This window comes from Microcaecilia unicolor, chromosome 11 (genome assembly GCF_901765095.1).
Source record: "Microcaecilia unicolor chromosome 11, aMicUni1.1, whole genome shotgun sequence".
Lineage (NCBI taxonomy): Eukaryota > Metazoa > Chordata > Amphibia > Gymnophiona > Siphonopidae > Microcaecilia > Microcaecilia unicolor.
In genome coordinates this window covers 77,734,975-77,800,230 of record NC_044041.1, presented here as the reverse complement: position 1 = coordinate 77,800,230, position 65,256 = coordinate 77,734,975, and the positions used below count along the sequence as shown (strand labels likewise).

At 44.2% G+C, this 65,256-nt stretch overlaps 1 protein-coding gene and 1 long non-coding RNA gene across 3 annotated transcripts; one reads left to right on the top strand and one right to left on the bottom strand.

Annotated features, from left to right (window-relative positions):
- Positions 1-5,155: 5,155 nt before the first annotated feature.
- On the bottom strand, positions 5,156-29,243 carry MKNK2 (MAPK interacting serine/threonine kinase 2). 2 transcript variants are annotated; one of them, XM_030218954.1, is made up of 13 exons: positions 29,174-29,243; positions 28,339-28,503; positions 25,845-25,934; positions 23,385-23,486; positions 19,027-19,106; positions 17,973-18,046; positions 17,550-17,654; positions 16,389-16,444; positions 13,424-13,519; positions 7,620-7,814; positions 7,017-7,181; positions 6,351-6,394; positions 5,156-5,835 (listed from the first exon to the last, which is right to left on the bottom strand). In XM_030218954.1, exons 2-13 carry the CDS (start codon positions 28,384-28,386, stop codon positions 5,580-5,582), a joined length of 1,311 nt encoding a protein of 436 aa, XP_030074814.1. In that variant the 5' UTR covers positions 28,387-28,503; positions 29,174-29,243; the 3' UTR covers positions 5,156-5,579. The 2 variants fall into 2 exon arrangements, with proteins under 2 accessions (XP_030074814.1, XP_030074815.1); XM_030218955.1 differs by lacking the exon at positions 29,174-29,243 and adding an exon at positions 21,734-21,831 and having other exon boundaries at positions 28,339-28,499.
- Positions 29,244-30,455: 1,212 nt separating this feature from the next.
- Positions 30,456-31,789, top strand: LOC115481084. Its single transcript, XR_003943883.1, has 2 exons — positions 30,456-31,113; positions 31,545-31,789. It is a non-coding gene; the product is annotated as an uncharacterized LOC115481084 (long non-coding RNA).
- Positions 31,790-65,256: the final 33,467 nt, after the last annotated feature.

The window sequence follows — 65,256 nt, the reverse complement described above, 5'->3', positions numbered from 1 at the left end:
TACTCTTGCTCAATCGACCAATATAAGGAAATTGTTTTCCCTCTCAAATTTTTGTAACCCACATAGCTCAAGCACCAACGTAACTAGCATCCAGTAGCATCCAGTTCTGTTTCTCTCTCCAAAGTGTGCTGAGGTATCAAACAGAAACAGCACTCCAAATTCCACAATGCTCTGGGGCGAAAATGTTTAGATCCCAAAATAGGTTGAGCCACTAAATGGATCTGGCCTAACTAAGCAGAAAGCACACAGATCCCCAGCCCACATTTTAGAAGTTGTCTTTGATAAGTAGCTTTCCCGCATCCATTAGGAAAATTCAGACGTGAAAGATCAAAAAGCAGCAGAAACTGAAATCACAAGGTGTGCAATTATTTTTTCTAAAGCATTGGGGGGTAGGGGGGAGAGGGAGGGGGGCTGTGCTCTGTCATCACTGGAGATGAGGGAAAAATGATCCTCCCCACAACAAATTCACTTCTATTATTAATTTCAGAAGCAGAAACTCAGATGCAAGGAAAAACCGATCGGTCTGTAATCTGATTTTACTCTGACAAGTCCAAAAGGCAATAATTAATTTTGTTCTCAACAGAGAAACTCTCTTCTCCCACCCAGAGTTGAGCCTGCCTTTAAAGGAAGAAGTACTCTAGAATTTATTTCAGTTCTTACTGTGCAACTGCACTGTTCTGTTCTTGCTGAACCACTGCACCCTCCAAAAGCCTGGAAAAGCCTAGAAAGAGTTTTATGAAAACAGACCGCTGCCTCCAAGCACATTTCAGCAGAGTAATTGAACTGCACTCATACCAACCTAACTTGGGGAGCTCAGAGGGCTTAGGGCAGCCAGTTCAGATGGGACAGAGAATTCAGCAAAATGTGAAGTACAGCAGCAAGAACAACCACTTAACTGCACCTGCATTCTCAAGAAGCCTCATGAGTGCTAACGAAGTCCCTATTAGCCATCCTAAGACTTTTTGGAACATAATGATTGAAAATGCAAGGTATGAACACTACGTTCCAACCTCTAAGGAGTTGTGAAATTTTTCAGAACACCAACTCTCTCTCTCTCTCTCTCTCTAGATACATACATAAAAACCACACTGAACACCAGTTGAAATACGTCAAGTTAGACCCACATCCTTTCCACGGAAGGCCTCAGCAGAGACAGGGTTACCAAGCAGGCTGGCATTCCCTAGTTATCAAACTAGTGCATTCTGGGATTTGAAGGCCCTATTTTCCTAAGACCAGATGATACACATCCCAGCATGCAGAGGGATGAGTGAAACAGAACTGGTTAACCTGTCTCTGTAGAGCTAAGATTCACCTTATAGACAGGTCCTCCTAGAAAAGGTCACAGCTCACAGCACCTAAAAAGTTTGATTACCAGGTTTACCTTTTATATGAGGCAAACAAAATAGACCATGGATTGATGCATTCATTCAGATAAACTTTCTAGACAAAATTCCCATGATCTGAATCTTATGGAAACAGACCTTAAAGTTATATCATGTAGAGGGATCAAAATCAAAGACTGCAAAGAATTCATCCTTCACACATCACGGGATAGAAGCTAAATTTCATATGTGTTTGTACAGCTCTACCCAAGGCAATGGAAGAAGCCTCTGAATACAGTAAGCCTACAGATCAGCTTTCTAAAGGATCCAGTTTAGAAAAAACAAACAAACAAATCCTCACCTATACATTCATCACCTGCGCACTTAGGTTGCAAGTTGGAAGGCCAGAACAAACTGATAGCAAACCTAAGGTGTAAACCCTGGAGGTTGTAACCTCACAATTCCATTCATTCTGGTAGGGAAAAGTTTTTTTCTTTTTCTCTTGTGGATGAGGAGACCATCTAGGACACAGAATCTCCAACCAAATCAAGTGAGACAACCAGTTACCCTAATTTAAAATGCAAATGACAACTATCCATTATGATAAATGGACATCTTGTTTTAATTTATATAGCGAAATTGCAGATCTAGTTCACTGATCAAAAAATTATGTGAAAAAACCACAATACACAACAGTGAATCAAAATAATAGCACACCCACTTAGTTATTTGAGGAAAAAAGATCTCAACAAAACTGAGGCATGCAACGGCAAATAAAACCGGATCGCCAAATTTCAATAGATCTGCATGCAGTCAAAAAACCTCCTGTTATTACAAATACAGTCGTTGACATTTGAATATAACGTACTGTAAATCATTTGCAAGCACTTATTTTAGTCTTGTGTGGTGACTGTGCTGATTCAATCGTTCCAGCCTGCAAAAATAATAGGTAACAGTGTGGCCCCATTGGACCTGTTTCACTCCAGCTTCTTCTGGAGACCAACACTGTGCCCCGGGTTGTAAAAAGGCTCCTTGAATTATGGAAAAGCAGACTGTATTTGTAATAACAGGAGTTTGGTTAGCTACAAAGGAAACAGGACCAGTAGCTTACGAGACACCATTGGTCTAACATTCCTTAGCCAGCCAATAGGCCACAGGGAAAAGCAAAATGGCAGGATGTGTCTCTTGGACACTGTCTACCCAGAGGTGGTTGAGTGATTCTCACACAGCCACCACTGGGCCAAGGGCTCACAAACATTATTGGTCCTGTTAAGCAGGACTTAATTGGGCAGACTGGATGGACCGTACAGGTCTTTATCTGCCGTCATTTACTATGTTACTATGTTTTTTTGACCTATGATGACTTTTTGACTGTGTGCATGCAGGTCCGCTGAAATTTGGCAATCCGGTTTTATTTGCCGTTGCATGCCTCAGTTTTGTTGAGGTCTTTTTCCTCCTTATACAACTAAGTGGGTGTGCTATTATTTTAATTTATACAGCACCAGTTTGAGATTATTTTGCAGAAAGCTGGAGCAATCTGCCTGGGATTAATGTCAAGCACAACCTGTCTGTACAGTACTCAGCAGCCAAGCCTCTCTGTACACCTCTCCCCAAACCAGGCAGTTTCAGCATACTTCTGAATATATATATATATATATATATATATATATATATATATATATATATATATATATATATATATATATATATATACATACATTTTTCAATTAAACTGCATTCTGCCAGGGGAGAGGTAAACTGCACTCTGCCTAAGACATATCCAGAACAATAATCCTGTTAAAATATCTCCATTTGGGAAAGCTAGTCTCTAATATTTTACAAATTATCCTCTCAACAAGCCCCTGGATATGCCCCAATGTTGTGTAATACACCCTGCCATCTCTCCTCTTCTGTGCTGTGCAGCTAATGGGATCTGGTGTCCTACAAGAGGTAGACTACAGACTGGTGGTGTGTGCTGGTGGCAGGGCCATCCCAAGAGCTATGAGAGCAGTGTGGTCACAAGGGGTGCAAAGAGCGCTCCCCATCCATTTTCTGCCCTGCTTGGCTATGGCGCAGAGGCGCTAGAGGGGGTATCATACAGGGCTGTGGTTCCCAAACCTGGTCCTGGAAGCACCTCAGCCAGTCAGATTCTCAGGATAGCCACAATCAATAATGCAGTGGAGGCAGAGCATGCAGATCTCTCTCATGAATATTCATTGTGGATATCCTGAAACCTTGACTGGCTGGTGTGCCTCCAGGACCAGGTTTGGGAAATACTGACATAGGGCATGATTCTAGCTTAGGATGCTGGTAGCCCTATTTAAAATGAATTTCAGTATTACATCTATTTAAACCCTCCGCTTTTTACCGACTGAGACACACAGAATTACTAAACAAGCAGAAGATCACTTGAAAGACAGAACATGATTTTCTCTCAATAACCTGCAACTTAAGTTTACAAGGACAGTGGTTTACTGGGTGCTTTCTCCTTCCTCAGTACCAAATGGGGGTGTGCAGGGCAGAAAATTTCAAAGCTTCCCAATTTAGGGGTGACCTGTTTTGTCTTCAAGCTCCTTAATTTCTTTATCAATATCAGGATTACGGTGTCTGAAAAAAAGACACGTCTTAAGCAAGCTATGTTTAAACCCCAAAGCAGCACTGCACTGACTGTGAGTCAACTCTACCCACATATCCCACATCCCAAACATTTCAAAATCACCCCACTCATCCATTTCAAATGAAATAAAGGGGGAGAGAAGTACAAATCAACACCAAATAAACCAAATGATATATACAGATATTAAAAAAATATAGAATTATATTCCACATATCTACTTAAAAATACGACTTGGTTCTGCATTTCAAGGTTCATCCACCAAGACCGGTTACAGCTACATATTCAGAAGGAAAGTTTGGTCTGGCCTACCCTGTGCTGTGCTTTCTAAATGTTAATTTTCAATTCTGGAAACAAAAGTTAATTTGCCCTTCATATGGATGTTACAGTGCCCTTTTTTGGTGTAAGCATTAGCTTCCTGTAAAACATAGGGCAAGAGGGTGGAAAGTTAATTCTGGTGGCAGAGGACCACGTAACAGGCCTCAGGACAAAATACTTTTATTAAATTTCCATTTTACATTCCTGCTCTTCCACTCAGGAGGAAAGAGCCACGGTATTTGTATCCAAATTGTCAGATAATATTCTAGAAAATTACTTTTGAGGGGGATATACTGCAAGCTGCTGGAAAAGCAGGTAGTGAATGCGCAGGCAGTATTGTGGGGGGGGGGGGGGGGAGCACAGTTCTGCACTTGGGGGTCTTACCAAGCCACACTAGTGTTTTTAGCTTGCGGTAGAAATCAGTTGGCGGTGGGGCGTCTCAGCATTTACCTCCAGCTGATTTCTACCGTGAGCAAAATCGCTACTGTGGCTTAGTAAAAGACCTTCTTGTTGACTTGTAATCTGGCCATTTGTCTCTGTCCTCAACTACAAATCCCACAATGCATCAGGCTCAACCACATTCCCTTCCAGTGATCTGTGAGTAGCAAGCTCTGGATCTCTCTTGCTCACTAAAGGAACACCATAGGCACAAAACAAGTAGTAAGGCTTAGTGCCCCCAACCTACTAGAGTTTCTTATTATGTGAAAGAGAGCTTAGGGAATCCAGCCCCAAATGAGCAGAGGGATTTCAATATAGCTTATATTACCCTTCTATAGTGGGGGAAACCATCTCATCCCACGTATGTGCAAGGTTCAATTGTGTTAGGATGCTCTGTTTTGTGAAGTTGTAATATTTAAAAGAAACATACCCCAACCATACCCAAGAGAGGGCATCTAGTATGCCCTTTTTTTTTTTTTCTTTTTAAAATCGCTACATTTTTTCCTTGTTGAAAATATGACCAAAATGTTTTTCACAGTATCAAGCAACTTAGATTACAGCAGCTATTTTTTTTTTTTAAGAGAGCATCCTTTTGGTGTAGGAAAAAAAAAACATTAAGCTCATTGTCTTCTCAGATCCTGAAAGTGCTGTCCAATGGAGCAGGGAGAGGGAGGGATCTCTCTGGTCTTCCATTTGTCTGTAATACCATAAAGGAAGGAAAGGGGAAGATTGTAATTTAAAAAAAAAAAACAAATCCTGTTAAGATCAGCAAAATCTTGGAATCCAGCCAATAGAAAATTCCTGATCTTGTTGCTAAGCAGAAAGCGCTTTAAAAGAGGATCACTATACATACAGATATATACAAGAGGGCAGAAGTGGGCTAGGAATCACACATGGTTTGCCACGATGACCAGTGGCGCAGCTGGCTGCTGACTGGCTGCCATTGCTTTTGTCATACTGGTTCTCTGCCGCCGCTTTGCCAACTTGGACTCAGAAGGTGGGGACAGACGCATGGAGCATGAGGTAGCTTTGATGATGATTGGTCGGTTCCCTGTCTCTTCGTCTTCCTCGTGCTGCGCCAGCTGCCGGTTAACTGCGATAGCCTCTGCAGCAAAGGTGGTCAGCTCTTTGGCACTGCTGTTCCTGCAAAAGATGCAGAATACTGAATGACAGCTCAGACAGGCAGAAATATAATCCCATCAAAGATCATCAGGCAAGATGAATAATGCTTTTTACAATGGATAGTTTTTATAACTGAAAGCTTGTGTAGCAGGGTCAGTAATTGGGCAACTGTTTTGTCCATCACAGGAAGATACCCTTTATAATGGGTTTAATATTTGCTATTCATGCTGATTGTGATACAGAAGTCAAAATTCTTCCCATGCAGCCCCTACAGCGCAGGGGGTCCCTGCAAAGGAGAGGGGCCCCCTGGTTGCCTCTCAGGTTTCTTGGGGTTACTGTCCTTACTCTGGGGACCTTTCATTTGAATGCCTGCCACTGGTCACAGTCCTAGACTGCCCTCAAACTAAACACATACCTCTAAGAGGGATTAATCTGATCAAGATCTCACAAGCGACAGACTAGCAAAATTCCCAACCCAGCAGCCACCAAAACAAATGCACACAGAAAAAGTGTGGAATGCTCTACCAAGAGCCTACCTCTGCAAGATGACAGGAGTTGGGAGAGTGTTGTCCGGGGCACACTGAAATAAAGAAAAAATATTTAGAACTTTTGCTAGCTTCTCCCCCATCAGTAAGCATTTTGCACAACTAAAAGGGTGCCACGTAAGTGCAATCCCTTCCCACCTAACACACACACTTTACAAATACGCTGGAGTTGTGATTAAAAGGTGCATTTCACCAATAAAAAACTATGCACTCTATTATAGAGTACACTCGATCTGCGCCTAACTTAGGCATAGGTATTTAGGCCAGGTTTTAGGTGGCCTAAATGAGTGTGCCTAAATTTTCAGGTGAGCGTATTCTATAAACTATGCCTAACTTTAGGTGTAGTTTATAGACACGCTAAATGCGTGGTTTTATGGCGCAGTTTTAAGGCACCATATAGAGAATTTCCCCTTAAGTGCTCATGCAGTAGTTTGTTTTTTTAATAGCTGCATGCTAATGGCAACTTTAGCTCATGGCCATTAATTAAAACAAAAATAAATAAATAAATAAATAAATAAATAAAATTGGCTGTTTTCCAGCAGCAAAGATGGCCAAGGGCCCCTTATAATTTCAGCTGAAAGTGGATTTATAAGAAAATTCGATGCTTTCTTGAGTGTTTGCATATCTAAGCACATGCACCCTTTAGCGCATACTTACCCCTTGTACCCATGGGTGCTGCAGCACCTCTGCTGCGCTAAGTCGCTTCTTGGCATCTCGCACCAGGAGTTTAGAAATCAAATCTTTGGCTCCAAAAGAAATATGAGCCCAGTCCTTGTCAGGAAATTCATACTTCCCCTCCTGGATACTCTCAAACAGCATATTCTACAAAGGAACATGAGAGAAGACATCAGAAAGTTAACAGATAGCAGCAACTGAATAAGTTAAAGTCTAACCCTCCCTTTCTGGTTAAAATACAGATATTGTGAATTTTAATGCTGTTCTTCTATGCAACTACACAGATAAGCATAGATATAAAGGTCAAAACAGTTCTCCTAGTATGATCAAAATATTGGGAAGCCTTCAATATCAGAAGCTGGAAGTTTTAATCCATTTCCTCAACATCTCAGTTTCAAATTTTTAAGAGACTTCTAGTTAAAGAACTGTCAGTACAAAGGACCAAAAATTTACAAGCCTGGATAGGTAAATGTACTTAAACTTTGATCTGCAGCTGTTAGCTAATATTCTCTGGTTGCAAGCAATATCAGCATTACAAACAGGCAACCATCGTAATTATCTTTGAATGCCAGAATAGAAATCTACCTGACATGTGTGGCATGCCTCACCATGGTCCCAGCCACAGTCAGTGCCACAGTGCCCCACAAATGGGGGGTAACCACTCAACATGATATACTGGATGACCCCCAGGCTCCACAGGTCACAGCGCTTGTCATAGATGGTAGCTTCTTCGCTAAATGCCTCGACAACCTCTGGAGCCATGTACTCCGCAGATCCACACTAGAGAGACAGAGAGAGAGAGATAGACTGTTACAGTTCCTGCCTCACAGTACAGGCCTCCATGGGCACTACAGGCAAATCCACTACCATAATGAAATCCTCCAACCCACTAAGGGGTACATTTACTAAGGTGCGTTAGCTTTTCTAACGCGCCCTTAAATTTAAGGCGTGTTAAACGCTAATACATTTCTATGGGCGTGTTAGCGTTTAGCACACATAAACAATTTACACGCACTTAAAATGCTAAAGCGCCCATAGCGCGCCTTAGTAAACACAGGTGTAAGACTGTTGGAAAAATATGCTTGCACCTGAAATTAAATTCTGGACACATACAGGGTGAAAAACAAAGCAGATACGTATATAAGAATTTTTAATAAATATAGATCAGAATATAGTTAACAAGCTGATCTATATTTATTAAAATTTTTTATATACGTTTCTGCTTTGTCTGTTTTCCACCTTGGAGTTTGCAGATCAATTACCCTGTTTTCTTGCACATACAGGGTGAGACAAAAAAAGAAAAAGTAACCCTCTAGAGTTTTTTGCTGTTTTCTCAGCAACTGCTTGGAATTTCAATGTGAAATTTTACAGCTTTATTTGTTGTTACTATCTATGTATACGTGCCTGATGGAATGAGATTATTTTTAAACAAGGCGATGTTACAGACTTTTTAGTGTGACCACCCAGCAATTTTTGCGCTTTCAAAAGTGTTTGCACTGTAAAACTACTATCATTCGAAAAAAGAAAGCAGGGTACCAGCTTACAGTTAATGACAATATGAATTTGAATAATTTGATATGATAATTTACAAATCATGGGTGTGTCAGTAGCACACAAAATGAGAACCCAGACACTGTGTTAACAAGATTTTATAGCAAAGGTGACAGTGGCTGTGTTATCATCTCAAGAACAGGAAGCTCAGCATTGCTGAAGAAAATTTGTCAGCCTGCCTGCAAAATTCTGAAACATTGTTAAATTTCTCGTTTGCATGATGTTATTTTACTGTGTTTTAGGTCGAACATTTTGAATGTGTAAAAATCTCTAGGTAGTAATGCTAAAATGTCAGCAACATCAACATAGCTTAAGATAGTTAAATGTTTCATTGTAATAATATATAAGTATGATTCAATAAGTAGGTACAATTTCTCACTGAAATTCAAAGCGGTTGCTGAGAAATGCAAAAGGCTGTAGAGGATCACCTTTTTGCCTCACCCTGTACATAATCATACTTCAATGTGTACCAATTTATGAGAGCTGTTTTCAACATTAAAATACATTGCTATCTACTTTGAAAGGCACTGTATCTCACGACATTTCTATTTTCAATTTGACTTCAGTTTGGGTTCATAGGTTGTGCACCAAGCACACTCAGCCACTGATGACATGCTGTAAAAAGGTAAACAGCCATCTGAATCTTCCCATCCTTTTGTGGACCACAGTTCAGAATGTGCTGAGCTAAATGTGTAGGCATATGCCACACAAGCAAGCAGAAAAGACCTTACTTTTACAGCAGAGTTAGTGCAACATGGATGCTGCATTCATAAGCAGAACAGAAATGAGCAGAAGCATGTGTACTCTAGTTAAGCTTTCTAGTAAGATTATGCCTGGAGTCTCCGCCATCCTTGACTCAGTGAATCAAGTGAGGCCCACACCCAGCATCTGCTTCCAATGCTTTAAGGGTTGGACAGAAAACATTTGCATTTTCTGGGAATTCCAAGGGCAAGGGAGGAAATTAAAGCATATGGTGCAATACCAGGTCTCAAATTCCAGTAAAGAAAATGTATTTCTAAGAATCTAACGTGTCCCAGACTTCCCTTGCTATGCTGATCCGAGGCCAGATTTCCCCGTGCATCTCTCTCCTAGGACCACAACAGGGCCCAAGGGGTGCAGAAAGCAGGGGAGGGAGTGGAATTTTGAAAGGTCTCCTCTTCTCTGCAGGAGGATTTGAAGTACATCCAAGGAATGGCTGCGGAGGGGGGGGGGGGGGGGGGGGGGAGAGAGACAAAGGGGTCTATTTATGCTGATGAACTACATGTCAAAACAAAAACCCACTTGACTGAATGGGTAGATAGGCAAGAGAAGGACTTGGACAACATGCGGAGGACTCAAACTACCATAACAAAGGACATAGTTGGTTTAAGACAGAAAGCTGAGGCATTTGAAAACTCTTTTAGATGTAGTAACTTGTGTTTTTTAAATTTCCCTAGGGTTTTTTCTGTTATTACCAGGGAAATGCTCAGGAGATATGTTGAATACTTGGTGTGCCCAAGGAAACTATTCCTGCTTTCCCTCAAATCTACTAACTTCCATCTAAACCTGCAGAGGGTCAGCAGAACTTGGATCAGAACAATTTACCTCTTGATATATCTTAGAGTCTTCGGATACTGAAGAAGCACTGGCTTCAACTTCGTTGGCCACTGTTGCTTTGTCTCCAGATAAGAACTAGTTGTTAAAAATGTTTTTCAAAAACAAAGACAAGGCTTTTCTGGGTTTTTACTCAGAAGAGACATTGCCAGTTTCTATTGCTTACACCAGGAGTGCTTCAGATTTGTGCTACCTTTTACCTAAGTTATCCTTGCAAATGTGTATTTACACATAAATCTGTTAAATATGTGTTTTTTTTAACCTTCTCATCTCACTGATTTTCTTGCAGTGAAACAAGTTGTGAGGGTTTAGGTATAACTCTTGTGATTTTGCTCTATATATTTAGTTTTTGGTGTTCCATATTATGTTAGGTGTATATTATCCTGCATACCATTTCTTGGAATTAGTTCCATTTTATGAAGTCTTGGAGCCATTGATTTTGTGGACTTGAGTGTAACTTCCTTAATATTCATTCTGCTGAATTAGTTTTCCTTATTGTTATATTAGATGGATCGTACCACTTTTCTGTACAACTCTTTACTTGGTTGTTAAAATTTTAAATGGTGATAAATTAAAACAAGAAAAACAGAAACCCACAAAGGCTAAGTCCAACCACATAACAGCTGCACTTATGACACACCAGCGTCGGTTCTAATTTTTGTACAAAAAGATAAAACTTTCACGAATCGAAAAGAATCCGTTCTGAAGACAGTAAAAGAGGCAACAGCTATCCAATTAATGATGCAGAGATACAGCAGTTGGTGGTTCTGTCTCACTACAAATTCAAATTCCTACCATTTCAATATTTCAGTAACCATGTGGCACATCTCCCCCAGCGCCCAAACCTCAGATGCAATGTCTGCCTAGTGTCATCCTCCAATTTCCTCCCCAATCCATTCCCAAGAATCCAGAGGCACCAATGTTATCCCAGCTTCCATGACATTTGAATCTAGCACCCTTAACAGCACCCTTAACAGCACTGGCCAAGAGATGTCTACCCTAGGATGGGAGGGGAACAAGGCTGGCCTTGCACTTCAGATATGCAGGAGCTCAGCTCCCAGGCTGCTCAGCTACTTGCTGGGCTACAAAGAAAAGAAAGAAGCTTCAAGTTTGTGGCTTTTGACTTCCCCCAGCCAGCCATATGGAGCTGAAGCAGCTGGTGTAACCAGAGCTGAATAGCTAATGCTCAGACAACCCCTCCCCGAGACAAACAGGCGTGCATGCGTGCACACATACACAGGCTTTGTTCTGCAAGGCCTTAGATCTCATGCCTCAGTGCACAAAAAAAAGCACCCAGGCCAAAGCAGCCGACTGCAGACAAATTCAGCTGCTAATCCCAAAAACTCTTGCCATGGCAAGCTTTGATATAGGCACAGAATCTGTGCAGCAGCACACACCCTCATCAACAACAGCTTCTCCAAACCTCTGCCCAACACGAATGCTCAAATTCACAGTAGCTTATGGACGAAGCATTCTTTCCTATGGCTTCTCAACCTTTTTTTTCACTAAGGTGCAAGCCTTTGAGGAAAAGGGCCTATTAGCCAAAACTGAAAACCTGACCAGTGAGTGAGAGAGAGGAAGGTGCAATGGCTACCTGACATTTTAGGTGATAAACAATGGATAAAGACGGCGGCTTCCGTCTACTTAACAAAGTTCTATAGACCATCCTGTACAGTCAATTTGCTGAATTTAGATGGAAGGGGTGGGAGATGGGGGGAAAATCTATATTCTACAGGGAAACTTCCCACATGAGAGGCAGCAAACAGGAGGTGTGAAGGGCAGAGGAGATGCTGAATAAAATTATCACACAGTAAACCTGTTTACAACTGAATTTTCCCCCTGGGCCACAAACAACGCCTTTATGAACTCAGGGCTCCAGGGGAATAACGACAGATGCAGTTCAAGGAAACTGATAAAAGGCACACAGTCTGCAGTCCTCTCCAATTCCTTACATGCTACAGAACCAGTAGGTTATCATAAACGGGATCCAGGGCACTTTGTCTCTCCTCCTAGAGATTCCTGAAGCTTAGGCTGCTCCATAACATGCTCCACATCTCTTCACAAAGAGGATCAGATCACAGGAGCACGCCCCCTTCTCCTACAGGGCAGAGCAGACCTGGAAAACAGAGCCCAGGCGCATGTGCCATGTCCCCCAGGCACCCGCCCCAGGGCTCCTCCCTCTAGCACCACCAGTATGCAAGAGAGCAACAAGCACAGATGTCATGCCCACTTCAGCAGCCAATAAGAGACCAGGGCTACTGTTGCTAAGGGAATTTTTTTTCTGAGGTTTATTGTTTCTGGCTTGGCAGCCTGCCAGTTTCCTTAAAGCTCTTGAGGTCAGGGCTGCCCAAACTTGTCCCGTGATACCACCTTGCCCTCTACAGATTTTTTCAGAACAGTCACACAATGAAAATGCAGAAGAACTCGACAGATGCTGGGTAGAGAAAGGTACATGCAGACACACACAAACACAGCCTGGGAGTATGGCAGGAAGAAAAACAGGGCTGCTCCGTCTAGATTTAAACTAATGCCTTTCATTCAACAGAACCCCAACGAGAATTAGAAAAAAAAAAAAAGGCTACTTAAAGCATATGCAGCCACCTCAGATGGATGGCTGGGAAGCACAAATACATAAACAGCTTAAGTACCCAGAAATACAGTGATCTGAAAATAGAAGAAAAATGTTTTGGGGGTTTTTTTCCTAGCCTTTAATAAAGGCATCCTCTATCAATGACACTGTATATTTTTTAAATATTTAAAATAAATTAATGTCTCAGAATGCGTGGGCAAAATACAGGATTTTGTTGACCCCCTCCCCTAGGAACAAGGCACACAAATCTAATCAAAACTTCAGAGCAGTTTAATGTTACATCAGCTCTGTGAGGCCACAACAAGGACTCACCTAGATTACTCGTTAACTTATGTGTAAACACTGATAAAACCCTCATTCCAGGAACTTTTTAGCAGGTAAGCCAGTTCACGAGAGGTAATTTTTGTTTAGGCACTGAGAGAAAGGTCATTTCGATTCATGCTTTTACCCCTTCCCACTTTACTGGCGTCAAGTTGTTCCCTGGATTTCGAGGACAAATTGTTAGATAACCACCTTGAATGCAGGCACCCAAACTCAAAGCAACTGGTACATCTGGGGCCAAAGAGGAAAGGCCACTGGCCACCCCCCAACCTCTTGTTCAACAGTTCTAATGCCTCAACCCCCCCCCCCCCCCCAGTGGTACAGCGGTTCTTACCGGCGTGAGCAGCTCAGGAGTCGAGATGGGGGAACAATCGCTGTTCAGTTTAATTCCACTTCCCAAATCAAAGTCACATATCTTCACCGGGGAAATCTATGGAGGGATAAGAAACACAAAAGCCTGGATAAATGAATTTTTTTGACTGGAAGACAAATTAAAGTCTAGAACAGCATAAGAGTAGCAAGATGTTACGTGCCCCACACTCCTACCGGTCCTGGAATTAATCTGAAAAATATCACGAAAGGGAATGAAATGGCACCTCTCTTCCCTCCCTCTCCAAGGCACCCAAAGGACAGGACTTCCTCAAAACCTTTGGCAGGAGGCAGGGTAGGGAGATCATAAGTACATAAGTATTGCCATACTGGGAAAGACCAAAGGTCCATCAAGGCCAGCATCCTGTTTCCAACAGTGGCCAATCCAGGTCACAAATACCCGGCAAGATCCCAAAAATGTACAAAACATTTTATACTGCTTATCCCAGAAATAGTGGATTTTCCCCAAGGATTTTCACTCACAAGGCTGGTCAGGCAGTGCCCCAATGGGGAAAAAAAAGATCTTATATTCCCAGGCTATATACCAGAAAAATAAAAACAAAAAGTGTAAATTCTGGTTATACTCAGTAAAAATTGATGTAGTTAAAATTATGTAGTCTGGAACTCTAGTAATTAAAATGACATAGTCTGATACTCTAATTAAAAAAAAAAAAAACTTAACCATTGGTTGCAGGATACTCCTCCTTCCTTTTGATATTGGAAAAACAGAATGCATGCCTTAATGTTATGGGAGGGACGGGCTGCTCAAACTATCAAAAAATGAAGAAAGGCTTTTTTGTCGGTTTGGAATTGTTATTTACAAAATATCTTACAAAACGCCAGAAGTGCAGTACTGAATAAATTCCACTGAGCATTGGGGAGGAATAAAATACCTGTTTAGCATGCATTTGCATGCTACTTGCGATCAGAGCCCGCGAGCACGTTGTGCCGGCATCTGCACAGCTAAACAAGCAAAGAGAGGACCACGCCAGAGGCAGTTCGATCTGCTCACCTAGCTATGTGGGGACTGGCACTGAATATGGCTACTCCTCCCCAACTCTACCTACAGACTCCCCCAGCACTAATCAGGCAGTGCCACAGTGGTCAGAGAAAATATTCAGAAGCACTGCCTGGGACACTGAGGGGGTCTTTTAAGAAACAGTGGTAAGCCCAATGCGGGCTTCCTGCTCACAGACTGGCAGTAGTTCCCACCCCCATGCGCGCCACTTCCGTCACTACAAAAACATTTTTTATTTTTGTACCGTCGGTGTTTACCTGGCGGTAATCGGATAGTGCCACATGCTACCATCGGGTTAGCGCAGGAGCCCTAACTGCCACCTCAATGGGTGGCGGTAAGTGCTCCCTCCCCCCCCCCCCCCCACCTGAAATGCCCATGCGGATTTCTTTACAAAAAAAAAAAAAAAAAGAAAAAGACAAACTTTTACCCACTGCAGTAAAAGGAGGCCTCAGCATACATCAAAAACACACGCTGATGCCCGCGCAGGCCCCCTTTTACCTCAGCTTGGTAAAAGGACCCCTGAGTGTGATTTAACCGGGCAGGAGCCTCTCCTGCCCGGTTAAATCGCTTTGAATACTGGGCCTGCTGATCATGCACCATCACGATGTTAAATGCAAACATTTTGCATCCACAAGAAGCTTTCCTCATGCAAAAGGTGCAGAGCAGAACTAGGACATTTCCTTATGAAAATCATACAAAAAAAAAGTCTGATTCTGGTTTCACTTCAGTGACAGCAACATAAATCTTCTCGATTACCAGCACTCCTTAAACATCACTCTGGACTTCTAGAACAAATTCATTCCATAACTGCAACAAGGACCTACCTAGGAAAAGGCAACACCTTAAAATCATTAAGGTGATCCATAGAATATCAACATATCTATTGGGAAAATTGAATAAACCCCATTACAATGATATGTGTGTGTGTGTGGGGGGGGAGGTAGCTTTATAACAGTACACGTATATGTTATGTTCCTCTTAATTTCCCTTCCATCTGTGACCAGCAGATCCCTTTTCCTTTCCCCATGCAGCCTCTTCCCTTTTCAACCCCACCTCCCAGTATCCAGCATCTCCCCTCGGATTCCTTTTCACCCTCCATAATGTGTCGCCTACAGTGGTTGCCTCACTCTACACAATGATAGAGCTGTCACCAATTTCTAGGATTTCCAGAATTTAAACCAGCAACACATCTACAAACAGAACTGCAAATAGGTAGGTCTGCAGGATACCTAGACAGGAAAATGGAAACTGACCCAAGGCACTGCATGGAACACGTTATGCTATCAGCTGCAGCAAAATCAGACATTTTGGATCTGATTCTATATATGGCGCGTAAAAAATCAGCACTGAAATCAGTACCGACTATAGAATACGCTTAGTTGATACCTCAGTGCCTAACTACATGCATCTATTTACACCAAGGAAAACATGGCGTAAATCCCGGTGCATAGATTTACACGAATTGGGCCATATATTTTTAATTTATGTGTGTAAATTTTGGAATGCCCATGAAAGGCCCATTTCCCCACCCATAACCACGCCCCTTTTATTGCCTGCACACATTAGAAGTTTGCGCACTTCGTTACAGAATACGCTTAGCAAGTTGTGCGCGTAAATTCTAATCAGTGCCAATTAGTGCTTGTTATTGCTTGTTAAAAGCTGTTATCAATGATCATTAACTTAAGCCAATTAAGTCATGTGCATTGTTATAGAATTGGCGCGTATCTCCAGGCGCCCTACACAGAATCCAGAGGTTTGTGCCTAGTTTCAGGCTGGCCACACAATATGAGCTTCAAACTCAAAACAGTTAATTTGTTTCAAGCCCTCCTGCAAAGCCCAAGTCTCAGCAATTAACACCCCCCCCCCCCCCAAAAAAAAAAAAAAAAAAGAATAGAACACAAACCAATCTTACCTGACCTGGGCTTTCACAAAGAATATTTTCTGGTTTCAAATCCCTGTGTGCTATTCCTGTAATAAGAAAAACGATACCTTCTCAGCACGGAGTGAACAGTACAATATGTGGCAGCTGGCTTAAAATACTTCTTGGCCTTACTGCTTCCTTTTACTCCTAGGTCTCTTCAGCTACTGGATTTTTTTATGACCATGTATTAGAAGTGCATAAATAAAAATAAGAGCCTGGTGTTATCAGTGGGGTGGTTGGTTTTGACATTAGCTATTGTTTTTGTTTTAAATGTATTTATTCATTCAAACTCTTATACTGCAGATCTGGAAAACTGCTCCCTGCCTTGTACAACAATTAAAAACAATAAATTATTAAGAGTAAGGCTCCTTTTCCAGAGTCCATGCTGTTCAGTTGTTCATGCATTCCCCCTACCCCCTTGACATGCTTGCATTTCTCTAATACAGACTATAGTCAGAGGAGTTTTCCAAGAACCAATAGTTTTTAAAACAAGCTGACCATAGTGTCTTATAGCACACAAATGTATTTTACAGTCTTGGATGGAAGCTACAGACTATTGGAAATGGAGGATTCAATTACATTTTTCTAATCACCTGGGTGGGCGGATAGGATGTGAGAAGGGGAGGGGGTTTCTGATGTTCTTAATGCATTTTTCTGGGATGCTGGTGTTGTTGCATTTTTGTGATCTGATCTTTTATTGTTCAATTGCTCTTTAGATGCTGTTTCTTTCCAACAATTAACAAACATGTTAATTTAAAAAAGTAATTTTTTTTTATGATTTGGCATTCTTATCTACAAAACGACTCCTGCTGGGAGAAGCTTAATTTTAAATAATTTCAATAAGATTGCAATTTATTTAGTATTAATTGAACTGTCTCACTCAGATAACATGTTGCCTTGGGGTGGGGGGGGGTTGATTTTTGAGCTATGGGAGGTTATAAAAGCCAAGCCTTTCCAGAAACTGCAGTGCCTTGAGCACTGAGTGTGTTTGCAAGGGAGGGAGGGTGGAATGAGGGAATATGGGGAGTTACTTTTAATTGTAATCTGAGTTATACTTGGTGGTGTTTTATATACATTTCAATAAAAAGTTTGAACTATAAAGTCAGCTGACCTGCTAGTGCTTCAGTCTCGGTTGTGTTGTGCACGGCCTACCTTTATTGTGTAAGAAATCCAGTGCACTTGCAATGTCCCGGACCACAATGCTGGCTTCCTTCTCATTAAACTGTCGCCTGCGATGAATGTGATTCAGGATGGACCCTGCAAACAAGCAAAACATTATTTCAGGCTTTCATCTTCAGAAACTCAAGTGCAAATCTAGCGCTGGTCATTGGCAAGGTGGGTTTGGTGGTCTTTAAAAAAAACCAAAGTGAGTACCCCCCATCCTCAGGGGGGAAACAGAGCTGGGGACAGAGCACATGAGGACTGGTAGAGCATGGTAAAGAATTCTGCAGGAGCAGAAGCTTTCGCGTTTATCGCTCACTTCCCCAGCACATATAGACCTCTATTAAATCACGTCCGTCACCCAGAGAACCCTAGACTATTGGCATAAAGCAGAGGTGGAAACAAGGTACCTACCTCCACACATCTTCTCAAACACCAGATAGAATTTGTCTTCCTCCTCAAAGAACTCAATCAGCTCCAGGATGTTCCTGGAAGAGGGTGACAAGTGTTAGATGTGTAGCAGCCTTCAGCCTTTTTCCAAAATGCTGCAAAGGAAGCTAAAGAGCTGCAAAAGTGACAGAGGCCTAGCCAAAATCCAGAAGGGATGGCTGCACCTCGTTTCACTTCTAGGGAAGTCAGAAGCCCTAGGGATTCAGTCAGGCTGTCTCTTCCACACAAAGGGTCAAACACCTTTCTGGCCCATTACAAGTACATAAGTATTGCCATACTGGGATAGACCAAAGGTCCATCAAGCCCAGCATCCTTTTTCCAACAGTGGTCAATCCAGGTCATAAATACCTGGCAAGATCCCAAAAAAGTACAAAACATTTTATGGTGCTTATCCTAAAAATAAGCAGTGGAGTTTCCCCAAGCCCATTTTAATAATGGTCTATGGACTTTTCCTTTAGGAAGCCGTCCAAACCTTTTTTTAATCCCCGCTAAGCTAGCTGCCTTTAACACATTCTCTGGCAACGAATTCCACAGTTTAATTACATGTTGAGAGAAGAAACATTTTCTTCGATTTGTTTTAAATTTACTATTTTGTAGCTTCATCGAATGCCCTCTAGTCCTAGTATTTTTGGAAAGAGTAAACAGACGCTTCACGTCTACTCTTTCCACTCCACTCATTATTTTATAGACATCTATCGTATCTCCCCTCTGCTGTCTTTTCTCCAAGCTGAAGAGCCCTAGCCGCTGTAGCCTTTCCTCATAGGGAAGTCGTCCCATCCCCTTTATCATTTTGTCACCCTTCTCTGCACCTTTTCTAATTCCACTATATCTTTTTTGAGATGCGGTGACCAGAACTGAATACAATATTCGAGGTGCAGTCGCACCATGGAGTGATACAAAGGTATTACAACATCCTCATTTTTGTTTTCCATTCCTTTCATAATAATGCCTTCCAGTCAGTAAAGGGTAAGATGCTTCTGATATTCTAATACTGCCAGACTAATAAAGCAGGTCCTACCTGTGGCCCTGGCACTGATACAACATTTCCACTTCACGGAACACTCTGCTGCGGCTGTGACCTGGCCGCTTTTCAATAATCTGAAAACCAAGCAGAAAGCAGTCTGGTGTTATTACAGGCAGTAGCCAATGGGTACTGTGTATTAATTATGCTCTATAATTGCTATGGGACCTGAATGCATATATGACAGTGGTATGTAGCACTGTACTGACGGAGCACATTTAAGTCTGAAACATCTCTTTCCTCAAGAGCTTTCAGTCTATTATCACAAACCTATCTATGCTATAGATGGGAGGCATGGGGTGCTACAGAAAATAAAAAGATTCTAAAAACAATTCCCTTCTAAAATTTATCCTGAACGTATTTCCAGATCTGGGGCAAATATCTCAGCCTAGGCAAAAGGGCAAAGCTGCCACCTCTCTTCTTCCAGACTAAAGTGGTGAAAACAAGACTCTGCTACTCAAAGTTCTTCAGCAGGCACGTGTGCTGTGGCCTGGTATCTCACACAGTTAAGGGAATGGCCTGTTATCTCTCTACAACAACCCTCACTGTTAACTGTCAAAATACAAGGAGGGAGGCACAGGTCAACACTCATTTTGCAAAATATAAATAGTCCTTCCTCTCAGAGACCTAAGTTTTCTGTGTTTCAACAGGTTTGCTCTAGGTTTGTACATGTTTAAACTGGTGCTTTTTTTTTTTTTTAAATTGCAGCCTCACTGCCCTCTTTCATCCAGTTTTTAAAAATGGAGTCCACTTTCCACTATCTATGCTGTGGTCATGCTGTATGGGGCTCTGCTAAAGATCCATGCTTCAGCTGTCCGTGCTGTTTTCGTGCATTACACATCGGTATAAGGCCTGTACAGGGCTCTGCTGAGAATCAGGACAAAGGTACTACACATTCAACTCAATTTACTTAGATTTACAACTCAATTTACAAATAGGGGCTATAATGATTTTGACTGCCAAGTATATCTGGTTTTGTGCGCCTATATTATCACGGTATTTCTCCGGAACCCCAGCCAATTAAATACCTTAACTCAATTTGTCTAGGTCACTCCCTACCAGACTAAAAGTACATAAAAACAAACCCTTCACAAGCCAGCTGACTTTCATCCCCTAGAAAGCTCTTAGCACAAAGTGTCAGAGGCTGCCAGAGGGCTGTATTGATCTTCCTATGCAAACAGCTACAGAAATACCACTCTACCCTGCCTCCACCTCTCCTACCCCAAGGCTGAAAAGAAAACCAGCTGCCCCTTCCAGCAAGAACTCCCCACCCCCTACTAAGACAATGACCCCCTCACTACTATTTTCTACAGATGCAAACAGTGTACTTGATTGATATCTAATGCTAAAGGGAGGGGTGGGGAGAGGTGGACAGCTTGCCCCAGCTGCCCTCCCCTTTACACCCCCATGCCTGCTCCTTGCCAAGTGTCTCAGGCTGCATTAAATCAACAAGGCACAGCAAAGGGGCCAGGCAGATTTAGTCCCTCCCTTTCCCCCACCCCATTCCTGAACAGCCCCGTGCTGCTGGCATCTTGCGTAACCACAAGCTTTACATTTCAATGGCTTTCTGTTTTTAATTTCTTCCCTCCACCCTCTTCCCACCCACCCCCACCAAAAAAAAAAAAGAATAATTTAGAACTCAGCATAGCTCCACACTAAGACTGCCAAAAGACCAGATGCTGCATTTGTGCAGATGGAAAGCTCTTTCCAGACTATTTGAATCTCATACACTCCCCTAAATCTTTTTTCAGCACCAAGTTAAGAGCTGCCAAGTGGCCTAGTTCCTAGATAGTGAACATAAAAATATATGAACTGCTCTACTGGATCAGACCAAGGGTCCATGAAGTCCTGTATCCTGTTTCCAGTAGTGTCTAGGCCAGGTCACAAGTATCTGGCAGGGTCCCAGTCCAGTGCAGTTTGGAATTTTTCCTCTGTTTTTTTACATATGAACGCAGCAGGTGCCAAAATGCATAAGAGGGTGGGGTGGGTGCAGTTAAAACCTCCCTCCAGGAGCCAGGGCACTTGGCAGCTCTAAATTATTTGTACTCAAGGTACAAAATGTAATGTCTCCTCAGGTACCGCCCATGGGGAGAGGCTCTTTCTGGGTAAGAAAAATAAACAAGGAAGGTTATGCTTTTGTGCTTTTCTGACTCAAGATCTAGTTCAAAGGCGGCTGATAGAACTTCGGATTTTAAAAAAATCTGTAGGCTGCAGGACAGTCCAACTAGGAGCTCTGGATATCTCCACTAAGGAATTTCCATGTCTTTCAACTCTAAGAATCAGAAAGCAGGGCCCTCAGCTTTGGAGTGTAAGCAGCTCAGTCCTATTTTTAAAACAATTGTTGAACTACCTCAACCACTTGGAAAAATCAAAACTCAGCAATCTAGGGCAGACACTGGTAGGAGATCACAGTCTGGAAACCCTATTCAAGTTCTTATTTTCAGGGTTGAAAGGTTAGCCTGCACTCCTGCCTTTAATTTACACAGAATTTATGGTACTACAGATTAATGATCTTAACCAAGCCACAAACCCCCGTTTACTAAGCCCTGCAGGAATGCCGACACAGCTCATTCAGAGTGAATGGGCTTTGTCGGCATTAGCGCACGGCAGACGCTAGCGCAATTTAGTAAACAGGAGGGAAAGAAAACCACGTCTCCCTTCCCCTGCGATTCCCATCGCCCTGTTCCCTCCCATACTGCCCTACCTTTACGGCATATTCCTTGTTGGTTATCAGATTAACGCAAGACTGGACTTTGGCATGGGCTCCTTCCCCAAGGATCTCTTCCCGGAGCGCATACATATCTGCAGGCACAAAAACACCCAGAACATGCGATCAGTAAGAACACTTCTGGAATAATGTATGTGAAGCAGAGTCTTCTTTTCCTTGTCTCAGGAGCTGATCTGCAGGAAATATAACAATCTCAATTTTCCACTGAAAATTGGATTCAGTTCAGTTACCAAATCCCCAACTAGCATTCACAGAGAGAACACAAAGGGAATGGAAAGGGAAATGGGGCTTGATATACAGCCTTGCTGTGGTATTTTGCAACTATGTTCAAAGCGGTTTACATATATACAGGTACTTGTTTTGTACCTGGGGCAATGGAGGGTTAAGTGACTTGCCCACAGTCACAAGGAGCTGTAATGGGAATCAAACCCAGTTCTCCAGGAGCAAAGTCTGCTGCACTAACCACTAGGCCACTCCATGATGTCTGCCTCAAGGCCTGCACTTCCTTGCATCTAAATGTTTTAAATATTAATTCAGCTTTTCACATCATTTCTGCAAAGGAAAAAGAAATCTCTTCTCAACACTAAGCAGAATCTCCATCTCCTAGATGGGAATTTACTGCCTGCATGCTTATAAAGGAGCAGTTTGATACATCCTTGTAAATGATGGGGTAACACCCACCTTTACTGCCAGAAGGAAGCCATGGGTTGTAAAGAGGATCCCCTTTCTCACCTGTCAAACACATCTACAGCCTTTCCCAGTGCAACAGAGGTTATTTACCCTCACATTTTCACTCCAGTTACAAGAATATTTTACAGCTGTACCAAACAGCATATTTTACTATTCGGCCAAATACAAATAATGAAAAATATTATTCGGTCGAATTCGAATAATGGGCATTGAGCTTTAACATAACAAATAATAAAAGAAGCAATGTGAAATCAGAGATCAAGTGTTTATATGAGTAGGATTTAGCACAGTAGAGCCCTGAATTATTCGTATTCAAATTTAAATCCCTATTCGGGTGAATATGAATAATAGATTTGGGACCGGAATCAAATCGAAAACAAATATTTAGAACAGCCATAGAATATTCCAAAAAGATGTGACAACTGCATTCCAGGAAAAGATATTAAATTAACTCTGGAAGCTGAACCATCAACAAACCCCCTTCCTTCATGCTTTTTCTAGAAGACAGAGAATGCTGGATCGGCACATACTTTGTGTTTGGCCTGAATTTGTGAAAAGACTCATCCATCTCTTCACTGGAAACTGGTGACTTGACATTTATTTTAGAGGAGGAGGGAGGCCTCATTTAAACAAAGGACACAAACCCTGCAGTTCTTACACTTCACCAACTGTTCTAATTGTAGGGTCCGGTATCTCACCTCCCAAACCATAATTCACCTTGTGAGCCTAGCTGTACTTATCCACTGCCCCTCCCCTTCAAATTCAAAGAAGCCCCTAGATGTTCCTGACAGTCTTTAATTTGCTCCCCTGTCCAGCTGGTGTGCATCCAAATGCAATCACTAGATTCTTCTGGACATGGCATGGAAGAGAGAAACTGAATTTGTACTGGTGACCACCCCAATAGACAAGGGCATTACCAATACCCTTGAACACTCACCTTCAAACCGTCCTGAGAAACTGTCAGTGGCACGACAGCGTTTCTTTTTCTTGTTCCTTTTTTTGGCATCGGGGATGTCAATGGGTTGACTGGAAGGCATATCTGCTTGGGCAGAAACAAAAAAATGAAAGGTTAACCTGGTTCTACACAGCACGCAAAATAGAGAACAGAATCATTGAGTACAGGCCACAAAGTTCAGTTATAGAAAGCAGTAAAAGTGCCCTGTATATTCTGAAGATATAGGGCTGCCAAAGCTTGGCAACCACAGTAGATACCATTTGACCTTCTCTGACTATCAATTCACTCCAAAGCACCGCTCTGGGCTAGGGTATAGGACCTGTGGTCCCTACAGTCTGTCAAGACAAGACAGGATGCCAAAAACCACAAATTGATCAGCTGCTTCCCAATGGCTTAGAATTAAGTGACATCTCTACTGATCACATTGCTAGTGTTCATCATTTTCACTGTTTATTTCTATTACAGATGCATGATGGGACTTTTTTCTTCAAACTGTCACCCAATCCCCTCTTCAGGATTTATCACAGCACAGGCACCCCTCCCTCTATTACCTCCCTGCTAGATAAGAGCTGGAATGGAAACTCTCAGATGGCCTTCACTTTCATTTGATATGCCGCTCCTGCAGGCAGAAGTAACCAGTCTGTTTTCCTAGATACCACAATGAATATGCATGAGATTAGAAACCATGATGTTATGTGTAGGTTCAACAGACATCCTTAAAACCAGTCTGGTTAGGAACGCCCAAGGACAGGGTTCAGAACCACTGCTGTATGCAAATATTTCTCCATCCCATGTGAGAAAACATCTAGCCCTAATCTGAACCATGAACTCAGAACTCTTCAGCCACAGCACCTTCTCCAGAAGAACGCAAGACAAGCCACACTGAACCACATCAAGGTCCATTGAGTCCAACACCCGATCTCTGGCAGTGGCTAGTCTAGGTCACCAAGCAGAATGCAAAAAGCAGATCCAGTTTCTCATAGCTCATTTCCATGGATAAGAGATGGCTTTCACAAATATAGACAGCTAATCATTTTTTTTATGAGCTTCTCCTTCAGGAACGTGTCCAAACCTCTTCTGAGCCCTGCTAAGTTCATCGCCTTGATCACATAGTCCAGCAACATATTCCACAGCTTAATGCTTCACCGCGTGAACAAAATTTTCTATATGTTGTTTTCAGTCTGCTGGTCATTATTTTTCATGAAGCATTTTCTTGTTGTAGTATTGTTTGAAAGGTTAAGCTAACGTTCCTTGTTTAACCATCCCATGCCGCTTATAATTTAAAAACTTCTGTCAAATCCCATTGGTCACTTTTATCCATGCCAAAGAGACCTAACTTGTTCAACCTTTCTTTTTCTATTGCTCACTGCTCTGCTCTGCTGTGTACTGTATTAAGAACAGAATATATTTGGCACTAAATAAACCACAAGGGAGATGGTTCTATCCCTTTTGCTGCCTTTCTCTGAACCTTTTTCTAGTTCTGCACCAGGAACCTACACAGAGGCAATCATTTTCTAAGTTTTGTTCTCCGTTCCTTTTCAAATACTGTAACATTTTCTTTTTTCACTGTGCTAAAATATCAATGTATTTATTTATTTATTTATGTATTTATTTTGTTGCCTTGTATCCCACATTTTCCCACCTCTTTGCAGGCTCAATGTGGCTTACATGGTACCGTGATTGGCGTTAACTGATTCTGGTGTAACAATTACAAGTTGCGAGTAATATCAAGGTGATATTATGGTAGAGTGAGAGACATGTATGGTAAAGACAATTGGGGAGAACTTAGTAAGGGAAGGAAGAATAAGGATATGTCCGTTGATGATCTTTGGTTACGTTGTTATTATTGTATTATCCGCAATGGCTCCAGGAATGTTTTTCTTGGGTAGTGATTCCAAACTTGGAGCCCAGCATTTTGTATTTGCAGTTGGGATTATTTATCCCTGGGATAAGCAGTGTGGAATCTTACTTTTTGGCATCCTCCAGTACTTGTTACCTGATTAGCCACTGCTGGGAAAAGAAGAAACAGGATACTGAGCTTGATGGACCTTTGGTCTGATGCAGTATGGCAAGTCTCATATACTTATTTGAATAAGTTTGTGCCTATCCACATTAAATTTCATCTGCCATTTAGAGATGCCCAGTTCACCATCCTCTATAATTTTAACTTTGAATAACTTGCCATCATCTCACTCGTGGCTCTTTTCTCCAAATCATTTATGAAGATGTTAAGCACAGACCCTTGGAACACTTCACAATTGACTTTTTTCATTTGGAAAACTGACCATTTAGTCCCTACTCTGTTTCCTATCTTCAATCAAAATTTTCTCTTCCACTGGAAATGCCAGTCCAAAAAAATCCAGGACGCCAAGATTTTTTTTTTTCTAAGCATTGGACATTGAGGGGAAGAAAAGCTCTATAGTGTGCATGAGAAAAACTTACCAGGACGGGCAGGGCATTCAAAATTAAAGACAGACCCCAGATGATGTGTTTCAGTGTCATTGTAGCCCACCAGTTCAAAAGGATCTGTCCCTGGAATAAAGAGGAAATGAAAAAGTGATGCACAAAGCAGCCACACATCTGGGATTTCCTCTGTCAGAAGGAGAAACTGCTGATCTCAGCTAGATGTCCAGCACATCACAGTACAGCTGCTACAAGTGCCTACTTTTATAAACATTACAGACTAAGGTTACAGTACACAAAATGTAACATATCAAGTAGATGTGCAGAAGAGCATTTAAAAATCTTAAGAGGTTTAAGGCTTATATAGACTAATCCACCGACTTTCAAAGTGATATAACAATAAAACAAATGTAGTCTAGAACAAGAATAAAACACGCCATCATATATCAAGACAAGAACATTATGTACTGATTTCTCCCTTGTATCTAATCGCTATGGTGGTGGTGGGGGGAGCCAGGGAGGAGGTCAAGGAGGTAATGACCTAGTCTGCTGCAAACAGGAGACTGTCTACCCAGCTGAATTCCTGACCAAAACAAAAAGTGGAAGACCCAGGATAAGAATAAAAAGCACAATAAAAAAAATGAATATTAAGAGCGGTCTTAAATTTAGGAGTAGATAGGCTTTCCTCCAAATTTGATCTCCACTGGAAGACTTTTCTAAAGCAGGGCTGCTTTTCATGTAGCTCTTCAAAGCAAGTTAACAAATAATGGACTTGATTAATCATTTTATATAATCTTCATGGAACATTATCTGCTTATTACTTTTATACTGTAATTAAGATTCTCCTGTTTGACCCTTCTCTGTTACCAATATTCATTTTATTTTTACTTGTAAACCACTTAAGATATTTTATGATTGGTGGTATATCAAATAAAGTTGAACTGTTGACTGAAGGTAAGCGGTTGATGATCCTGCATAGATCTGATTGGTGGAATGAGCAAGCCAGCATAACATGGAGTACTCAAGTAGATTTGGCATTAGAAAAATCATCTTAAAAACTGAATTCAGTCAGGAATCGGTAACCAGTGCCACTCAAAGCATCAAACGTCCTTAAACCTGAGAGTCCTGACAGCTGATGGAAGCAGCCCCAAACTCCCAAATGCCAACAATAAGAGCTGCAAGTCAGTTCAAGGTCTCCAGTTTCAGAAAGGCCATTTCACTTTGTTTACATGCAGAATCATGGCCAGTCACACAGACAGTTATTCTATAACATTCTCCCTGTGATATGCATCTGATTTCCACTGTGTTCCAGACTTGCTCCAATCCTACATGACCAGTTTATTTCCCATGCTCACTCTCTGGCAGAGCTGCACCAGCAACACTGAACTAGATTGATTAATACCACTGCTATATTAGCCTGGACTTTCCCCACATTCCAGCAAGCTGTAAAAGCATAGGCAAGGAGTGTTCGGTGCACTTTACCTTTTTATCTGGGTTTTCCAGCCCGTAGGTACCAACATCTGCAGCACTGGCACAGAAGGACTGGCACAGCTCAGTACAGTGCCCATGGAGACAGACAGAACTCAACCCATCTAGACAAATCAGTTTACTGCACCAATCCATCCATACTGTAATTTCATCCCCATCCCCTGCCTCCTATATCAGCCTGCCACATTTGCAGATTTGAGATGTAGGGACTAAACCCATCAGCATTAGCTTTTGATAATGTCACTCATGTTTTTACACCAGGTTCCGCTTACATTTGTTTCTTTTCAGAGGAAGCAGCCTTTCAGGTTTATTTGTATTTTTAAGTCCCTCCCCTGCTCACTTTCCAACAGTAGGACCAACTAAGAACTCAGTGGTGCTGCTGTGATACTTCTCATCAGAACAGGCAGTAGTAGCCACCTCATACAGCCAGAACCTGAAATCATGCTGTCATCAGATAAGCAGATATGGCTGTAAGACACATGATTAGTTTTGGGTTTTTTTAATGCGAAAATAAACCGCATCAGTTAAAACAAAGACAAAGGAAAAACCGAAAAGAGCAAAACCATGATCAAAACGTTAGTAAGTCTTTTGGAAACTACTTTAGTACTGCTGCTTTAAATTACTCTTTCATACTTCGCCCAGCAACAGGTTTATTTTAATGAGATGATTCAGATAATGAACCCTCCCATTCTAAGCCCCAGTAGGACTGACGCCACCCTTTAATAACCAGTTAAAAGAACGTGTAATTATTGTACCCCCCCCCCCCCCCCCAACTCATCCGACGCAGGCTGAAGTTCGACCATGGCCAGCGGGCCATCAAAAAGCGCATAGCCTAGCCGAAATCCTTCGTTTTCAAAGTATAACCATTTTTCTGCAATTCATGCAAGATACCGAAAGGACAAATAAACATGGCTTAGAACCGCATCCATTTCTATTACGGCAGACCCCGGGCTAGATCCTTCGCCTCTTTATCGCCCTTTCACGCACAACAGAACATCTCACTGCACATTGCTAATTCTGTCTTTACTGATAGACTGCCATTTACCTTGAAGGAACGGTGGAAACCCTTGACTTCTGTCTTCTTCTGAACCATTCTGAGATTGAAACGTAAAAAATACAAGTGACGGTGAAGGGGGGGACGGGACTGCAGACCCCAAAAATAATCCGGACAGGGGAAGGGGAGCTAGTCCTCGATGGCTGGGAAGAGACCCTAAAGGAAAGAAAATGAACATTGAGACGAGTCCTGTACATTATTTCATTTTCATCATCTGCAGCATTTTCCTCGCAGAACCCCCCCCCCCCCCCCCGCAGAAGAGGAAACAAGGGGTGCAAGTCTAAAAGCCCTAAACTACAGTAGGTTGCTCCCATCGCATCCCCCGCCGGATGGTTAACCAAGCCAACACACAATAAAGAAAACCCCCCTTTGTAAACGCAAGGAAGATGCAGACGCCCCGTATATCCAGCTCTGCAATTTCTCTTTCCCCGGTTATTGAAATGGCCTTTTTCTATTTTTACTGCAACTACGTTTCCGCTTTAAACTCCAATCTGGTACATTTCAATACGCCCCCTCTGACACTTTCGTCTGCAAGAATGTAAAGGGGGGGGTGTGTCCCCCTCTCCCCCCCCCCCCCCCTCCATTGCTCTGTACATATCGAATGCATATTTCTAGGTTTTAAAAGCTCCCCTCCATGCAAGTCACTGGCCTGTAAAATTAATAATAATGTAACTGGCCTCCCTAGTGTTAAACGAAAGCTGAGCTTCTAACTTTCAGGTTTGCAAATGATGATCCATATAAAAATTCTTTCTTAACTGTGTTGGGGTAGAGCAGTTCCTCTGCTATATTTGGGTAGGCGGAGGGGGGTGGAGGTGGGCTCGCTTACCTTACTGGGCGCTCTTGCAGTGGGCACTGCAGGTGGTATCACAGCCCGGACCGCTACAGATGGAAACCTCTTTTCACAGTTCGGCTGCTCTTCGCTGCCTCTATATAACCTCCCTAGTCGTCCCACCCCCCTGTGACACACTGGCCCCAGTACGTGCTGACAAACAGCCACTAATCAGATGCAACGTTCTCCTTCCTATCCTATACCAGTTCAAACCAACCCTGCAGCAGTGGCTGAAAGAACCTCCCCCTAACCCTACACTGGATCGAGCTTAACCCTAAATCAGACAGACTTTGTGTATACAGCAGCAGCAGTGGAGCTTGCCATCTGAAGCCTTAGTCAGACCCTATGTATACGTTATTAGAGACCACCAGCAGATCTCAGACCCCAGTCAGCCCCTAAATTTATTCATTACTGTAGCCTGCCCTTGATTTGACGCCTTAGAATAGGCAGACCTCCTAGAGAACCACCAGCCATCTCAGACCTGAGTCAGACACTATATAAACATACATTACTGTAGACTACCCATCTGAAGCCTGGCTGGCAGAGCCCTATATATATATTAACAGAGCCGTCAGACTCTATATACAAAATACTAGAGCCTGTGCATCTGAATCCTTAGTCAGACCCCCTAAATATAAATTACTAGAGCCTATCTGGGTCAGACCCTATATACATTACTAGAAGCCCACCACCCATCACAGACTTGAGTCAGACGCTATACGTTTATAAGTCAGGGTGATATATGGTTATAACAGCGACCATCGTCCAGACCCTGCACATCAGGCAGCAGCAAATCAGATATTTAATTACAAGCAGAAGTGAACAAAAGGCTGCGGTTTTTATTATTTCTATTATTATTTGCAGGCCCTGCGAGCTCTATCCTGGAAATCCGAGTCTGGGGTGATCAGTTTTGCTGGCAAATAAAAGGGGTCGCACCCCGTTGCGCTGGACTGTAAGGGATCGGCAGCAGCGCTGGGAAAGACTCCAGCAATCTGGCGCAATTTTGGTTCAGTTCTAGGGGGGAGGTGAGCCGCTCACGCCCCTTTCACTCGCCACAGGGAAGTGATGCTGGCAGTTTGCATCCCAAAGACCCAGGCTGTACTGGACCAGTATCACCTTTTTTTTTTGTTTGTTTGTAAAGATTTCGGCGGTTTCCACACCACTCATTCCGATTTGACACTGTCTGTTTTGCTTTTCACTACAGCCCCCGCCCCCTTCAGCCTACGGTTATCAAAGCTGATGGCGACATCTGATCATTCCAAACAGAGACGGTGCACAAACAAGGCAGTAAAACGCTAATGAACTCCTGTGCCCCAGCGATAGGGAAGAAACTTTATTACAGCAGTTCTAGAGGTAAAGCGCAATTAATTAGAGAGACTGGATTAGTTGTTACCTGACATTCAAAGCCGCCAACGCTCCCATTTTTTTTTTTTTGCACTTATGACCTTTATAAGCTTACTCTGCCCCATAATCTTTTAGTGGAAGGTAATTGCGTGTTCTTTGTCCATTTCTAAAACACTGTTTCTGGCTCTATGCTTATTCCAACCAAACGCAGTTTGGAAGATTCCGCTAATGGAAGCCCTCCGATGGTCCAGCGGCCCTAGTGCTGCATGCTACTGGCGACACCTAGTGGTTGGCCAAAGAGCAGCATTGAAGTAGCACTGAATGAAACTAGCTGCATCTTGATCTGTCATTAAAGGATGCTGCAATAGTGGCTGTGAAGGGCAAACAGTAGAAATGATGTACAGTGGACCTCTGTTGAGAGCTCCATGATGAGCCTGCAGAGCCCTGCCCTTTGTTTTTGTGGCTGTGGCTGCTGAAAGTGACTGGAGCTATGCAGTTGGTGCTAAGGTGACCCCTGGTAGTCTATGGATGGCTGTGTACTGCTACCACCTTGTCTCCAGAAAGGAAGAAATGACAGGCTGCAACTACTCCAGGTAAAAACAAACAAAAAAAAAACAACAACAACACACACCTCCTCAAGGTACATGAACAGACAACTTTTTGCAAAGGTATAGAACAGATGACCATAAATACATTTGGGTACTTTTTTTTTTACATTTGTACCCTGCACTTTCCCACTCATGGCAGGCTCAATGTGGCTTACATATTGTATACAGGTACTTATGTGTACCTAGGGTAATGGCGGGTTAAGTGACTTGCCCAGAGTCACAAGGAGCTGCCTGTGCCTGAAGTGGGAATTGAACTCAGTTCCTCAAGACCGAAGTCCACCACCCTAACCACTAGGCCACTCCTCCACTCCACTTTAATAATTGCAAACTCATTTCACATCATTGAAATGATGTGCTTGTTTTTTTTCTGTATATTTATACTCTTTTTTTTGTTTGTTTGTTTGTTTCTTCACCAGTTTTCTCTCCACCACATTCCCCAGGACAGCATTCCAGGCATCTGCCACTCTTTCCATGGAAAAAAAAAAGTTTCTTGAAGTTTTTCCATCCAGAGTCTTCCTTTCTGCAGCTTCATATCATGCCCCCTAGTCCTACAGCTTCCTTCCCTTGGAAAAAGGTTCCTTTCCTGTGTGTTAATGACTTTCAAGTATGTCATTATTTGTAGCCATATCATATCTCTTTTGAATAAACATTATATTCTGGAATGCACAGAATGGAACTGTGTCCCTTTTGTTATGATGTTTTTATTGTCTGTACACCACCCAGACAGGACTTTATGAAGCTGGGAGGGTGGGGTATAAGTCTTGTAAATAGTAACAGAATTTAAAGACAGTCTGAGACAAGTGCAGAGCATCCTTACATGCCAAGAAGTAAGGGAAAAGGAAGTTAACCAGGCAGAGTGGATGCACTTTGATCCTTATCTGCTAAGGCCCCAGACAGATCAAACTTAGAAATGTCTTCGGGCACACGTGCTGTACTGTTTCATCAGCATCTTCCCCTGCTTTTGGTGTGATCATAATAAACCTCCCTCTCCAGCTGTCCTAGGTCTGTTTCCCACAGTCAGCTTCACACATTCCATCCCTAGTAAAGTGATGGCTGCAGTGTTTAGTTAAACCCCACCTGCAACAGCCCCAGGCCAGGGCCTGGTTTATTGTTAAAGAATTTGGTCCTAAATAAACATGAAGGTAGTGCATGTTTCTCCAACCTGTCCCAGCCTTTGAGTGGTCCTTTGGCCACATTTTAAAATAATACCTCTCCATAGCATTTCCCCTTTTGCTAGCCTCCATCCTTATACATGGAAGAATGGGAGCAATGCTGGGCTGTTAATCAAAAGACTTATGTGCTTATACTACACACCACTGTATTCAAACTTACCTCCCTGTTTTCTAAGCCGAGCTAGCAGCTGCCGTGTGCTAATGCCAACACAGCCAGACTTTGGTGGGAGGGGAGTCCAGAGCCTGAGGTAAGAGGGCACATTTTAGCCCCCCCAGCGCCTCCATCCCCTGTCACTTCTGACCCCCCCCCCCCCCCGGCGCCGGCACCACCCCTCCTGCCACTGCCACGGAATCCATATCAGCAACGTGCCGGAGACCGGCGCTGAAGAGGACTTCAGCTGGCGAGGGATGGGGACCCCCGCCAGCAAAGGTACCTGACGGCGGCAGCGGCAGGAGGGGGGGTTGAATGTGGCAGGGGAGGGAGGTTTAAGCAGGGGGGCCAGGGCTAAATCTGCGGGGCCCATACCCCCTTGACCCCACCTAGCTACGCCCCTGCTGTGTCGGTATTGCCACGAGGCATAGTAAACAGGGAGGTTAATGTACATAAACAGGCCTGTAGACTTGCACTATAAGTGTAGAGCAGATATTTAAAACTTTTCTCACCTCATGGCACACTTATAAGGCACTAAAATTGTCAAGGCACACCCCCTCACAAAGAGTCCAGCATTTTACCTTACCCCCCCCCCCACCACTCCACAAAATAGTACAGCATTTACCTTCTCTTCCCCCCACTCACACCATAATTGTCCAGCATCTCTCCCTCCAGTCCCCTTCTCCAGCCAGCAACCAGGCATCTCCCCTTCTCTCTCTTGACCCCCTCCCCCATGTACCTTTTAAAAGTTTTCTTCTCTAGCGGTCTGTGGCAGGGAGCAGCGATTCATACAGCCCGCTCGCGCCAATGCCGGAGCCTTCCCTTTGATGTAACTTCCTTCTTCCACGTAGATGGGAAGTGTCAGACAAAAGGCTCCAGAGTTGCTGCGAGCAGGATGTATGAATCATTGCTCTCTACCACCGACCACTAGAGACAAGAAAACGTAACTCTATTCTAGCGCAAATTAAGCTGGCCCAAGTCCCGCGGCACACCTGAGGATCAGCTGTGGCACACCAATGTGCCACCGCACACTGGTTGAAAAACGCTGCTGTAGAGCTTCCATGCCATTATCAAAGACCTCGTTCCACAACCCTATCTGTCCACTGATGCATTCTATCACACAGAGAAGTTTCAGAGACACTGGAGATTGATAGGGCAATCTTCTAGTAGGATGCGTTTTGAAGATACCTAGAGATTGAAAGAGTGATCTTCCGTTCTAGCTCTGAGGAGGGAGCAGTAGAGAAAAGCTTCCAGATCTTTAGGTGAATCTGGGAGGCCTACTTACAGCCAGAGAGGCTGATACATAAAGTGCACTAGACTTTGTGCACTGGTTAGCTTGGCTTTTAGTAAACACGTTGTGAGTGTCCAGTATAAAAACTGGTTTTGCACAACCTAGCGTCACACGGAAACCAGCACTCAGCACATTTAAATCCCATGATAATGAGGCTATTAGCTATTCAGCACAAATGCAGAGAAGTTTACAGAAGACCAAAAGGCTGAGCACAACACTGGGGTCTGAGGAGATGTAAGAGGCTTCCTTATTCTTTTGCAGTCAATGTTATTAATGGGATTTTCATGCTCCTTTCTCCTCTTTACTGCAATCATACAAGGCCGGCAACTCTTTTCTGGGTTCCATAAAGAGCTTGGTTTAAAAAAAAAACACAAAAGAACTAAGGGGGAGATGTGCTGAAGCATACTGGACTGACGAGACTTACATATACACACAGGTCAGAGGACAAAAAATTGTATTGGCACCTGGATTTGCGTGCGTATACATCAGTGCATGTGATAGGATGCTATTCTGTGCATAAAATATTGGTATTGCAACAATGCATTGAAGAACATTCTAGCACGTGTGCAGATGTGTGCATTCAGCTCTGGGTGCTGATTCCATTTTTTGGTTCTCAGACCTGTGTGCAAGATAGAGCTGCTGCTAGCACAGACTCATGTGAGCATATGTCCAGTGTGGTCTCCACATTAGCACACATTTTCTGTGCTCATCTTATTTGCATACTACAGTAGAGTCTCAATTATCCAACATAAAAGGGACCGACAGGCTGTTGGATAATCAAAAAGTTGGATAATACAGAATAAGTGGATAAGAGATAAAATAGAAGTATATTGGATGCATGTTTCAAAAGAGGAAGCAGTAAAAAATAGTTAAAACGTAAGGTGCTCAAAAATCTTACCTAGCACTACTCCCTTTTAACTAAACGTGATGTCGGGAAAGAGAAACCCGCACGCATCTCAGTGACAATGCTATGACGTCACTGAGGTACGTCGGATAATCCAGAACATCAGATAAGCCAGAATGTCGGATAAGCGAGACTCTACTGTATTTGGTGACTGCATTGGAGAGCAAAAGTTGTGCATTATGCTTTTTAGGAAGCTGTGCACTGTGTTGGTGTAATTAAACCCTGGAATTTGTTGCCAGAGGAATGTGGTAAAGGGGGTTAGCTTAGCGGGGTTTAAAAAAGGTTTGGCTGGCTTCCTAAAGGAAAAGTCCATAGACCATTATTAAAATGGACTTGTGGAAAATCCACTGCTTCCCACGGGAGCCCAGCAAGTGACAGCTAAACGCGCTGTGATTGGCTGAGAGAGACCTGGAGGGGCATAATCAAAAGGGACGTCCAAATAGTTTTGATTTGGACATCCTCGCATGTCCCGATCCCCGATTCTCTCCAGCATGGTAATTTTGGGCACGTAAGAAAAACATGTCCAAGAGAAGGATGCCCATCACAAAATCTGAAGAAAAAAAACGTTTTAAGTGCTCGTCAGGGACGTCCTTTTTTTTTTTTTTTTTAGTGAAAGATGTGTATGAAGCCGTATTTGGCATGCGCAGAGCAGCCAGCATAACGCTTGGCTGCTCTGCCCATGCTCAGCTGGCCAACTGGCTTCCCCTCCTTAGGAAGGAAATCGCGTGCAAATGAGCTAACAGCGAGCAGCTCATTTGCATGCGATTTCCTTCATGCATGCCCATTTTTTACCAATTCGCTAAGGGATCGGTAAGGGAAGGGCTCTTTCTGTAGAATTAGTGCATCTGGCTCTGAGACTTGACCCAATGCATCACCTTCCAGAAAGTCCCTCAATTTAGCACTGAAAGCAGCTGTCAGACTGGTGGGCGGTAAACTATGAACATAACTGGCTAGCTGCATATATGCAAACTGATCTGCTATGGTAAAAGAATAATGTTGCTGCATGTCAGCATAGGAAAGAAGAGAACTATCTTCTGCAAGAAAATGTTTAGGTGCACAATATCCTTCCCAGACCATCTCTGAAACACCACAATTTCAAGGCCAGGCCAGAAAGCAACATTGCCCACTGAAGGCAGTAGGACAGTACTCTGTGGATTCTGACCCCAGGACTGGAGCAACTGAAGCCACAAGTGCCACAATGATCGAAGGAATAAACTACGCCTGACCCATAGAGGGATCTGGTCCAGGGGAGCATGTAAAAGAACTATTGGGTGCCAGGGCTTAAAAGAATCCATTTCAAATACTAGATCAATATAACAAATAGCCCCCAACACAAAGTCTCTGAGATGGCGCGGTATAGAAGCTTGATTATAAAGTTTAATATCTGGCATACCCAGAACCCCTCCCCCCCCCCCCACATCCCCAGCTCCAACCACCAAACAAATAGCAGTACCTCAGTTTGGGTTTCCTACCAGACCAACAAAAGGTACTAACCAGCTTTTGCAAAGTCTTAAGGTCTTTACATAGTAATCGCAAAGGGAGTGTCTGTAAACATAAAGCCAAAGTGGGAAGATAACCATATGATACAACTGAATTCTGCCTATCAACTAAACAGGTAAATAGGGTTTTTTTTGTTTTTTTTTTTGTTTTTTTGCAAGCATGTACCTCAAATAGAAAAATAAAGTGAAATTTCAAGTTACCACTAAAACTGAGTGTGTTTGTGGTTTACTCTAGGCTCTTTGCTAGAGCACACGTTTCTATGATTGAAACAGGCTCTGAACTAGTCTGAGACAAACCTGACAAACCTGCCCACAGCCCTTTGTTGCTGAACTGGCAGCCATTAAGTCTTCCTTACAGAGCCCTGGTGAGGCAACAGTTTGGAGTATAATAGCAAGGTCATTCTGTTCCTGTTAGCGATGGAGTTCTAAAAAACCACATTCTTTCTGTAAGAGAAGACAGTTGCAAGCATGAAACCAAATGTACAAACTGAAGCAGCATGCTCGTAAAACACAGGACTTGTTTTTTGAGGGGGTACTGAGTACCGGCACCTTTTCCAGTGTCTGCTAAAACTGACCCATGGACCCCAAGTTTTAATGAACGAGCTCAGGCTCAACACACCAATTCTTACGTGTCATAGATTCTGTGACTGGTTGCAGGGCGCCTGGCTATTGTGGGGTGAGTCCCTCAGTGATCACCCCACCCCTGAAGGGTGGCCTGGCATTTGAGTACTGGCAACTTTTTTGCTAGAAAAATTGCACTGGTAAAACATAACATCAAAAGGCAATGCAACCGTGATATCCAGTCCCAGAGACACCACCCTGCACAGTCTGAGGGTAAATTCAATAAAAAGGCGCTGAAACTTAGGCACCAGGGATGATGCATGTAGAGCACGAATTCTATAGCGTAACTTCGCAGTTTCACGCCTAACCTTAGACACCAGTGTTTGCACTAACTGTTGGCAGTTAGGCACGTAACCCCTAATACAGTGTTTCCAAGTCCAGTCCTGGAGTACCCCTTGCCAGTCAGGTTTTCAGGATATCCACAAAGAATATGCATGAACTTGATTTGCAGACACTGCCTCCATTATAGGCGTGTTATATAGAATCTAGTCCTATGCATTAAAGTTGAGTACACAATTCTATAGAATTAGGGTGTGTGTGCTTTGTGCAGGGATCCACTCCTGTTGGCATTAGTCCTGTATTTATCCAGCTTGTCCCCATCTTCCCCCACCCAATCTGAGGACAGCATGATAGGCATATCACTTATTTACCTGAAAAACATCTGGAAAGCTACATTAACCACTGTCTGTGTAAAACCAAACTTCCGTCTCTGACATTATTTGATTACAGATTGCATTTCCTTAGTTAACTTGTTCTGTTGGCTCTTGGGGTTCTCTGTGGACAAGCAGAATGAGCTAGTCGCACATGGCTGACATCATCCGATGGCACCATGGACATTATATATGGCTGACTTATCCTGCTGCCCACGGAGAACACCTGTTTATCTGCGTGTTCGATCTGTGTATCTATTAGGTATATGATATGAGATATGTGCATAGAGTCCGTGTTTATGTTCGATGTGTGTACGTATTTGTGTGTGAGAGACAGCCTGCTAGATTTAGGTACCACGAGTGTGTGAATACATTTGTGTTGTGTGGTGTTGGGGGCCTGCAGAGTGATCATGTGAGCTGGATTGTGTTCTTTCTGCAGGCATCACCTCCTGCTCTCATGCCTGGGCTGGAAGCCAGGACACAAACACATGCCTGTAATTTTCCTCTAAGATCTTACTTGCAACACCAAAAGAGCAGGTCTTTATTTGAGATCGTGTAAGAGCAAGACTACAGCAGCAGACTTACTGACAGACAGGAACCTGTAATCACACTTTCCCATAAACATAAACATGAAACCTAGCTGTGCAGTCAGTTCTGATGCACCACATAGATACTGAAAGAGTTCTTCTGACACCAATACAGACTGAGAGAGCCCCTCTCCTTATATCTGACACCAGCAATGACTGAGGGAGCGCCTCTCCTTATATCTGACACCAGAACACACAGAGGGAGCCCCTCTCCCCTGTCTGATGTTAGCCAACCATATTCTCCACCATCACTGGAGCATATCTCAAGTGTTTTACAGGTATCCCATCCTGGTATGTCAGATTTCTCTTTTCTTGTGAGTTACCCTCTCCTAAATCTTCAACACTCAAGGAGGAAGAAGAAAAATAGCACAGGAAGTTAGGGTTTGTAGCAGAAATCCGATTTTCACGCTGCAGTTGGTCTCAATGTGCCTTTCAGAGAATTTTGTAATTTGAGTTATTATGGCAACAATTTTATGAAGCGTTTTCTACGTGTGAGGTATGTTTTACATGTGGGAAAGGGCTCTTAACAAATTGCTTGGCTGAATAGGTGTGTGTTAAGTAGACATGCCCAGATGGCACATACTTTCATACACACACAATGTGCAGGCATTCCTGAGGTCAAATTTTGGATGGAGCTGAGACAGAGTTGCAATATAGATATCTATTTTATAAAACACATTAGAGTACATCCACACATGTCCACCTTCTTTAGAGCAGCTATAAACCTGTGCAAAAATGTTTTCCTGTTCCTGCTTGGTAGCCACCAGGGATCAAGTAAGGAAGGGCTGCTGCTAGCAGAGCCTTCCCTACATGGCCTTCCACCAGCCAGAGTCCCCTCCTCTACACATACACACACAATGAGTAGAGGCCCCCCCCCCCCCCCCCCACACCGTGTGATCCAAGCCAGGCTGCAAACATAGTAACATAGTGACAGCAGATAAAGACCTGAATGGTCCATCCAGCAGGGGCGGGGCATGGGCCCCTGTAGATTTGGCCCTGGTCGTTCCCCCCGCCGCCAACCCCTTTGACCCCCCCCCCCCGCAGCCAACCCTCCCTTGCCGCTGCCGTCGTCATCGGGTACACCGTGCAGGACATCAGACTCACAGAAACAGAAGCCTTGCAGATCAGCAACGCAGCCAAGCCAGAGAAGAGGACTTCGGCTGGCGGGGGTTGGGGACCCCCACCAGCAAAGGTACCTGGCGGCAGTGGCGAGGGAGGGCTGGCACCGGTGGGGTCAAAGGTGGTGCTAGCGGCGGCGATGGGGGTTAAAAATGGTGGGGGGGTCGGCGGCGCCAGGGGTGCTAACATGTGCCCCCTCACCTCGGGCTCTGGACACCTCTCCCGCTGAAGTCTGGCTTTGCCCCTGCCATCCAGTCTGCCCAAGAGTCACACTCATTCTCAATTCCAGATTAAATCAATAATGAACATGGTATTATATAGTTGATCATGGTCTTTCTTTGTTGTTTCTGGGACATAGACCGGTGAAGTCCGCCCAGCTCTGTCCTTATGTTCCAAGTACTGGAGTTGACGTCTGCCTGGCACTGTCCTCGCGTTCCACATTACTGGAGTTTCTGTCTAAGCTCTGTCCAGCCCATCCTAAACCAGATTGATATGCGGCACTCAGGCCATACATACAGGCATTGAAATCGCCTCCTAAGATTAGCTTACCAACCACAAATGAAGAAAGCAAAGGGGTTCACTTCTTTAAAAAAGCAGCCTGACCTGCATTTGGAGCATAAACAGCAGCATAAGTAAAATCACAATAAACTGCAACCTTGTATTGCCAGATCGATGTCTTGTGATTATTAAGGGTACTGGGGTGGGGGAGGGAGCATACGGTTTCCTTGGTTAAACATTATCCATCAATAGTTTGAAAATTCTAATGCATAATAATAATATGGAAAAATACTAAAGTGCATATAACACAGAACTCAAACACTGGAAGGCTTTCTTCAGAAAATCCAGAGGAAAACCAGGTGAAAAGAGCAAGGTCACAGAATGAGAAACAGAATGTTTCAAAAGATGATTCTGGGAAAGTTCCAGAACTGGAGAGTCACCTTAGAAAAGAAGAGACCAGGAGCGAACTGACCATTCGGGCAATCAGGCAGTGCCCAGGGGCCCAGAGGCTCTCCTTTCCCCGTCCCCCGCATACTACAGCTCCCGGAGTCTCAGTGGGCCCTCCCCAGTCCCATCTTGAAGGCCCTGGTGGTCTAGTGGCCTCTGCAGTGGCAGGAAAGAACAACACTCCTGCCCGGTGCCGCTATTCTGCCCGGTGCTGCCATGTTTTAAAAAAAAATGGCTGCCAAGACTCCCTGTGGTAGTCTCGCGAGATGTCGAGACCTGCAACAATACCGTGGGAAGTCTTGGCACCCATTTTGAAAACATGGCGGTGCTGGACAGAATAGCAGTAGTGGGCAGGAAAGAGTGGGGTTCTTTCCTGTCCCCGAAGAAGTCACTAGACCACCAAGGACCCTTCAAGGTAAGACTGGGGAGGGCCCACTGATGCTCAGGGAACTGTAGTGTGTGGGAGGGGGGCAGCAGCTATGCTGGGAGGGGGGCTGTAGTGTGTGAGAGAGGGTGGCGGCAGCACAGCAGTGAGGGGTGGCAGCAGCTGGGGGGGGGCAATGATCTTTACTGCCCAGGGGCCCAGGTCACTGTCAGTCCGCTCCTGCAGGGCTGCGAAGAGGGGAGGCAAGATTCCCTGGGCCTGGCCTCCAAGGGGGGCTCTGGCACCAGTAAGCTTTTTCCTGCCTACTTGCATTTGGGTCTGTCTCTCTCCTGCTCCTGTGTGCCAAGTCCCGGATGATTGTGTTAATGCGATAACTTGAGTCCCGGCACACAGGAGCAGGAGATGACAGACCAATGGAGAAGCAGACACAGGAAGGTAAGGGGCGGGGCGGGGGGGGGCAGGGGCAGCAGCCGGAGTGTGGAGGAGGGGGACATGGTGTAGCAGCAGCCCAGGTGGGAGGGGGCCTGCACCCCTGGGAGTGAGGCTGGGACAGAGGGCTGAGTGCAGTGCAACAACCAGGATAAGAACAGGAGTACAACATTTCTCACAAGCCTAAAGCAAATACTTTACTTCAGAGCTGCTGTGAACCTCCTCTTAAATCTCTGCACAGGTCTTGCCTCCTTGGCTGAGCATAACATTGGCAGCTCTGCCCATATCACAGGACTGAGCACATGATTGCACAGATTAAACACACCAGAGGAAAGCATGTGAGATGCTCACCCATGCCAGGTCTTAGCTCTTTGCTGATGCTGTATCTGCAGAGCTGCCAACCTACTCAGTTCAGTTAGGGCCTGCCATTAAGCAGAGTAGGCATCCACTTAGGGCACTGTGGGGGGGGGGGGGGGGGGAGAGCAGCAGTGCAGCATTTCATCCCCCTTTTCCAGGCCAAATGGAGAATCAGTTTCCTGCATGGGAGCATAGGCCTGTGGTTAAAGACCACTGCACTGGCACTGATGCAGGGAGGGCAGTGGTAGCGGTAGCAGCAGCAGCAGCACAGGCCCAGCAGGAAAAAGGAAAGAGGGGAGAAGGTTAGGGGGGAGATGCTGAGATCACAACAGTTATCCAGTTCCAGGCTGGAAATTTCAGGCCAGTCCTGGTTTTGAACCTGCATTCCAAAGCAGTAGATTTGTAGTGCCTGATCCAGTCCATTGAAATCAGTGTTAAAAGTCCCATAATGTTGCTCCAAAATCCAGGTCTGCCTCCAAATCTGTAGCCTGGAATTGGCATCTCTGGAGATGCTGGAGTATGGGAGAGTTGGGAAGGAGAGGAGAGGGCTGGACTATGAAGGGGAGGGGGAGGGGGGGGGGGGGGTGGCAGGAAGCATGGCTTAAGGTTCACTTTGGGCTTCGGATCCCCTGGAGCTGGCCCTGGCTTTAGTACAGACATTTTAGAACAGTCCTGGATTTCTTACAGCCCTATCCTGATGCATGATGGAACCAGCAGCACTGGTTTCGATGGGCAGTATTGGGGAGAACAAATATTGCCCTGTAAGTTGGCATCTATGCTATCCTCATTCTAGGTGGAGGGCAGAGACTTTACAAGGAGGAAGGGGGGGGTATTCCTGCATTAGGGTTACCATAGGGCTCCAGAAAAAGGAGGACAGATTAAGCCAGTCTGGGTTTTACTTCCATTGCTTTCAATGGAAGCAAAACCCGGACTGGATCAATGTGTCCACCTTTTTCTGGAGCCATATGGTAACCCAGGCTGCATCTTATCTAGTAATTGCACTATTTCTTGAACAGACTGGTCCAGTCTTGGGTTTTGCCCCATTGCATGAAGGGATTTGTAGTTTTGATTTTCAAAGGAAACTAATGGGGGGGAAAACGTCAGAACTACAAACCTCCACATGCAAGGGAACAAGCTCAGGGCTGGATCCATCTGCTCAAAGGGAAGAGCTATTGGAGTCAGGCTATACCTTTTCAGCAGTAGATCAGGGTAAGTTCCAGTAGGTACTTCCCTGTCTCCAGACAGCTTACAATAATAGGCGCTAACATTTCAAAATGGTTGATTGGTGCCAAACACAACACAAATTACCCCTCCCTGGACACAATGCAGAGCTGCCAAGTTACCCATTCCAGGAGGGAGACTTTTAGGTTGTTCCTGGATTTCTGCCAACCTAATCCTGATGGTGCATCATAGGACCTGCAGCACTGATTTCAATGGACTACAAATACTATACTGCTTTGGAATGTAAGTTTAAAACCAGGACCGGCCAAAAAAAGTCTCCCTCTTGGAATGGGTAACTTGGCAACTCTGATAATGCTCAATTTTGAGGGTGCTCAGCTTCCACGGAGCTGGCTTCTATATTTACAATTTAAGGTGCCCTTTTACTAAGCCGCTTAGGCGCCTATGCGCGCTCAATGCGCACCAATTTGGAACTACCGGCCTGGCTACCATGTGGCCTGGGTGGTCATTTCATTTTTTTACGCGCGTCCACTACATGTGCCAGAAAATATATTTTATTTTCTGGCACACGGCACTAATTATCTATGGGCAAGTCCCAGGATACATGACAGAACTTATAGACCTACCACTCAGAAACATAACCAGATCATCTCTAACATACCTAAACCTCCACTATCCAAACTGCAAAACAATTAAATACAAAACAACCTATGCGTCCAGCTTTTCCTATACAAGCACACAATTATGGAATGCACTGCCAAAAGTTGTGAAGACAACCTACGACTACCTAACCTTCAGGAAATCATTAAAGACCTACCTGTTCAAAAAGGCATACCCCGCCAACCCAACATAAATGCCTGCACTCTGCAACACAACATAACCAAAGCTTGTACTGGACATTAAATAATCTTTCCTCTCCTTGATTCCCATTGTAACTGAAACATATGTTCCTTACTCAACCATAATACCACCTGCATTTGTTTCTTTATCGGACTGGCGAATGCCTCTACAGTACTATGTAAGACACATTGAGCCTGCAAATAGGTGGGAAAATGTGGGATACAAATGTAACAAATAAATAAATAAATTGGGCAGTAATCGGCATTGTACACGCTGATGATTGCTGATCGGTTAACACGTAAGACCTTACCATTAAGTCAATGGGTGGTGGTAAGGTCTCAGGCCCAAAATGGAAATGCAGCAGTTTTTATTTTGCTGCACGTCCATTTTTGGCCAAAAGGCCTTTTTTGCAGGTGCGCTGAAAAATGGCCTGCGTGCGTCCAATACACCTGTCTATACCAGTGCAACCCACTTTTCAGCACACTTTAGTAAAAGGACCATAAGTTAGTACCTGAGACAACAGAAGATTAAGGGCTGGATTCTATAAACTTGGCTCAAAAATGGGCACCAGAGAGACCAGGGCTAAGTGAGATTCTATAAAGGGTGAACTTACACTTAATGACAATTCCTGCACCTTAACTTCCGGTGACAGACTTACGCCTGCTGAAATCTAGTGTAAATGCTGGCGCCCAAGTTAGGCATGGAGACCCTGTATTCTGTAACAACGCACACAACTTTTCGGAACGCTCCTGACACATCCATGCCCCTCCCATGGACACGCCCCTTTAAAGTTCTGCGCTATGGGATTTGGGTGACAAGCATTATAGAATAGCCTGCAACCAGATGCACACACAAATCCTAACTGATGCCAATTAAGATCAATAATTGGTTCATAGTGGCTGATTATTGCTTGTTAATAGCTCGTTAGCCAACCAAGTGGTGAGGCATCTTGGGATCACAGCCGAATCTGGGTGCCATATATAGATTCTGGGGGTAAGTGACTTGCCCAAGATCAGAAACAGCCACCGTGGAATTTGAACTTGGCTCTTAGCCTGCTATTCTAAACATCAGGCTACTCCACCGCATTAATATTTTGCTGCTTTGTCCTCCAGGATTGGAGATTTCCCTGCCCATTCTTGACAGGAAGTTCTTATTTTCTCTCTCACATAGTTTGCAATATGCATCTCTTCTCTCTTTATATTTTTGCACCGTAAAAGGAAGTGTTAGGAAATTGCATGTTTTGGTTTCGGTTGTGTTTGGTTGTGCTCTGGGTCTGCTTTGAGTGTGGTATGAGTCATTGTGTTTCTAAATCGTAAGCGTTCGGTAGGGTCTGCTTTGCTTGCGTATTGAAGTGTCTCTCTCTCTCTCTCTCTCTCTCTCCTCTCTCTTTCTTCTCTCTCTCCTCTCTCTCTGATTACAAGGCAAACATTATGCAAGTCACAGGTTTGGAATCCAGCAGAAGAAACTATGATGCAATTTCTAACTGCAAAGGAGAACTGTGTGTTCAGAAGGAGGGTAGCCAACAAGCACAAGCATTCCTTCTCTCTTACATTTCCCAAACAGTTCTGCTTCCAAAGGAAAGAATATTGGGATTTTGAGACGTTACTCATATAGAGGCTGATGAGATGGAGCGTGGGCTGAAGCATAAACAAAATAAATGCCCACTGCAGTAAACAAATTGTACAAAAATAATGTGTGCAGAAAAAAAAATGTGCATGTGTGAGAGAGCACTGCTAGTCACCCTGGAAACATGTGCACACAGGCATGAGTTAGCAGCAGAATCAATATTTTTGCTCCAAGATTGTATCAGCCCCTGGAGCAGCATTGCACCGCATATGCCATATGCACTAGCAGTGGAATTCTACTGATGGCAGCGAACGTTAGGCGCTTTAAATTCAGAGCGGAAAAGCATTCTAACGGATGCAAGGTGGAGGAGTGGCCTAGTGGTTAGGGTGGTGGACTCTGGTCCTGGGGGACTGAGTTCAATTTCCACTTCAGGCACAGGCAGCTCCTTGTGACTCTGGGCAAGTCACTTAACCCTCCATTGCCACAGGTACAAATAAGTACCTGTATATGTAAGCCGCATTGAGCCCGCCATGAGTGGGAAAGCGTGGGGTACAAATGTAACAAAAAAAAAACCAGGGGCAGAAATGGCAGATCCGTGAAAAAACGCACTTATGTACCCATTTAAAACAAACAAACCCCTAAGCGTTCCGTGTGGATCTGCGAGAGGCATGGCCATAGAAGGGGCATGGGCTAGTCAGGGTGTTCCCTTCAAATGCATGCAGTGTTATAGAACAGTGGCGTAGCTAGGTGGAGCCACGGGGGCCTGGGACCACCCCAAATTTGCTCTGGGCCCCTGGTTGGCTGGCGGGTCCCCAACCCCTGCCAGCTGAAGATTTCATCCAGCACTGGTCGGTGGCGGTGCCGCAGCATTGCCGCCCTGCTCTCTCTTCCCCTCACGTCAGGCATGCCCTTTTAGTGAAATTGAGCATGCTCAGTTTCACTAAAGGAGCGTGCGGACATGAGGGGAAGAGAGAGCAGGGCAGGCAATGCGCCCAGCGCTGGATGAAGTGTTCAAATGGTAGGGGTTGGGGACCCCCGCTAGCCAAGGTATTTGTGGAGACAGCGCTTCAGCTGTAGGGGTTTGGGGATGCCTGCCAGCCAAGATACAGCGGCAGCAGTGGGCAGCGGAGGGGGTGGGGCGGAGAGGTGGCGAGGGGGGCAGCAACGACAGGGTGGAGACCAAATGCCACCCTACCTTGGGTTCTGGCCCCTCCCTCCTCAAGGTCTGGCTACGCCCCTATTATAGAATAGTGCAGATCTATGCCAATTGCATGCTGGGATTTACACCTGGTTTCAGCTGATGTAACTCCTCATGCCCAAAGTTGATTGTAGTACTAACACTATTCTATGAAGGGTACCAATCCCAGAACACCTGTAATAGAATACCATTAAGTGCACCAAATTTTGAGCGTCATTTACTGAATCTGGCACTAGATGAATAGCTATAATCTACAAATCTCAATTCACAATCACAACAACAGCAGAATCCATTCTTCCAACTTGAAATAGCCTCAGTCAGAATCAACCACCCAGCCCTACCTGACCACCTCAACCTAATCCTGTTTACAGACCCCCAGGCAATTGGCATGACTCCCAAACGCATTTTATGGATTTCATATCGAACACTTGCGTTTCCACCAGAATCTTATCATAGCAGGCGACATCAATCTTCACCTTGAAGATACTGACTTAAGCAACGTATGTGAATGCAAGGACTTCCTCCAAATATGGAGCTCCAATGGCCAAACATGCAAAACCCCCATAACAAGGACATACACTAGACATCATCACCACAAATTCTCATCAGAACCAAATCTCACACTAATAGATACAAAATGGACAGCTACGCCATGGTCCGATCATTACAGAGCAAACCTCTCCTTCACTGGCGAACAAAAAAAGCACACAAAACGAACACAACCTATACTACGAGAGACAAATAGACCCACTAACATTCTGGCACAATTCCATCGACGAATGGACAACACCTACAGACTCACCCCAATTTCTCAACAATGGGACGACAGATGCAGAACCGTACTAGACAACATAGCACTGCTTCAAACCAGAACTTCACATAGAAAAAATCAATACCTGGTTTAACAAAGAATTGAAAAACTGAAAACACAGTCAGAAGACTAGAAAAGCGCATGGAGCAAGAAAAAAGACGAACCCACACTCAAAGACTGGAAACAGCTACAAAGAAATACACCCCACTAAGACAACAACAACCAAAATAGGACCAAACTACAAGGATAACACAAATCGTCAACAAACTACTAAATACTACACGTGACTAAAATTTAGGTGCAGCCACTTACACCAATGAAAAGCTGGTGTAAATGCCCACGCATAACTTTAGGCGCAGATCGGGTTATTCTATAACACTGCAAATAAATGTTAGGAACGTCCACATCTAATTTATTTATTTATTGCATTTGTATCCCACATTTTCCCACCTATTTGCAGGCTCAATGTGGCTTACATAGTTTAGTTATGATATTGTCATTCCAGGATATCAGATACAATTAGTAATACGTAGAGATTAAGTAAGGGGAAGAAGTAGGAAGTGATTGGGTGGGTAAGTTTAGAAGGTGGACTTTCATAACTGGATGGATTGGTGAGGTGGATTGTTGGGGCTATGGGTTCTCTTTGTAGGCCTTGTTGAAGAGATATGTTTTCAGAGATTTGCAAAGTTAGTTATTTCCTCAATTGTTTTTAGGTCTGTGGGTAATGCATTCCATAGCTGCGTGCTCATGTAGGAGAACGTAGTGGCATGCATCAGCTTGTATTTAGACCTTTACAGCTGGGAAAGTACAGATTGAGAAATTTGCAGGACGATTTTGTGGCGTTTCTGGGAGATAGATCCACAAGGTTTAGCATGTAGATTGGGCGTCTGCGTGAATTATTTTGTGTACAATCGTGCAGATCTTGAACGCAATGTGTTCCTTAAGTGAGAGCCAGTGAAGTTTCTCTCTTAGGGGTTTTGCACTTTCATATTTAGATTTTCCAAATATGAGTCTGGCGGCAGTATTCTGGGCTGTTTGGAGTTTTTTGATAGTCTGTTCTTTGAAGCCAGCATACAGTGCATTGCAGTAGTCCAGGTGGCTTATTACCATTGACTGTACCAGGGTTCGGAAGACGTGTCTCAGGAAGAAAGGTTTTACTCTTTTGAGTTTCCACATGGAGTGGAACATCTTTTCGTCGTGTTCTTCACGTGAGTGTCGAGAGTGAGGTTTCGATCAATGGTAACTCCAAAAATTTTCAAGTTTTGTGAAACAGGAAGAGAACAGTATGGTGTGTTTATGGTGGAGAAGTTTTTTGTGTTATGTTGTGAGGTGAATACAAGACATTGTGTTTTTTTCTGCATTGAGTTTTAGTTGGAATGCATCCGCCCAGGTGTGCATGATGTGAAAGCTTTGGTTGATCTTGTTGGTGATTTCATTTAGATCATGTTTGACCGGGATGTAAATTGTGACGTCGTCTGCATATAAGTAAGGGTTGAGGTTTTGATTGGCTAGAAGTTTGGCTAAAGGTATCATCATTAGGTTGAATAAGGTTGGTGAGAGGGGGGACCCTTGGGGGACTCCACATTCAGGTATCCATGGGGGTGATCTATCCGCGTTCGTTGTTACTTGGTATGATCTTGTGGTCAGAAATCCTTTGAACCATTTGAGAACTGTACCTCCTATTCCGAAGTATTCTAGTATATGTAATAGTATTCCATGATTGACCATGTCAAAGGCACTGGACATGTAAAATTGTGGGAGGAGTATGTTGTTGCCAGTTGCAATTGCTTGTTTGAATTAGTTCATTGCGGACACTAGAACCGTTTCAGTGCTGTGATTTGACTGAAATCCTGATTGAGACTCGTGCAGAATTGAGTATTTATTTAAGTATTCAGTAAGTTGTTTCATCACTATACCCTCCATGAGTTTGGTTATGAGCGGAATAGATGTTACTGGGCAATAGTTAGTTAGGTCCATTGAGCTTTTCTTAGCTCCTCCCATGACCACACCCACTTTTGAGATCCACACGGTAAAATTTATGTGGACTACTTTATAGAATACGCTTAGCGAGTAGTGTGTGTAAATTCCAATTAGTGCCAATAATTGGTTGTTAACATCCAATTATCTGCGCTGCTTGGCTTGTTAACCAATTGAGTTGCGTGTGCAACTCTAGACACCCTATATAGAATTTGCAGGTAAGTCTCTCGCACTTTATTATATCAGCCTCAGTACTGGAAATATCTTATAACAGGGAGAAAAACGAATCAGCCCAAACATCAAACGCCAGTGCTCACAACTTTAGCTCTCCTTACTGAATCCAGTCTTGGTATTACTCAGTCCCCAGCGGAAGAGCTCAGATATGCAGATGTTAAGGCAGTGGCTGTGCTATTAGGTAAGTGGAGGATGTTGAAAAGTAAAGGGTTGAGATCCAATGGGGTGTGTTTGCACTTTGAGAGAGGGAAATGGGGAAGAGGGCCAGGACATTCTGAAGCAGGCAGGTGGAGATAGGGTATGAATCTGAAAGAAACCTAGAGAGAGAAGCTGTTTGACCTACAGTCTGTAAAGTGCCTGATATTCCAGCAGCCCATCAATTTCTCCATCCCAGGTCAGCTGAACATGTTAATCTGGGCCTGGTTTTGTTTTACTGCATGCGTGGACTTGTCATTTTCACTTTTTTTCATATAAGTTTCCAAAGAAATCTAGAACCTGTTTGATTGCAATGCGCTGGCAACTATCCCCCTCCCCCAATACATACACACAATCCGAGTTCAGAAACCAAACATTTCTTCTCAAGTTCAGAAACCAAACATTTCTCCTCAAGCACTGCCACAAAAAAAGTCACATGTAGCACATCCAAAGAAAAACAAAAATCAACCTCCAATGTTATCAGTTTCTTATAAACTAAATCTTTAGTAGTGAAAAGATCATAGATGTGCCACACTGGGTCAGAGAATACATCAGGTCCAGCAGCCTGTCACTGGCAGTGACCAATCCGGGTTATAGATAGTAATTTTAGTGAGCACTGGAAACTGGGCAACTGGTGACATATAGGGCCAGAAGCACTAAACTTAATGAGCCAGCAACGTGGTTTTTAAACCAGTTCTAGCTAGTCTAGCGAGCAAGTAGCAAAACAAGACATGCACAAAAGGGTTCTCCGAGCCATTTTCCTGTCACAGTAGCAGCTAACGAAAACGAAATGCAAATGATCTAAAAGTTATTACAAGGAGATTAGTATTATAATGCACATGCGAGGCAGATGCACAGCCGTTTTCTGACCCCATGCACCATGGAAAACCTAACGGGAGGTCTGCACCTCTCGTTGGGGCTGCTGTGAGCGAGACCGATGCAGAAGAGGACACCCATTGCAAAACTTGGAAGAATAAAAAACGTCCAAGTGCTCGTCAGGAACGTCCTTTCAAGTGCCTAACACTTGGACGTCCTTCACTCAAAAAAAAAAAAGGACATCCCTGACAAGCACTTGGACGTTTTTTCTTCAGATTTTGTGATGGACACCCTTCTCTTGGACGTGGTTTTCTAACGCTTAGGTGCTCGAAATGACCACCACTGGAGAGAATTGGGGATTGGGACATGCGAGGACGTCCAAATCAAAACTATTTGGACGTCCCTTTTGCAGTGGCGTAGGAAGGGGGGTGGTGGGGCAGTCCGCCCCGGGTGCATGCCGCTGGGGGGGTGTCAGCTCCGCTGATTCCCTGCTCCCTCTGCCCCGAAACAGGTTACTTCCTTTCCGGGGCAGAAAGAGCAGGGAACCAGCGAAGCCAACGCAGCTTCCAGCGACGTGCACTTGGGGCGGATCGGCATTCCCGCCCGCCCCCGCTTTCATATGGCAGTAAGAATGCGCTCCGGGGGGGGGGAGAGTGCAGCGGCGACCCGCCCTGGGTGTCAGCCGCCCTCACTACGGCACAGCCCTTTTGTTTATGCCCCTCCAGGTCTATCTCAGCCAATCACAGCACGTTTAGCTGTCACTGGTGTCAGCTAAATGAGCTGTGATTGGCTGAGAGAGACCTGGAGGGCATAATTGAAAGGGACGTCCAAATAGTTTTGATTTGGGCATCCTCGCACATCCCAATCCCCGATTCTCTCTTTCTATGGTCCTGCTCTCTCCCTCTGCTGCACAAAATGCTTGGCAATTTATTGACGGCTTATTATACACGCAGCTTATCTGCGTGTATGAAGCCGTCTTTGGCATGCGCAGAGCAGCCAGCATAACGCTTGGCTGCTCTGCGCATTCTCAGCTGGCCGACTGGCTTCCCCTCCTTAAGAAGGAAATTACATGCAAATGAGCTAACAGCAAGCAGCTCATTTGCATGCGATTTCCTTCATGCATGCCTGTCTTTTACCGATTCGCTAAGGGATCGGTAAGGGAAGGGCTCTTTCCCTGGAGTCAGTGCATCTGGCTGATAGTATTCAGCTAATAATGACTTTCAGTTTCTACCTACATTTGATCTCTTAACATAGAGGTGAAGAGCTCTGCAGCCCTGAACAGAGCCGAAGAGAACCAAAGCTGGTGATCCCCACTGACTATGAGCAATCATAAAGTTAAGAGGAGTAGCCTAATGGTTAGTGCAGTGGCCTGAAAACCAGGCAAACTGGGTTCAATTCCCACTGCCACCCCTTGTGACCCTGGCCAAATCACTTAACCCTCTACTGTGACAGGTACAAAATAAATACCTGAATATTATATGTAAACTAATTGTAAACAGTATATCAAATTCCACCCCCATCTCCTTTCCTTTATGAGGTAGGTAGGAGACCAGAACATGTAAAGAACAGAAACTGGAGCTCAGCTGTGGAGTACATAATGATAATAATACCTTTAGTCTCTTCATTCACAATCAGGGCTGCCAAGAGGGGGGGGGCAGGGGGGACAAAATTCCCCGGGCCTGGCGCCGGGGTCTCTGTCCTTCTCCTACTCCCAGGCCACCAGCGCTGCAGTCCCCGGTCTCACCTGCCTGCCCTCGACTCCATCGATAGTCCGCCTCCGTGACCGGGCCCCTTGCATTCAAATCGGCAGTGCCTCACCTCCGTGTGAAAGCGGTAGATCGCCTCCCTTCGGGCCCTCCCTCACTGTGCCCCGCCCTTGCAGAAACAGGAAGTGACGAGGGCGGGACACAGTGAGGGAAGGCCCGAAGGGAGGCGATCTGCCGCTTTCACACAGAGGTGAGGCACTGCCGATTTGAATGCAGGGGGCCCAGTCATGGTGGAGGACGGAGGGGGGCTGTCGACAGGGCTGGGGGCAGGTGGGTGGAGACTGGGGAATGCGGCGGCCTGAAAGCAGGAGAGGGAGGCAACAGTGGTAGGGATTGGGGGAGCCGGCGCCAGTGGTGGCCCTGAGGGGGGTGGCGGTGGCCCTGGCCCTGGGGGCCTTGCCCCAGACCCGGCTCAGTCTTTCGGTGGCCCTGTTCACAATAAACCAGGATGTAATTTTACAGAGTAATTATTTCTCAGATACCTTACTCCTGAGTGGGTAGTAGAAGGCCATGGACAGACCTGGGCAGTCCCTTAAAGAATATGCATTCCCTCCAATAAATAAGATTTATTTCATTCCTAAACCAAAGGGGGAATTACAAGGTGTTCAACAGAATATGCCTGATTTACAAAATATCTCTGAAATTTTGGAACAATCTATGGAAATAGTATTGGACAGAGCTACATTAATAATTTCTTTGGTTTTTGAGCAAGACACAACAATATCTTAAGATTATTTTTCGGAATTCCAAAGCTCAATTTTGTGGGTCTAAGGTCTGGATGTACCCAGATGTGACAAAACAAACACAACAGAAAAGAAAGGCATTTCTTGCTTTGAAACAAAAGACGATGGACATTGGGGGATCTTTCTTTTTGGCATATCCAGCTAAATGTGTAGTCAATTAGGTCAAACTAAATATAATTTCTTTTCCCCGGAACAACTGAAATCGTTTTTAGAAATGAAACAACTTAAGTAATATGTGGGAATATGTAAAAGTAACTTGGAGAATTGGCAGCTTTTACCTTTGTTTAAAGTCATTTGTTATGATAACTTCTTTAATTCTATCACTCCCCCCATGTATTGAGGTCTAAGAAAGGTTAATTGAATTTCCTAATTGACTAATTTAACTTCAATGTTCTTTTTCCTGTATAAGACAAATGTTTTCTTGTTAATTTTATTTTTCTGGGTTAAATAATGCAGGATGAGAACATTAATAGCATTTATTATTATTTACCTGTTTTATGTTCGCAAGGTTATACTTGTAAATGATATATTGAAAATAAATAAAGAATTTAAAAAAAAAAAAAAAGAATATGCATTGTGTGTTGGGGGAGGACTATATGTGTAAGTAATTGTAATATCTATTAATTTGGAATAACATAAATACAACACACTGACAGGAATGCAGCCGATACAGCTGCAAAATTAAGGCAACAAATATTGACAAGGAGAAGTGGCATTCAGGTCAATGACCTCCATCAGTTATCCTTCAAACTCCAAGTCCAGTCTCTTTCGGGACTCTCAGATCCAGGGATCACTTAACACACTGTTCCTCGTGTCCAGTATCAAACTCCCCATGATTCTGGCTTGGCTTGGCTTGGCTTTCTTTCTAACTATTCAAACTAGCCTGAGAAATGTAAACTGGAACCAGGAGGACACAAACTGAGGATTCAACATCAACTGAAAAGAGCAGAGGCTATGAATGATTACACCTCAGAATTTGGAGAAGGAATTCCCAAACCCCATGACCCCACTGACAAGGTTATGCCCCTAGGACTCCTCCTAGGATTCTGATTATTAAACTCAATCATGCTTATCCTAACAACACTCTTCTCAGAAAACTCCTGTAAATATGCATAATTGGCCATCATAATGTGTATTAGACTCTTTTTTACATAAGGAGAGCAATTTACAAAAGACGTTAAACGGCCTGTTTCCAAACTACCCACCCTCCCTGCAGGTACTTTAGGTTCCTTGAATCTGTGTGGCTGGCAGGCTCTATTGTTTTGCTTTGATTGCTGCTGATCTTTTGCTGCCCCCCCCCTTCTTTACACTAATTTAATGTGCAGGTACTGAGTACCTAAGATATGTCAGCTCATCTCATGTATTTTCATTGCAGATATTCCGAAAACCCAATGGCTGTGGGATCATCAGCGCAGATTAGGGAAGCCCTGTTCTAGAAATGGGTATTCAGTTATGTTTTTACACTGTGGAAACTTGAGAAATTACACACAGAAGGGATTTTGGAAATCAGAATAATGATATGATGCTAATGTATTATTTTTTAAAGAACAATATTTGTTAAGTCAGATGCCTCCACCCTCAGCTTTGTTGGGCATTTTAAGGAGATGTAACATGTGGGTTGACTGAAATAGGTGGGAAGGTGAGGCTGGAGTTGAGGGTCATTAATGTGATCCAGTGCATGTGATGGTTGGAAGCTCTGAATCCTACAGCTGTTCTCATAGCTAAGAAGCTGCTCCAGGCTTCTCCTCCCCCGCTCCAGTCTAGCCCATCCCATGCTGGCCTCTGTCCAGTTTACCTCCCATACAGCAAATGGCTGGATTCCTGAGCTCCAGAGCCAGCTCTGCCAGTTGGCCTCTACATGCCTCATGACTTATTCTGCTCCATCTATCATCTAATCAGAACAATAGCAGTAATCCTTCCAGAAGGAGTCTGCACCGTGATCAGGAAGAGCGCATGGAAAAAAACAGGACTCTCGGTTTGGTTTATTTCCTGTTGCAGACTTATATATGACACAATCCAGAAAACAGAGAGGCTGGGGAGTGCTAGCCAGGAAGGGAGGAACCAGTGACCAAGGACCAGAGGGCAGGCAGAGCTGGAAGTGGCAAAGATGGAGCTGCCCTTAAAGCTTCTCTTCCAGAGAGTGAGGCAGGCAGTGTTGGGTAGTAATATATTACTTCTTTACCATGTGTGTATGCACATGGTATATACATATACCATGATCTGTTCCATATATATGATGTTCCATGTATGTTACCATGTAAGTATGCACCATGTGTGTTACCATGTATGTATGCTCCTTAATGCAACACCATTTGTAATTCTGTTACCCGGAAATGGCAACCGCCATTATGGCAAATGTAAGCCACATTGAGCCTGCAAATAGGTGGGAAAATGTGGGATACAAATGCTACAAATACATAAATAAAATATTACCAGAAATATATCACTTTTAAAAGTAACAAGTAATTGTAATGATTACTTTCATGCAAATGTAATGAAATAACTCAAATCATTACTTTTTTTTCTCTCATACATAATGTGATGAGGCTCATTTTCAAAACACGTGTCTTACAAATTCATATGGAGTGGCATTTCTGATATGACGTCTAAGTCCACCTTTGGATGTTTTGCTCAAAATGACCAGAATCCGAATAGCAAATATAACGATTTTCGAAACAGCAAAACATCTATCTTTTTTTTTCTCGTTTTAAAATGACCATTTGCTAGATGTTTTTGTTCTCTGTGCATTTATCTTTTTGGTCCATTTTTGGAAGAAAAAAAAAGTCCAAGTGGAAAACACACAAAATCATTGGGATGTAGGAGGAGCCAGGAGGACATGAAATGAGATTGAAGGGGGGCAGACTCAAGAAAAATGGCAGGAAGTATTTTTTCACCGGGAGAGTAGTGGATGCTTGGAATGCCCTCCCGCGGGAGGTGGTGGAAATGAAAACGGTAACTGAATTCAAACATGCGTGGGATAAGCATAAAGGAATCCTGTGCAGAAGGAATGGATCCTTAGCCACTAGGCTACTCCAGGGACCTGCTTGCTGCACTAATAGGATTGGTTATACCATCTGAGGCTGTCATAAAGGTTGGTATGTACTGTTTCTTTTACATCTTTGGGGGAGAGGGAGGGAGGGAGGGACCACTGGGGGAAGTCATTCCTTTATTCCTCCTCTGGTCATTTAGAGCACTTTTTATGGCTTTAGTCATTATTAAAACAGGTCTAGCTCAAAATGTCTTAGTTTTAGTCCTGGACATTTTTGTTTTGTTCCATTATGGCTGGAAACACATCTAGGTCTTAGGAACTCTGAAATCCCACCCGTAACACACCAGGGGCGTAGCCAGACTTTGGCGGGAGGGGGCCAGAGCCCAAGGTGAGGGGGCACATTCCCCCCCCGCCAACCCCCCCCCCCGTGCTGCCATTTTTGACCCCCCCCCCCACCGACGCCATCTTTGACCCCTCCCCCGGCATCGCCAACCCTCCCCCGTCACCGTCGAATACCTGTGCTGGTGGGGGTCCCCAATCCCCGCCAGCCGAAGTTCTGTGTCTTCACTGAAGACTCTTCAGCCCATCTCTGGGTCGGCGCGTTGCTGCAGACTGCTGCAGCAGCTGCAAGCGGGAAGCCGATTCTCTTTGCGTGGTATAAATCGTCCTGACGTCCTGCACGTTCCTACGTGCAGGACGTCAGGACAATTCATACCACGCAAAGAGAATCGGCTTCCCTCTTGCAGAATCAGATCAGCTGCTGCAGGCTGCAGCAACGCGCTGGCCCAGAGACGGGCTGAAGACACAGAACTTCGGCTGGCGGGGATTGGGGACCCCGCCAGCACAGGTACTCGAGGGCGATGGCGATGGGGGAGGGTTGGCGACGCGGGGGGAGGGTCAAATCTGAGGCAGGCCCCACATAGCTACGCCACTGTAACACGCACCTGACATGCTCTCTTCAGATTTGGATGCACTGCAGAGGACCACATAGAAAAGCATCTGGAAAATAGGTTTTGAAAATACTAATTTGGATGTTTTGGCGAGAAAAACATCCAAATGCTGCTTTATGCCACTTTTTAGACGTTTTTCTCTTTAGAAAATTAGCCCCATAGAGGGGCATTTTCGAACGGGGACACCCATCTCTAAGGGCGCCCATCTCTGAGGACGTCCCCGCAAAGGGGCGGGGCATCCAGTATTATCGAAACAAGATGGGCATCCATCTTTCGTTTCGATAATACGGTCGGGGACGCCCAAGTCTCAACATTTAGGTCGATCTAAGAGATGGTTGACCTAAATGTTGAGATGGTCGCCCTTAGAGATGGACAACCTCGGTTTTCGCCGATAATGGAAACTGAGGACTCCCATCTCAAAAACGACCAAATGCAAGCCCTTTGGTTGTGGGAGGAGCCAGCATTCGTAGTGCACTGGTCCCCCTCACATGCCAGGACATCAACTGGGCACCCTAAGGGGCACTGCAGTGAACTTCACAAATTGCTCCCAGGTGCATAGCTCCCTTACCTTTGGTGCTGAGCCCTCCAAACCCCACTCCCCACAACTGTACACCACTACCATAGCCCTAAGGGGTGAAGGGGGGCACCTACAGGTGGGTACAGTGGGTTTTGGGTGGGTTTTGGAGGGCTCACATTTACCACCACAAGTGTAAAAGGTAGGGGGGGTGGGCCTGGGTCTGCCTGCCTGAAGTGCACTGCACCCACTAAAAACTGCTCCAGAGACCTGCATACTGCTGTGATGGAGCTAGGTATGACATTTGAGGCTGGCATAGAGGCTGGAAAATTTTTTGTTTTAATTTTGTTTTTTGGGTGGGAGGGGGTTGGTGACCACTGGGGGAGTAAGGGGAGGTCATCCCCCAATCGTCCAGTGGTCAGCTGGTCAGTTCGGGCACCTTTTCGAGGCTTGGTCATGAAAAAAATTGGACCAAGTAAAGTTGGCCAAATGCTCGTCAGGGATGCCCTTCTTTTTTCCATTATCGGACAAGGACGCCCATCTCTTAACCACGCCCCCATCCCGCCTTCGGTACACTGCCAATACGCCCCGTGAACTTTGGTCGTCCCTGCGACAGAAAGCAGTTTAGGACGGCCAAAATCGGCTTTCGATTATGCCGATTTGGGCGACCCTGAGAGAAGGACGCCCATCTCCTGATTTGTGTCAAAAGATGGGCGTCCTTCTCTTTCGATTATGCCGCTGATAGGCTGTTATCAGTGTAACTTTGTAAGTCTATGGGGCCCTTTTACTAATCCGCAAAGGCACCTATGCACGTCAATTTTGAACTACCGCCCAGCTAATGAGTTGCCCACATGGTAATTTCATTTTTTACATGCATCCACTAAGCGCACCAGAAATTTTCCAGCACGCAGCGCTAACCAGGCAGTAATCGTAATTGTACATGCATAGACCATTACTGCCCGGTTAATGTGTGAGACCTTACCACAATGGGTAGTGGTAAGATCTCAGGCCCAAAATGGACACATGCCAATTTTTATTTTGCCACATGTCCATTTTCGGCCAAAAAAAAGAGGCCTTTTTTGCAGGTGTGCTGACCTGCGCGCGTCCAATACACACGTCTGCACCAGCGCAGGCCATTTTCGGTGCACCTTAGTAAAAGGACCCCTATGTGCTTTAAAATGAGCACCATTATATATATCTCTGGGATTCTATAAAGCACGACTTAAGTTGTGCGTGCAGATTCAGTCGTATTCTGGATTTGCACGTACAACTTTAGTTAACAAGCCAACCAGCACTGATAATTGCCAATTAACAAGCAAATATTTACACTAATAGGCATTAATTAAAATTTACACACAGAAGAGTCTAAGCGTATTCTATAATGTGATTTGCGTAAATTCTAAGTCGCATCGTTGAAAAGGGGGCTTTGCCATGAGCATGGAATGGGCAGGTTGTGGGCACTTCTAGTCTATGCATGTGGTTATAGAACACACATGGTCCGCACTTAATTTAGGCACTGCCATTTACACAGAGTTTTACTTGGAGTAACTGTCCGCGACTAAATTGTGTCATGCAGACAAACGCACGGCGTATTCTATAAAACATGCAAAAAATTTAGGCTTATTCAATAAAGTATGCCAAAATGTAGGCATACTTTATAGAATATGCCTAGGCATATTTGTTTTGATGCCAATTTTTTAGGCATCATATATATAATCTAGACCTACCAACCAGAAACTCAACAGGATTGACACGAACATACCTAAATCTCCACTACCCAAGCTGCAAAGGACTCAAATACAAATCAACATCTTACTACATCTACTGGACCCATAGGCATCGGAGGGAGCGTGTTACATTGGTTTAAGGGTTTTCTGTCAACAAGAACATACCAGGTCAAAGGCACACCAGTTCATTCCGCGCCTTGGAAAGCTTCCTGTGGGGTCCACCAGGGTTCACCTCTTTCACCAACACTTTTCAATATCATGCTGTTTCCCCTTGCATCCGCACTAGTAAACCTAGGCCTACATCCATTTATCTACTCAGATGATATAACCATCTCCATCCCCTTCCATTCCTCATTAGATGAAATCACGGATGTGATCGAAGCGAGTTTTTCCATCATGGATCAATGGGCTAAGGCATTTTGGTTTAAGTTAAACAAAGATAAAACTCAGTGTCTTGTACTCTCGTCCCTCCATACCAAATTTACCTCAAGCTTCCTTGTCATTAAAGACCAGACACTTCCTATTTCAAAGAGCCTTAGACTTTTAGGTGTTGAGCTGGACCCTCATCTGCAACTAGATCTGCAAGTGCGAGTGGTCACCAAGCGGATGTTCTATGCAATGTGGAGGCTGCGGCGTATTAGGTTCTGTCTTACCAGAGAGCTCTTCCGCACACTCGTCCACTGGCTAGTTCTGTCTCACCTTGATTACTGTAGTGGGATTTATGCGAGCTGCCAAGAGCAACTACTGAGAAAGTTCCAGACTGTCCAGAATACTGCTGCAAGACTCATTTTGGTAAAATCGCGCATGGTTCCTGCACAGCCTCTAAGTCTCAATCTACACTGACTACCAGTAAGAGAACGAGTCGCTTTCAAGATCTGCACACTAATACATAAAATAAATTACGGATTAGCTCCGGAGTACATGATTCCTTTATTAGATTTCCCACCAAGAAATGCCATCAACACAGCTCGCTCCTATCTCCAACTTCATTATCCATCTTGTAGGGGTGTCAAATACAAGCTTCTTTTTGCCTCTACCTTCCACTACTCCAGCCCGAAGACTTAGAATGCTCTACCTTTGTACCTAAAATCACAAACTGATCACCATCTTTTCAAGAAGTTGCTGAAAACGTTCCTTTTTTTAAAAAACATACTCCATTAGTAATTCTGCTGTTTAGTCGTCCTACTTGTTGCTAGCGTTTTATCCTTATTCTTCTGTAAAATTCATGTGTTGTACTTCTCTTCTTTTGTAATTCATGTAAGCCACATTGTGCCTGCATTTGTGGGAAAATGTGGGGTAGAAATGAACCATAAATAAATAAATAAATAAATCAACCTGTGCATCCAGCAATAACAACCAGAACTACAACAAACTATGGAACGCATTACCAAAAGCCATGAAAAACAACTTATGATCACCTAAACTTCCGGAAATCATTAAAAACTAACCTGTTCACAAAGGCATACCCTACCGACCCAACTTAAATGCCCGTACCCTGCAACTCAACGAAACCAAAGCTCGTAATGGACATATAATAACTCTTCCTCTCTACGATTCTCTTCCTCTCTACGATTCCCTAATGTGTCTGTACTCACGAACCTTATTCTATCACATTACTGTATTTGTTCATACCGGAATTGGCGAACGCCTTTACGGTACTATGTAAGCCACATTGAGCCTGCAAATAGGTGGGAAAATGTGGGATACAAATGTAACAAATAAATAAATAATATCTCATATAGTCACAGTAACATTACTTTTATTAAACAAGTAACTAGTAACTGTAATATAACATTTACAAAGTGATAAATCTAATAACTGTATTGTATACTTTCACATTAACCTAATTTATTACTTTTATTAAACAAAGTAGCTTGGGCAACACTGGAGACAGACAAACTGGAGAAGGAAAACAGAGAGGTCAAGGCCCTGGAGCCCTTCAGAGCCCTTCTGTACCCCAGCACATCTGCAGGTCTTGGAAGCACTCCAGATTAAAACATCGCAGTAGAACATCCAGAGGTATTTTTATCACTGGGAAGAGGCAGGACAGAAAGAAAAATGAGAAGGCATTGACTGAAATACTGGTGGGAATCTGAAGCTAACAGGGGTGAAACTGGCTTTGTTTGTGGGGTAAAAGCTTTGTGAATCAGGCTGAAAGGGAGCAGGAAAACTAGCAGGGCCTATAACTGGGCATATGTTATGAGATACACAAATGCCGGCTGAAATACGGAGAAACACATGACAGCTGGACACACTAATATATAAAGACAGACATATAAACAGAAAGACTCCCTTACCCCACTTTAATCTATCTAAAGGGGGGGGGGGTCTATGTGTGGTCTAATATGGGTAGAATCCAAAAACGTTCAATCTGATAAAAAGTGACATCTGCTTGTGATTCTCCATGTCAGTTTTTGTCATGTGCCAAATTCCTAATAGATTGCCCCTAACTGCTTCCCAGTTACATCAGGCACTTGCCCAAGGTCTGGTCCTCACTGCTACTGACCCTCTCACTGCTCTACATTAAATGATGCAATCATACCGTCATATCAGTGGAGGAGTGGCCTAGTGGTTAGAGCACCAGTCTTGCAATCCAGAGGTGGTCAGTTCAAATCCCAGTGCAGAGAAATATCCAGTGTACTTGAATGTAACTCACCTTGAGCTACTACTGAAAAAGGTGTGAGCAAAATGGAAATAAAATAAATAAAAGCATTATAGATGAGGCAGCCATCCTCAGCAAGACATGGCATGTACTAATGCCTGGCATGCTTTCAGTCATGTCCATGCCCTTCCACCCTGCAGTCACTTTTTTTTGTGAACAAACAGTAATAAAGGCAGCTGTGACCCCCTCAATCCAGTTCTAGAACTCTGGCACAGATGGTCTCTACTACCCCTCACATGGGCAAAAAGGAGGGGGGAGGGTCTAGCTGGGCCAATAACTCCAGGTGGACACATGCAGTGTTAGTAGTATAACTTTAGCCGCAGCTTTTATTTAACATTAACCATAATCTGGCAAGATCATATAACACCACAGCAATGTAACAGGGCCTGAGCCAACAAACACTCATGAGAATGCAAGTGTGCCCCAGTCCATCCTAGGACCAGCAGGGCTATCATATCTAGGGTCCCCTGCCATTTAGCAAGGGTGCCCAACCACATGCATGCTTATCACAGCCGGTGGTGGGAGGCGGGGCTAGTGCTGGGCAGACTTACACGGTCTGTGCCCTGAAAATGACAGATACAAATCAAGGTAAGGTATACACAAAAAGTAGCACATGTGAGTTTATCTGTTGGGCAGACCTGGATGGACCATGCAGGTCTTTTTTCTGCCATCATCTACTATGTTATTATGTTACATGCATGCTTATCCAGCTTATGCCACATGGTGATCAGGGTTCTTTTTGTCCCTTCTACTAGCTGACATTGGTCAGAGGGGTCTCCCTGCCATGATTATACACAGTTTGAATGTCCCAAACTTATCATACCTGGCTTGGATACCATCACCAGCTGCAACAATACAAACAAAATAGAATAGCCATACCAATAACAATTACACATTTTGGGAGAGAGAAGGGAAAAGAGACAGTGGCCACTAGCAAAGTAGCCTCATAATTCCTCACAGGCCCTGCCCTGCGCACAGCGGAGTACACCCAGGAAATTCTCCCACCACAGCTGGAGCAAACCGAGGAAGACGGGAAACTTGGGAAGCAACAATGGGCCAAAAAACACGGCCATGCTGTGCATGAGGAACTTCACCTTGTCATTACTTGAAAAGCAAATTCTAATCTTCACAGACCAAATTCCCACCTACTGGTAACCTGAAGTAGGAGCCTGCATTGCAGGGCGATTACAGTGGCAAGCAGGGTTGTAAGAAGAGCAGAGTATAGTTAGTCAGAGAGATAAAAGTGCTTCTAGTATGACAGGAAAGAGCTGATGAAAGCTCAATACCTGATTGCATTTTTCAAACACGAAACTGCTGAGAGAGAGAGAAGGGTGATATACAGGCAAGTCACTGTACTGGAATGGGGAGAGAGAGGAAGCAGAGAAGACACTGGAAAAAAAGAGAGAGAGAGAGAGAGAGAGCAGGGAAGTCACTGGAAGAGAAAGAAGGGGAACTTGTAAGTACAGACTCAAGGGTCATAGCCAACATTTGCTTTGTGGCCCCTATGCCCTCACTCCTTCCCCTCCCCAGACAAAACTTTTGCTTTGTGGTGCCTGCAGTCCCTGCCCCTGCCCACCTGTATCAGCCCTTTAAACAGTAGCATTTGCTCTCACCACTGTGCTTTCTGACCTGTATGATGGCCAGTCAGACAGCACTGAGGCAAGAACAAAACAGGCTCTCACTAATGTGAACGATGAGCAGGTGAGGCAGGCTTCTGGAGTCCTTGAGCTCTGGTGCCCTGAACCAGTGCTTCACATGGCAAGTTAGTAGGAGAGAGAGAGAGAGAGAGAGAGAGAAGAGAAGAGTGGGGGACAGGCAGGCCACTGTACTGGAAAGGAGAAAGAAAAGGATAAGGAAAAGCACAGTATGGTTTATGTGTGGAGAACCACAGCTTTATTGGTAGTTCACTGGATTCTGGCATTTGTAGTCCTGGTTATCACAGTGCACTGGGGAAGGATCAGTGGTATATTTATGCAAGGTGGGTGTGTTGCATATGCACCCCCGTCAGCCCCCCCCCCCCCCCCGCCCGCTCGTGCCTTAAAATAATCTCCAGTCTTTGCCCAGGCAGTGGCAGCAGCACTCATAGGTTGCCTGTGGACCTGCACCGGGACTTTCTCTCTGAACCATCCCTCCCCTTCTGATGCAACTTCCTGTTTTGTGAAGGGTGAGATGGTTCAGAGAGAATGTCCCAGTGTAGGCCGCAAACAGCCTATGTGTGCCGCTGCTGCTGCCCAGGAGAAGATTGGAGCACAGATGATTTTTTAAGGTACCGGGGATGAGGTCGCGGGAGATGCATCTCCTGTTAACTTCCTGCCTACTCCACTGGGAAGAATGTATAATATTTGCCTTGTTGAGGAAATTAACTTAAGGTGGTATACAGCAAGAATAACCTGGACATAGGCAATCAATTAAAGCAGAAAATACATTTAAATAACAGTACACACTATAATAACACACAATTAAAACATCTTAATAGACAGCACGGAGGTAGGCGAAGGTGGAACATATAGATAAATAAGATAGAGTAACAGGAGTTTAATAAGTGTGACTGACTTGAGGAAAAATTGCATATGGAGTTATAAAAGGTGCATTTGTTATAAGCAAGTCCCTGCAGCAATAAGTGCAGCTGATCTTTATGCTTCTGTGGGTGACAACTAATTAGTTGCTTCTTCCTAGGGTTACCATATGGCTCCAGAAAAAGGAGGACAGATTGAGCCAGCCGGGTTTTACTTCCATTGCTTTCCATTGAAAGCAATGGAAGTAAAACCCGCTGGCGCAATTGCTTTCCATTGAAAGCAATGGAAGTAAAACCCGGCTGGCTCAATCCGTCCTCCTTTTTCTGGAGCCATATGGTAACCCTACTTCTTCCACTAAAGGCTTGGGAGAAAAGCCAGACTTTCACCTGCTTCCTGAAGCAGAGATAGTCTTGTGTTATGCGGGAGCCTTTCAGGGAGTGCATTCCAGAGTGTGGAGGCTACTCCAGAGAAGGTTCACTGACGGGTATCACATCGCATGATGTCCTTTGGAGAAGGTGTGGTTAGGGAAAATCCTTTAGAGGATTGACCTTGGAGGTGTGTAGAGGGAGATCCTGTTCTTCAAGTACTCTGGTCCACTTCCTTTAAAGGCCTTGAAGATCAGACAGCGTTTTAAATTTAGCTCTGTATTGTATTGGTAGCCAGTGAAGTTTTTGTAGAAATGATGTGATCACGTCACTTGCAACGTTCTATCAATATGCTATGGCACTCTGAATCATTTGCAGCTGCTGAAAACCCTTCGCAGTCAGACCAGTGTAAGTGCATTACAGCAATCCAACCTTGATGTTATCATGGCATGAACCACTGGGGCAAGACTTGTCTTTTCGATGTACAGCAAGAGACAGCTCCTGAAGGTTGCTTGGATTGGGGGATCAGCATCAGTGTTAAAGTCCATCTGTACCCCAAGGTTCCTGACCTGTGATTTGTTCAATTCCCACTGCAGCACTTTGTGACGCTGGGCAAGTCCCTTAACCCTCCATTGCCCCAGGTACAAAATAAGTACCTGTATGTAAACTGCTTTGATTGTAACCACAGAAAGTTGGCATATCAAATCCCATCTCCTTTCCCAAGATTCAGACAAAGTTTGGTTTTCATTTCTTTTTCACTTTTTATTTTTGTAATCAACTTTTAATAATATAAGGGGCCCTTTTATTAAGCTTTGTAAGCGTCTACACGCGCCCAATGCATTCCAAAATGGAGTTACCACCTGACTACCATGTGACTCTTGTGGTAATTTCATTTTTGGCGCGCGTCCAATACGCGTGTCTGAAAAGTATTTTTTTATTTTCAGGCGCGCGTAATGGATGCACGCCAAGT

Bases quoted from the DNA above. Each gene is read 5' to 3' on its own strand.
- MKNK2 (XM_030218954.1), bottom strand. From the start codon at position 28,386: ATGGTTCAGAAGAAGACAGAAGTCAAGGGTTTCCACCGTTCCTTCAAG. The intron at 7,182-7,619 runs GTAGATTTCTAT...GTTCCTTTGTAG, and splicing joins AGGCATGCCACACATGTCAG to AATATGCTGTTTGAGAGTAT. The intron at 5,836-6,350 runs GTAGGCTCTTGG...CATCTTTTGCAG, and splicing joins ACTCCTGTCATCTTGCAGAG to GAACAGCAGTGCCAAAGAGC.